This window comes from Chenopodium album, chromosome 2, assembly GCF_948465745.1.
Source record: "Chenopodium album chromosome 2, dcCheAlbu1.1, whole genome shotgun sequence".
NCBI lineage: Eukaryota > Viridiplantae > Streptophyta > Magnoliopsida > Caryophyllales > Amaranthaceae > Chenopodium > Chenopodium album.
This window is the reverse complement of record NC_137835.1, coordinates 77295714-77366143: the sequence shown is the minus strand read 5'-3', so window position 1 is coordinate 77366143 and position 70430 is coordinate 77295714. Positions and strand designations below refer to the sequence as shown.

General features: G+C 33.7%; 5 protein-coding genes and 4 pseudogenes across 10 annotated transcripts; 6 read left to right on the top strand and 3 right to left on the bottom strand.

Annotated features, from left to right (window-relative positions):
* Window positions 1-11251: 11251 nt before the first annotated feature.
* Window positions 11252-11905, top strand: LOC145576177 (NAC transcription factor 47-like). The gene is made up of 2 exons (XM_081633961.1): window positions 11252-11489; window positions 11601-11905. The coding sequence occupies exons 1-2, from the start codon at window positions 11252-11254 to the stop codon at window positions 11903-11905; spliced, it is 543 nt and encodes a 180-aa protein (XP_081490087.1).
* Window positions 11906-19467: 7562 nt separating this feature from the next.
* On the top strand, window positions 19468-20819 carry LOC145576166 (expansin-A23 pseudogene; annotated as a pseudogene).
* A 1197-nt stretch (window positions 20820-22016) lies between these two features.
* LOC145588537 (expansin-A23-like) lies at window positions 22017-23613 on the top strand. The gene is made up of 2 exons (XM_081645181.1): window positions 22017-22233; window positions 23012-23613. The coding sequence occupies exons 1-2, from the start codon at window positions 22104-22106 to the stop codon at window positions 23611-23613; spliced, it is 732 nt and encodes a 243-aa protein (XP_081501307.1). The 5' UTR covers window positions 22017-22103.
* A 2825-nt stretch (window positions 23614-26438) lies between these two features.
* On the top strand, window positions 26439-28030 carry LOC145576156 (expansin-A25 pseudogene; annotated as a pseudogene).
* A 1078-nt stretch (window positions 28031-29108) lies between these two features.
* On the bottom strand, window positions 29109-38515 carry LOC145601298 (plastid division protein CDP1, chloroplastic-like). Of its 2 annotated transcripts, none has more exons than XM_081657306.1 (12): window positions 38057-38515; window positions 35853-35966; window positions 35621-35758; window positions 35154-35258; window positions 34938-35060; window positions 34043-34411; window positions 33675-33770; window positions 33487-33606; window positions 32631-32696; window positions 31799-32557; window positions 31012-31202; window positions 29109-29536 (listed from the first exon to the last, which is right to left on the bottom strand). In XM_081657306.1, the coding sequence occupies exons 1-12, from the start codon at window positions 38381-38383 to the stop codon at window positions 29452-29454; spliced, it is 2493 nt and encodes an 830-aa protein (XP_081513432.1). In that variant the 5' UTR covers window positions 38384-38515; the 3' UTR covers window positions 29109-29451. The 2 variants fall into 2 exon arrangements, with proteins under 2 accessions (XP_081513432.1, XP_081513425.1); XM_081657299.1 differs by having other exon boundaries at window positions 38024-38514.
* Window positions 38516-44351: 5836 nt separating this feature from the next.
* Window positions 44352-47228, top strand: LOC145588529 (uncharacterized; annotated as a pseudogene). The gene is made up of 2 exons (XR_014101604.1): window positions 44352-44535; window positions 45971-47228. The product of XR_014101604.1 is annotated as an uncharacterized LOC145588529 (transcript).
* Window positions 47229-48749: 1521 nt separating this feature from the next.
* On the bottom strand, window positions 48750-54825 carry LOC145588522 (pentatricopeptide repeat-containing protein At3g12770 pseudogene; annotated as a pseudogene). Its single transcript, XR_014101603.1, has 4 exons — window positions 54617-54825; window positions 51556-54098; window positions 49803-50040; window positions 48750-49074 (listed from the first exon to the last, which is right to left on the bottom strand). The product of XR_014101603.1 is annotated as a pentatricopeptide repeat-containing protein At3g12770 pseudogene (transcript).
* Window positions 54826-55867: 1042 nt separating this feature from the next.
* On the bottom strand, window positions 55868-59949 carry LOC145588514 (protein Asterix-like). The gene is made up of 3 exons (XM_081645163.1): window positions 59651-59949; window positions 59329-59429; window positions 55868-56173 (listed from the first exon to the last, which is right to left on the bottom strand). The coding sequence occupies exons 1-3, from the start codon at window positions 59792-59794 to the stop codon at window positions 56110-56112; spliced, it is 309 nt and encodes a 102-aa protein (XP_081501289.1). The 5' UTR covers window positions 59795-59949; the 3' UTR covers window positions 55868-56109.
* A 696-nt stretch (window positions 59950-60645) lies between these two features.
* Window positions 60646-68926, top strand: LOC145588501 (uncharacterized). Of its 3 annotated transcripts, none has more exons than XM_081645154.1 (9): window positions 60646-60784; window positions 61341-61826; window positions 62102-62186; window positions 62504-62545; window positions 63426-63594; window positions 65753-65805; window positions 65883-66107; window positions 67268-67314; window positions 68666-68926. In XM_081645154.1, the coding sequence occupies exons 2-9, from the start codon at window positions 61552-61554 to the stop codon at window positions 68718-68720; spliced, it is 951 nt and encodes a 316-aa protein (XP_081501280.1). In that variant the 5' UTR covers window positions 60646-60784; window positions 61341-61551; the 3' UTR covers window positions 68721-68926. The 3 variants fall into 3 exon arrangements, with proteins under 3 accessions (XP_081501280.1, XP_081501275.1, XP_081501285.1); XM_081645149.1 differs by having other exon boundaries at window positions 61327-61826; XM_081645159.1 differs by having other exon boundaries at window positions 60664-60784; window positions 61404-61826.
* The last annotated feature ends 1504 nt before the right edge of the window (window positions 68927-70430 follow it).

Here is a 70430-nt window from a genome sequence, read left to right as displayed (position 1 = left end):
CAATTACAAATTTTGAACATGTAGTAAAAATATCTGAACATCGCAAATTTTGAACATTTAGCTAAAAAATCTGAACAATCGCAATGCATCACACTTATACTTTTGAACATTTAGTAAAAAAAAATATGAACAATCGCAAATTTTGAACATTTAGTAAAAAAAATCTGAACATCGCAAATTTTGAACATTTAGTAAAAAAAATCTGAATAATCGCAATGCACCACACCTATACTTTTGAACATTTAGTAAAAAACATGAACAATAACAAATTTTGAACATTTAGTTTATAAATAGGCAAAATTGGCCTCAACACTCTGAACTTTGGCTTGCATGCACTCAGCACCTTGAATTAAGAAAAATAGCCAAAACACCCTGAAGTATTGGCATGGGTGCACTTAGCACCATACAAGAAATTTTCCGGCCAAAAGTGGCCGGATTCCGGCGACTTTTTTTTTTTAATAAAAATATGTTTTTATTATTATTATTATTATTATTATTATTATTATTATTATTATTATTATTATTATTATTATCTTAAAAACAAAAGTCATACAACCTACAATAAATTAGTGGGAAGCCGAGATACAATCTGAGCCCCCACTCCTCTAGCTATAGCAAAGCCCACCCTAGTGAATATGTGAGCTGCAGCACGAGCCCCAATGTCTTGCGTCATTGAGAACCTTTGAATCCGCTTCAGCAATGCAACAGCCTCCTTCTCTAAATCCCCAAGCGTAGAAAAGGAGAAGGGAATGAAACCATATCCAATCGCCAGACAACGAGCTTCATACTTAACCCGCTTCCGATGAGCCGCATCAGCCACAACCCGTCCCGGAACAAAGTCAGATAGCCCTGTCTGAGTCAAAGGAGAAGACCCTGTGAAGTCGACACATACATCTCGACCACGATCCCATGAATAAAGTAACACATCAGCAGGTGTGAGGGCCCCGTCATTCCCTCCAGACAATCCTATGTCAACTTCCTTTCTTGCTGAAATCCCAGATCTGTAGCAAATATCAACAAATGTATCCCGAACAACATTGTGCCGATGTTTAATACCAACAATGCCCGCACACGACACCGCATGGTCACCGAATACATCCCCAGTAAAAACCCGAGAGCAAGCAGAGCACGGTGTCGAGACAAAGAACAACGGAACACCCATCCGATAACACAGCACACATCGGTATGTCTTAGCGTTCATCGTCTGACCCAATCTAGAAATAGGGACTGCCCGAAGCCAAGCAGAGGTGTGATCACCCTGCTGCGACTTCCACAATGCCGACTGCCGAGGAGACAAAGAAAAGGTGGATTCTGCTGAAGCAGTAACCTTTGTGAAATATATATCTGCCAATTTCTTCATGAGTTTAGGGGCAGCGACCTCATAAGGATTACCTAAAATGTCAGACTCAACCATTCGAGTAAACATACTCAACGCATCCTCAAAAGCTTGACCAAGACCCACAATACCAGTACGACGCAGAAGCTGCGTCTGCAACCCAGCAGACTGCAACCGGGAAGCAAGAAAAGCATAGTGACGAACATCACCTGCGGAGTAAACACCAAGCCCTCCAAACGTAAATGGTAAGGTGGCAAGCCGCCACTGCCAATCACCAAACCCGGGCCCCGAAGCAGTAACAATACGCTCCAAGGAAGATCGAAGAGCCTCGTCGAAAACGCGCTGAGCCGCCTCAAATGCACCTGGAGGACAAGTACGCAAGGTAAAGTAGAGTTTAGAAACTCCAGTACATGCCCTAAGTAACAACAGCTCACACTGAGGATCATCCAGCATAGCAACCTTGTCCATAAGCGCAATGGTCTTGGTCACCCTCTGCATCACAAGCTCGCCACTAAACCCGGAATCAGAACTAACAGGACCACCAAGCAGCTTAACACCATGCAATGGTCGAGCAATAGAAGGGGGGAAAACACCCACAAGCCTGCTACGAGGGTCTTCTGTAGGCCAGAAAACTTCAGTTTTTTCCACATTGATATGCAACCCAAAACGAGGTCCTTCCTCCATAATCAACTGTAGAACCTTCCCTACCACCAAAGTGTCTCTAATAATAGTGTCGTCATCCAAATACCATGCCTGAAGACATACATCAAAAACATCTTTGATTTTACACACAAGAGGCTGTAAAACCAAATAAAATCATCATCATTATTATTATTTAATATTTTTATTGTTATTATTACAAAAATACCTCGATTTGCGTGTTTTTATTTATTTTTTTACGAAAATTATTCGGGTAAGGTTTCGGGGGTCATTTTTACCCTTTATGGGTCCAAATTAAGCTCAGAATTTACAAAAAAGTAATGGAAATACCTCGTTTTGCGTGTCGAGGAATATCTCGATTTGCGTATTGTTATTTTTTGTGACGGAAATTGTTCGGGTAAGGTTTCGGGGGTCATTTTTACCCTTAATGGATCCAAATTAAGCTCTGAATTCGCAAAAAAAATAATGGAAATACCTCGTTTTACGTGTCAAAAAATATATCGATTTGCGTGTCTTAGCTACTTAGATATTTCTCGACACGCAAAACGAGGTATTTTCGTTTTTTTTTTGCAAAATCTGAGCTAAATTTGGATCCATTAAGGGTAAAAATGACCCCGAAACTTTACCTGCACAATTTCCGTCAAAAAAATAACAACACGCAAATCGAGGTATTTTCGTAAAAATAATAATAATAATATTAAGAAAAAAAACATTTTTTATTAAAAAAAAAAGTCGCCGGAATCCGGCCACTTTTGGCCGGAAAATTTCTTGTATGGTGCTAAGTGCACCCATGCTAATACTTCATGGTGTTTTGGCTATTTTTCTTAGTTCAGGGTGCTGAGTGCACCCAAGCCAAAGTTCAGAGTGTTGAGGCCAATTTTGCCTTAAAAATATGAACAATCACAAATTTTGAATTATTGCAAGTCAAACAAATTTTGAAAGAAGTTTGTCTAACTCGTAATAATTTAATAGTTTTATAATATAAACTGAACATTTACTGTATACAAAATGAACATTACTTTATAAAATATGAACATAAAAATTGCATGTTTATGTTCAATTTTTGTGATGTGTTCACATTTTTTTACTAGATGTTCATATTTTTGTAAAATGTTCAAATTTTTTTTACTGAATGTTCAAAAGTATAGGAGTGGTGCACATAATACTAATTGGTTTTAGGTGGTTAGATTTCAGCGCATATTCTTAGGTGCACACTCATGCACCTATAAATAGGTGTAACAATAGCACAAATATGAACATTAGCTTTCTTCTCCTCTATTTTTCTCCTTCGTTTTTTATTTTATCTCTCCTCTGTTTTTTAATTTTTCCCCTTTTTACACTTTTTTTATTAAATTTGTTTCTTACAACATGAAAGTAGTTATTAAGTATGAATTTTTGTGTGAATTTCGATTTTGTGCTTTAATTTCGATTGATTAAGGTTTATATGAATCTTTGAATTCACAAATTATACTCGGTTTTTTCTCCTTCCTTCTTTAATTCCTTTTTCCTCTATTTTTTTTCTTCTATTTTTCTCGTTTTTTCGATTTAACGATTGAATTTGTTCCTTACAATATGGAATTGGTTGTTTATCTGATTTTTTGAATTCATATGGATTGAATTTTTTTTTTAGCTTTGATCAATTTCATCTGTGTATGAATTTCATCCGATTTTCTAACATTTTTTTTTTATCAATGAACATAATCATGCAAAATATGAACATATGCATAGGTTCCCTTAAATGTGAACATTAGCTTTTCAGAAGGTGAACATAGGCATAAAACATAAGAACATATGCATTTCAGAAAGTAAACATAACAATTCAAAATATAAACGTAAGCATTGGTTTCCTTTAAGTGAATATAACCATTTAAAAGGTGAACATATGCGTAAAAAAAAATATGAACATATGCATTTAAGAAAGAGAACATATGCATAAACAGACTTAATGAGAATATTTATGAACAACAAATATTTACTATGAATATATACATTATGAACATATAAAATATTATTATGAATATAAATGAATATAATGCATTTAATTGTGAACAAAAAAAATTGAAGAAATAAAAAATAATATGATTTTGAAACATATGCATCATAAGTATTAAAAATATGAACATATGCATTCGAAATATGAACATATGCATTGGTTCATTTTTGAATGCGTATGAACATAATTAAGCATTTCAGAAGGTGAACATATACATAAAAAAATATGAACATATGAATTAAGAAAGGGAATATAAGCATTTTAGAAAGTTTACGAAAGGATTCAAAACATGAACATAAGAATTTAAAATATGAACATATGCATTTCGCAATGTGAACATAAGGTATCCGTTTGATTTCACTAATTTTTTTTTGACAATTCCAATAAAAATTTCGAACAATAGAGAGTATCGAATAGATATTCAAACAAAATTAAGTGATAATCATATAAATTCAAACAAAATTAAGTGAAATTTACATAAAATTGCCTTTTTTTAGAGAGGATCCTTTTGATTTTGCATCTCTTCTCTAATGTCCATTAATATTTTTTCAGTTTTTTAGTGAGGAAATGAAATAGAGGAGAGAGAAAGTGAATAAGAGGAGAGAGAAAATCATATAGAAGAAAAAAAGTTTTGAGTTTGGAGGTGATGTTACATTTATTGGGTGAGGGTGAGTGTATTGGGTATGAGTGGGTGTATTGTTGTTTCCGTGGTTTTTAGTTTTAGGGCTTTTTTTAATGGGGTTGTGTGTAATTGGGCTTTTGAGCTGCATTGTTACACCTATCTAAGGTGCACAAGGGTGCACCTTAGACTAATTCAGATTTCAAGCCCCTTTCAATTGTTATTGCGGGGGATCGAACAAGCAGCTTTTCTTACCACCACTGTACTAACATCCAATTGTTGATATTATTTGACTTGTAGGTAGAGGAGATCAAGTTGAGTACGGCTCATTGGCCTGACCTGGTTCGATTTTGGGCGGGCTTTGGACAACTTTTTCCGGCCCGACTCCATTTTTTTAAAAAATTTAGGTAGGCTTGAGAAATCAATTTTTTTGCAATTTTAGTTTTTTTTTTTAGCTCGGCCCGAAATTGGCCGAAAAAACCCGTTTGGCCCGTCTATTGGGCGGGTTTGGGCACACATTTTTTCGGCCCAAAGTTTGGCCCGACCCAACCGTTAAATGGGCATATTTTAAAACCTTGGCTCGGCCCGAACACGGCCTAGCCCGCCCAATGATCACCTCTACTTGTAGGCCTTTTTGGTGAAAGGTAAAGAGAAATATATTACCTTTGTTTCACTTTTTTTTTTGCAACTTTAAAGGGTGCACGGGCTCTTAAGCAAAATTTGTTTGTGAGTGTAAGATAGAAAGATAAAATTAGGAATGTATGTAATGAGAAAAAGAGATCGAGAATAACCTAAAAAAATAATACATTAGGTACAAATAATGTGCAACATTTTTTTTTTGGCAAAAGTTGTAAAAAATATCAAACGGATGTAGTAGGTTCCATAGTTTGTTTCCAAAAATCAAATGAGATTTGCTAGAAAATGAAGGAAAATGGAAGGAAAGCCTCCTTAGCTTCACAAAATCTTCCCTTTCCTTTCCTCTCAAAATTGTAGGAATTTGAGAGGAAAAAAAGAATTAAATATATCAAGATTAAAATTAGTTTTTCCTTCCTTTACTAATATCATACCAAATACTTATCTCACCTTTTCCTTCCTTTACTCGAACCACAAAGTTGTAGTGTCATACTCGTGACCATTAGCTAAATTGATTACCTACTATCTAATTATCTACACATGCACATGAATGTACATAAGACTCAAATATGCACTTTAGTTCCGGGAGATCATTTTGACCATCATTATAACTATATCGACATCAAAATAGACCTTTCAAGTTTCTATTAACAAGTTTATTAGTTTTTGCATATATATATATTATTCGTTCCATCATATAATGGTATGATTAAAAAAATATAATGATATCACCAAAATTGTTAAATATAATATATATTTTGAATGTTAATAATTGATAATATTTGAATAGATTTTCAATCAATATCATAATATAATTCTAATATAAGTTTATTTTTTTTTTCTTTCACTTCCTCCCTCTCATTTTTACAAAATATATAAAATTCCGCAAGTTTTTAAATGCTACAATTAGGGATGTTAACGGGGTAGGGTGGATGTTGGCTTTCCAGTTCCCATTCCCGCCTAACAGTCTCATCTCATTCTCATCTCCACAGCGGGTCCAAAATTCATTTTCATCCCCAAATTAGCACCAATCCCCACCCTCTCCTACTTAATTGACCCACTAACATCCATAATTGCAACTAAAAATAAACGGAGTAAAATATTTTTTTTTTAAAAAAACTTACCAACATCTTTAGGATGAGTATTATAAAGCACATCAATATCATGCAATCAAGATTTTAAAAAATTAAAATTTATTGTTACATTTTGTTTATAATGCAATATAAATATAATAAAATGTATATTATTTCCCCAAAAAAAAAAAAAAACTATATATACTACAATATTAAATTAGGTGGAGTAATATTTAATTTTTTTTTTCACATTATTTTTGTTGAACTAAAATTATTTTTTGTAACCTAAATTATTTTTTGACAGTACTGTGTGGATATAACATGATTTCGTTTTTTTTTTTTTTTTAAAACGCAAACTTATACCTAATTATTATTATTATTATTATCAAATCGTAAGTAAAGGAGCCATAGCATGATGTCACATGCTTAAGAGTCTTCGTCACATACTAATGCTACTAATTTAAGTTAAGTGAGGAAAGTTTAATGGCACATAGCCACATATAAGGAAGTAGGTAAGAGAAAGGTTTATGAAAGGATGTTTTATTAATGCTTGATATAGTTTACAATGGCTTGGATGATGCAAATCAAGGAGAGACTCTCTATTTATAGTCCTCTTTACAACCTAAAACATTCTACTCTAGAGTGTCCTTAAAAGGTTCTACACCATTGTAAGTATACAATTTTTATATACAAGATTCCTGAGAGTTCTTTACAATTCTAACACGTACTTAGAGTATGTACAAGATTACCCTAGGAAGGTCTAGAAGCTTCATTCCGACATTTCTCAAACCTTAGCACAATTTGGACATTTGGACCTCGTTTCTGATCCAAAATCCCACTTCACCATGATGATCTTTGCCCATAAATCAATGAACCTTAAAGTTTGGGCCTATTTGGATTTCATTTGGGCCCTCAAACAACCCATCATTATGTTATTGCCAATGTGGTACGTGTTCATTAAAAATATTACCTTTGTGAAAAATAAAGTTTTATAAGGGTAAGAGATTGTCTTATACCTGGGCATCTCCCTTGGCCTCGATTGTTACCTACCATTTATACGACCACATTAACATTGTAAAAGGTGTGGGGTTTAAATTGTGACATGAGCTACACAATCTATCTATCCATAATACGGAGTATTATTAAAACTCAAAGAGATACTCCCTCTGTCCCCAATCGTTTGCCCCAAACTATAAATCTACTTTATTAAGGTTTTGGACAAAAAATGGTGCACATGGGTTGACACAAATATCAATGAGGAGAGAGATAGAGAGAGTGCAAGTGGGAAAACATGTCAAAAGTAGTATAGGACAATCTTTTGGGGGCACCTTAAAAAGAAAAGTGGAGCAAACAATTAGGGACAAAGGGAGTAACATGTTACTGACATGTGTCATCCTTTATTTATTATGACTTGGCGCCACATGAGTAGTGACATGAAACAATTTTTTTTTTTTTTTGTTTAACGTCTTTTAATATATAGTATAGATAGATCTTTATTTTATACAAGTATTTTTTTTTTAAGGAATATCATGCTTAATTACCAAACCATCCTTTCAACAATCATAAAAACTACTCCGCAATTTAATTTAATCTCTTTTAACAATCATGCCTATCACCAAACCACCTTCAAACTTACCATAAATCAAGCTAATTAGAAATTTCGTTTCCATCTTTAATTAAACCCAAGACCATTTGACAGGAAATTTTCCCACAATTATTTGCAAACCTTGGAAAATCGTCCTCATAATTACAGGCAAGTTATTATCTTTCCTTTTTATCAAAAGTATGTCTGATTATGTATATACTATATAGTTTTTTTTTACATTGTATAAATTATTGTAATGCATTATAATCTAATCAAAAGATCCATTAAAATTTTCAATAAGTATGGTTTTTTTTTTGTTACTAAAAGACTCCTTATTTATAGACATCCTTACCACCTAGAAAATCCTTCTCTAGAGTGTTTTTAACGTTTTATAATGAAATGTTCTCCTCTATTACACAAGTCCTAAAAGGTACACCATTATAAGTACATACCTTTTATATAGAAGTATAAAGATTTTGGAAAGTTCTATACAATTTTAAACGACATTTTAGATCCATATTCAAAATCTAATTTCAGATGTACATGATAGAGTATAAAACATATTCCTGGACCCCAACCATCAGCTTAACCTTTTGGTTGAGTTGATCCATTAACATGGTATCAGATCCAGCGTGACACAAAGGTCACGGGTTCGAATCTCATCCGCCCCTCCTTCAAAGTGAAATATAAAACATATTGCTGGACCTTAACCATCATACAGTGTAAAGTAATTTACTATACATCGGGATCACTTTAATCAAATTTAAGGTTATTTTTACAATCTTTTGAGTAACTTTGATCAATAAAACATAAATATTTCGTAACTTTTATTTATATCAGGGTAATTTTTATTCATATTAGGATAACTTTTACTCATTTTAGGGTAACATTATAACATATGTACAATATTTTATTATACATTATATTCCATTTATTAAAAAAAATATCTCTATACAATTTGATAAAAGTCGGATATACTCAACGCTCAACGTTCTCAAAATTCAAGAAATAGATCTATTTAAGCTAATTTTATCTCTTTAACAATCATGCCGGCCCATAAATCAAGTTAATCGTTATCAACGGACTTTAAGCTCTTTACGTATTTCTTTTTCAAGGTAGCCATCTTTCCTATTATTGGATTCTCATTCTTGGCAAGGTATTAACTTTCCTTTAGTTTTTTGTCTGTATTAAATATTCTTTATTATACATACTAAATTTGGGTATGTCTGATTCTATTTATACTATTTCATCCGTCCCTTAATACAAAAATATTCTTATTATACATACCAAATTTGAGTATGTCTGATTCTATATATACTACTCCCTCCGTCCTGGGACGGAACACGGAGGGAGTATAGTTTTATTACATTGAATAAATAATTGTATTGCAATTTAATCACACATTGAATTACTGTGATCGATGGTGAAATCAATTGGAGAATTCTGGTATGATTATTATTATTATTTATTTTTTTTACTCTGTTGTTTTTTTGTGTGTATGAGAATTAAATTAAAGTTGCAATCTTTATTAAGATGGTTTTTTTCAATTAGCAATTCTTCTAATTTATGATTTTAAAGCTTAAACTTCTATTTTGCGTTGATTTGACCCCATAATTAGTTTTCTCCAAAATCCTCAAAAGTGTGAAGATGAATATGGTTGTATTGATTAATACAATTACAATATCGAGTGATACTGTTAATATTATCTTCTACGAAAAAAAATCTTAACTGTATGATCCGTATATGTTTTTTTTTTAAGGAGAAACTTTAATCTATTATTCACAATTTTCTTTATCATAGTTGAATATACGGACTTGCTAGTCGCTTCTACGACTATCTAATTATTGAAAAATGGAGACTTAATTTATCTTTTTAATATAAGATTTAGAATTAGGGTTTATCCAATTGAGCTGAGTAGTTGAAATGGAGAATTAATTACGAGTAACTAGTAATGGAGGGTTGAAAATTTGTATAAGAAAATAAAAACAAAACGCAAGATTGAAGAAGTAGATAATTGTTTGCTATTCTGAATAATAAAATTAGTGAAAGGGAGGTATAATTCATCCAGCGCGTTTCTGCTGCAGCAAGGTGCCCCATTAGGCCATTAGTAACCCCACTAAAGTAACCCCTTTATTAAGGGTAACCCATCAAGTAACCCCGTAACCCCTCATCATGTAACTGATCTAGTAACCCCTTAAGTAACTCCACTTAAGTAACCCCCGATTTGGTAACCCTTGACCCACCACCAATAGAAAACTACGTACCACCCAACCTAAACCTAGTAACCCCTAATCGAACCTAGTAACCCCAGACCTAACCACCAATTCCATCGCTAAAGTAGCCACCAAACACCACACCACCAGCCACCAACGAAAGAACCACCAAACCACCACTACCCATCCACGAAACCATTACTACCCATCGACAAAACCACCATGAAACCCCTGTTCGACCTAGTAACCACCAAACCACCACTACCACCCCACAAAATTACCACTACCCACCCACCAAACCACCACATCCCACCGAAGCACGTCTATCCAGAAACAAAACCACCACCAAACCCACCCATGAACCTAGATCTAGAACCCAAAACCACCAAACCACCACTACCAACCCACGAAACTACCAAAAACCACCACCAACGAGCCACTGATGGTTAGAGAGAAGACAATGAACACGGCGACGACGAAAACGAGGAGATCTAGGTTGGAGCTTCGAGGACATCCGACGAAGACGACGTCTGTGTAAGTCAGTGCTAGCCATTGATAAATTGTGACTAGTCGTACAGTGCGGCTAGCCGTATATAAAACTTATAATACCAGAATTTGTCAAAAAATAAAATAAAATAAAATTGAAGAAGTAGATAATTGTTTGCTATTCTGAATAATTAGTGAAAGGGAGGATTAATTTATCTTATACTCATTCAGTACAATATGATAAAATAAAACATGTTTTGTTTTAATAAACCTTTCCCAGTAATTACCTACACTAATAATCATAATTATCCTCAATAATGGTAACTACAAACAGTCTGTAAAAATAAAAACACTATGAATTTAAATAAAATTGGAATTTCCAGAAAACATAAAACAATAAAACTCTATTGTAATTTCATATATATGCATGCATAACAAAATTTCCTTGGATAATTGCAACAAAAAAACAAATTCAATTACCAAATTTCGAGATTTCCGCTTACACCAGTTGATTTAGTCAAGCTGTCAAAGCCCAAAAAACTTTAAACTAATTCCTGACCTGGTTCAATCCAACCATTTTTGTTGTGTTTCCTAATCTTAAAAACCCTAATTTATATACTATAAATATGTTAAGCATAATATTATTTGTATATATGATGTTCCCAAGTTCAAAAAATGATGAGGGACACTCAAGTTCAGAAAATCAAGCGGATGAAGAGCAACAATGCAGCTATACTACAGACATTCCTATTGGTTTCAAGTTCAAGCCTACCGATGTCGAAATTATTTATGAATACCTTGAGAAGAAAGCAACGTTGAAGCCGGTTCCACCTAGTGAAATTCACGATATCAGTCCTTCGGATTTCTATAATATTCATCTTAAAGATCTAAGTAAGTTTTTTATTTTATATTTTAAAAGTGCATATTAATACGAATTTAATAATGTGTTGTTTATGTTGATTAGGATTTAATTCTTAAATTGTTTTTTCAATTTTATTGCAGTTTTAAGGTTTCCTAATGATGGGAATGAGTGGTATTTTTTCGTTTCACAAAATCCAAACGAATTCAAAGAAAAGATTCAACAAGGGGTGGAAGGAGTAGGGTATTGGCAATTCAACTACAATGTTTTGATATATGATCGAGAGGGTAAACCAATCGGCATCAAGTATAAATACAAGTTTTTGAGAACCAAACCTCAAGGCAAACCAAAGGGAACAATTTGGAAGATTGATTTATATGAACTACTCCAACAAGTGGAGTGGATATTGGTGAAATTGATAAAAGGAACAAACTATGATGGGGTTTGAGATTGCTAGCTATTGAGCAATGCTAGCTATTTAAGTTTGTTTTTTCTGTTACTAAAATTATATGGAGTACCTCTGTAATTTTTAGTTGTAATAAAGGAGTATTATTTGTGAGATACAAAATATTCCTTTATTTCAACTAAAAATTAACGGAGGCTATATAAATATTATTTAATTTCATGGGTAAAAACCCTTATTATATGCAGGCGAGTACTCGCACCATTTCTATTCTTGTTGAGAGATTGATTGATTAACTCAATTTTTGAGTTAAATCTACCCATATATTGGGTTTGATATAATGTCTCTCCTTGTGAGAGTTTAAAGCTATATTTTACAATTCAATATGAATAATGTGAAAGGTGTCAAGCGAACACATTGGAGGATTGACTTATATAAACACTTGTAGCATAAAATATAATAATATAGGCAAGATTTGATGTATTTCTTTTTTTTGTGTAGATGACAGAATGCTAGTGGATATCTGAGAGGACTGAGAAGTGATACAATAGGATCTCAACTCTCAAGGGATATTGAACAATAGTAGAGGCTTCATCTTGTTCAATTTTAGCAAGAAAATATGTCTTCTAATATTTTGTTTGGATAGATTTAATTTTTCTCTTGTAAAAAAATAAAGTGAGTATTTTGTGATCGAAGTGTCCTTCCGATTCCCTTCAAATCCTATCAATTCCCATTCAAACTCGATCTTATTAACCCTTAATAATTTTTTTTTTTTTTTTTTTTTTAGTGATAATAAAATTTCTATTTCATTCAAACTTCTTGTTATTTTGTTCCTAAATAAAAGTTAAAAAAACTTTTACTTTACGATTTATGTTATTCACTTTTACCTATAATCCAATATACTTTGTACGAAGTATTCAAGCAGCCTCTAAAAAAAAAAACCAAGTTGACTAAGAAATTATGTTTCCTATTTCCTACTAATTCTCTAATCCTCTATCCTCTACGATTCCTACTAATTCTCTAACAAGTTGAGTCTTTAAAATTAACGTGCATCAATTATTGGAGGCGGTCTCGAGGAATTTTTAGGCCGTTTTATGGGAGGATATAAGTGGAGTGGCTCGTGCGAGGCTTGTGCCGAGAGATCGTCCCTAAGCTGCTTGTGTCGAGCTTTTTTTTATTTTGCTTTCTTACTTTCTGTTTTCTTGTTCTTTTCTTTCGGTTATTCTGTTTTGGCTTGCCCCTCTCTTTCACCAAAAAAAAAAAAAAAAAAAAAAACAGTTATTGTACGGGATAAGGTCGGCAACATCTAATGATTAGCCGGTACAAGCGCATTGCGCTGCTAATCCTCTGTTAATTAGCACATCAACCCAAACTCCCCTACCGGCCTTCCTCTCGGTCACGTAGAGAGCTGCTTTAGACCACGTAGGCACCTGCTGCCTATAAGGTCGGTCTGCCACCTATTAGCATAGGTGGCACCAGCTTGATTGTCTTTCTATAAATACCCAAGCAAATTCCCATTCAAAAGGTAGAATCTCTCTCTCTCTAAACACTTTCTCTCTCTTCTTTCCCTTTCTTTTCATCAAATTACTAATTTTAGCATCGGAGTGGTTATTCCCGGATAACCCCTAGGTTAGCTAATCTGTATTGACTGTGCAGGTGCGCAATTGAATGGCAAATCATTACCTGCCCTCAGGGATTGACGGAACCGGAGTTCACCCGGAACAGTTATTACTTATTAGGTTGTCTCAAAAAAATAAAATAAAATAAAATTACAGAGTACTTATTAGTATAATCGTTATGAAATAACATAAATAGATTTTTGTAAATAAAATCTTTTTAGTCTTTATTTTAGTGAGTTTTTGATTTGATGTAGTAAGTGTTTTCATGGAAAATAATTTTCCCATATATCATTAATAGATATGGAGTACATTCAATTCAATTTAATTGTTTGTTTATTTATTTGTTTTGGGTTTATACTTTACAAATTTAATATTACATAATTGACGGTTCAATATTTTTAAAAAATTATTATAAAAGTAATAACATGCTGCATGCAATGAGTAATAATCTGTATAAAACTAATCTTTAATTTTTTTAGGCGAAGATAAAAGCAAGTTATTAAGCACTATTAAAAATGATTAGAATTTCCTTTTATTAATTATGATAGATTTTATAGAAAGATAATATTTGTCGTAGATTTTGGATATATTTTGTCGTATATATTTTGTATCTTTATCGTGTTAGCTAGCTTTCTTAATAGGATTATGACTAGTCTTGTAAACATAATATACATATTGATCAACATCTCGTCTTGTGTGCGGCCGGTCACACCGTGTGACCACTTAAAGTAACCCCTACAACATTGATTAAGTAACCCATGTAATACCAATCGAGTAACCCCTATAACACTGACCGAGTAACTATATAACAATGATGAAGTAACTCTTATAACACTGATCAAGTAACCCTCATTACACTAGCAAAGTAACTCCTATAATGGCTGGCCACACGGTGTGGCCAGCCACATATAAGACTTTGTGATTGACCAATGATACACCCTCCAAATTGAAAAATTTTCACCAATCTAGCAAATTATTATACAAGTACTTTTTAAGTGAAAGGAGACTTCAAATAATAAAATAGACATAATACTGGTATACGTTATTTATGTTGATAATCATATACCTAATATATAAAGTTAAACTTTTAGTCAGGCCATGACAATGACTTTTCGCCAAGTGTCACGCCACATAGGCAATAATTAGTTATTAGTATGAAACGTAGGATTTATTTAGATATATTTTCATTAATAAAAAAGATAGTATTTTTTTAATAGGATAAAAACTAGGATAAATTTTGGTAGGGTAGAAAAAAAAGTTAGTCGAGAGTTTTATTTTCAATAAATTTTGGATAGATTTATAAGATAAAATTGTTGGTTAAGAGTTTTATTTCGGCTAAAATACCAATATTTCACAAATACAACATAAATTATAAGTTTAGCCAAACCACGAGAGGGTGACCCTTAGCGTTTCAACTTTTCACCAAAATCGTGCCACATAAACAATAATTAAATATTTTATCATATAAATTTATTTTTATATCATAATTTGTTTTTGGAGCGAAGGAAGTAGTTCAAATTGTGCCACATCTATTTATAGTATACTCTAATCGATTTAAATAAAATACTTCACAATCTAATATGATTTTATTATTGTATGTAAATCTGTCAATCGAGTCGAATCATGGGTTATTTCGCGTCAAGTCACTTCAGGGTACGGATCAAGATTTGTTATAAAACCATATTAATTTCTTACTAATTTAATTTGTATCAATGATACATTCTAAAAACTTGGTACATAGATTAAAAAAAAATATCTTAAAATTCAAAAAACAATTCGGATGTCGCACGAGGCACCAAACTAGTATATTATATACTCCGTAATTGAATTTGTAGCGAGCTTCATTTGATCTTACAAAACAGGATTACAAGAAGAAATATAGATAAAACCTAAAACCTAGCTCGTTTTCAAGAGATTTTGGCCACATAAACGAACACTTTACCTTTTGAGCTAAGCGTAAATTCTAAAAGCATTACAAAATTTTTAGACGTAACTTAGGCCCTGTTCTTTTGAGCTCCTGGGTAGAGCAGAGCAGGGGTCAGCAGAGCAGAGCAGAGCAGATTAAATTTCAGCAGAGCAGATTTTAGGATAGCCGAGCAGAGCAGAGCAGATTTCAACATTATTATTAATACTATTATTAATGTTATTATTATTAATGTTGTTGCTATTATTATTATTAATTATTATTATAATTAATAATAATAATTATTAATAATAATAATTATTAAAATTATTATTATTATTATTATTAATTATTAAAATTATTATTATTATTATTAAAATTATTATTAATAATAATAATAATAATAATAATTATTATTATCATTAATAATTATTAAAATTAATAATATTAATATTAATAATAATAATAATTATTATTATTAATTATTAAAATTATTATTATTATTATTATTATTATTAATTATCAAAATTATTAATTATTATTATTATTATTAATATTATTATTAGTATTATTATTTATTAAAATCATTATTATTATTATTATTATTATTATTATTGATTATTAAAATTATTTTTTAATATTAATAATTATTATAATTATTCAAATAAAATAATAAATTATTATCATCAATACAATATTAATTGTTATTATTGAATATTAATTAATATTGTTGTTATTATTAATTATTATTTGAAAATTAAGAAGAGCATAGCAGAGCCGAGCAGAGAAGATTTTTTTGAGCAGAGCAAAGCAGATTTGATTTTAGCAGAGCAGAGCAAAGCAAAGCAGAGGAGAGCAGAGCAGCTCTAATGAACGGGGCCTTAGTAACCTGCAAATCGTCAAATGAGTGTTAATTGGGAATAAAAGAAATATCCACAATAAGGTTCTTTAGGGACACTATAGTTCCTAGTAGTCCAAGAGCACCCCATATGCAATGATGCCCACATGCCCATTTGACACCCAAAGAGAGACGATTCGTGACATCTAACTTTTCAATATGTTTGTATTAGATCCGTCTCGGTGTATACTTTTGAAATATCATTTAAAAAATAAAATAAAAATTGTTTACATGTTTAAAAATCAAGTTAGTAATTGTTGAAGTCGTATAATGTAGTATATAAAAAGTATAAGAAAGTAATTGTATATAATATGTGTAATTATTTTAAATTATCAAATACGGATAATATTGTATAATATCTCCCTTTTTTATATTATACACATGCATTTTGCTCGATCTTCAACACATCTGTTTGATCAATTATAATTTTATGTTAAATAATAGTGTACGTAAATTATGAAAATTGCATACTCTTTCAATACCACACATTGAAACGATTTTTACAAGATCATACATGATGATTAAGCGCCACATTTGACTTTTGTACTGCTCACATATAACACTTTAAGTATATATGATATATGTACTTGTTAGCTAAAAACGTCGTCTAAACGTATTATTTTGAATATCTTATAATTTATATACACATATATTGATAAATGGTGATATCATTAGTCAAATTCTGTCTTGACAACTATGCCAATTAAATTAAGACACTTAAAAAGAACAAAGGGAGCAAGCATATTAAATAGGTAATTTAGGACAATCAAAGTTTTTTTTAATTTGACCACATGAATAGTAAGTTATATAAAATGGAGAAAACTTGTGTTGACCTAGTTCACAATAATATTATTGGGACTTGCGGTCCGTACGCGCGCAACAACTGACGTTATGTTGAATATAGTGACCCTAATTTTAACATATTGACCTTTGTCAAAACTTGTGTGACCTTTAAAGATTAATATTAAATTTAATATCATGTCAAAAAAAAAGGGAAATTTTCTTTGGGAACACTATAGTTTTTAGTTTTCTTAGTGGTAAATTGCAAAAATTCTTATTATCTCTCGTAACCCGAATTTTTTATTACCAAAGATAATACTTATTTAAATTTAAATTTATTAACCATGGTTAGTTTTAATATTTTTTAAATAATTAAATTAATTTTATATATAAAAAAAACCAACCTGGTGCCCCTGCCGGCCCTAGCCCCCTCCCCCGTCGGCGCCACCTCACCTCGTTGCCTGCACCCAAACTCCTTTCCCGATGCCGACGACCATCCCACACCTACTCCCCTTCCCCGAAAACACAAGAAACCGTTCCCCCACCCACAAAATCCTCCCACTGCTCATCCCCCACCCCCGAAATCTGCAACCCCCCCGCCTGACTTTGATTCCCAATTTCTCTATCCAAATTTCCGATTTCTCAATTCTCGATTCCGGATTCCCAATTCTCTAACTCAATTCCCGATTCCTTTGTCGAACTTCCTTTCCCCGATTCCCCAATTCCCAAATTCTCAAAATCCAACTCACGATTTCTCACCTGTAACCCTAACCCTAAAAAAATCCCCAATTTCTCTCTTGCAAATCCCAATTTGGAAGAACGACAGCAAATAAACCACCCATCAAATCTCGACGAAGAGAGAAAAGGCCCAATTGGAAGCAAATTGATTGAAAAAAGATGCCGGCGATGAAAGTGAAGGTCGGAATTGAGGGCAGGGAAGGTGGTTGGCTGATTGATGTTGTGGTATGGTTGCGATCTTGGCTGCTGTCGGCTTAGGGGGAGGGGGAGGGGGAGGGGGAGGTCGGCGCGCTAGCAAGAGAGAGGTTGGGTGCCTGCGTGGGTGGGGGCGGAGAATGGTGGCTGGTTGGTGGGGGAATGGGTGGCTTTTGTTTATTTTTTTTTTTAAGTAAAAAAATGATAATAAAAAAATGAATTAACTAACTATAGTTAAATATTTAACTAAAATTAATCATTAATGTCATGGTTAGCTCAATATAAAAATTTAGGTTTATTAGATATAATAAGAATTTTTGCAATTTACCACTGAGAAAACTAAAAACTATAATGTTACCACAAAGAATTTCCCAAAAAAAAATTATTAAATTTAATATTAATGTGAACCTAAAGCATGCATGCGGCTGCCGTTATGTTGAATGTAGTGACTTTAATTTTAACACAATAGTACAATACCTTAATCCGTATATTATTAAAACTTTCATTAAAAAAAAAAAAAAAAAAAAAACCTCTTATGACCTTTATAATAACATAATGACTTTTATTTTAGCATAATATATAACATCTACTTTAAAATAGTGATCTCTTTGTTTATGAATACCAACAACCGTAGTATCTCTAATATAAGGCCCTGTTTGATTCACCTTAATTTTGCTGAACTGAAATTATTTTTACTGAACTGAACTTATTTTTACTGAACTGAAATTATTTTTACTGAACTTAAATTATTTTTACTGAACTGAAATTATTTTTACTGAACTTAAATTATTTTTACTGAACTGAAATTATTTTTACTGATTTTCTATTATAATTCTTCTTTAAGAAAACTGAGTTTTACTGAACTGAATTTATTTTTACTGAACTAAAATTAATTTTACTGAACTGAACTTATTTTTATTGAACTGAAATTATTTTTACTTAATATTATTTTTTTAAGGTGAAGAGAACAGAGCCTTAGTGTTCCACAATAAATTAATATGAATAGGTCTATTTAAGAGTTTATATATAAAATGAAATAAAATAAAATGAGGAAAACAAGAAAAATAAAATAAAATCCATCTTTACCAATAGTAAGTAATATGCAGTTGAAATTTATTAATTGTGTACACATGCAAAAAGGCAATGGGACAAAGAAGAAAGAAAAATAAAATCCATCTTTTACCAATGAAAATCAAGCAAATATAGAGTTACATCATATATTTATGGTAACAAATCCATGCATATTCCTTGTGTCCAATTAATTTTCTATTACATTTCACACATTCTATTTTCTACCATAAATATATGCTCTATGAGTTTGACCATGATTTAATTTAATGCCAATTTAAAATTTTTGCACAATCAAATGTTATTTTAATATTATTGTGTTGCTATAAATATCACTCACTTCCTCATGTATAAAATACAAGTTGATATTACAATCTCATTCAAAAGAAAATTGATATCAAAGAAAATGTCTTTTTCTCAAAATGCTTTCGGATTTCTTGCTATCATGGCCTTAGTTACCATGGTACATTGTCAAGATTGGACCGATGCTCATGCAACGTTCTATGGTGATGCTAAGGGTGGTGATACTGAGAGTGAGTTTTCTATAAATTAAAATATTACTTTGTTCTGCGTATATATTTGTTGTAAAATAAATTTTATATATTTTCACCCTTTAATTTCTTACAAAAAATTATACATACATATAAAATTGACCTAGTTTGACAAATCATTGAATCGAAAGCTAGCATGCATTTGATGTCACTTTGTTATAATGCTAATGAAGTTTCATTGAGATCTTGTTTTAGTAATCTTGATTTTTCATTTGAAGAACAAGACAAGGGTGGAACCCTTAAATTATATTAGGGGACTAAAATTTTCATTTAAACTAAACGACCGGAACTATAATTTTTGTTTAACCTAACTATTTCAAAAAAATTAACAAATACAAAGTATAATTTAATTTTTTGTAAAAATTGAGGAATGTCGAGTCTCCTATCCATATATACAAGGGAAGTTTTTCTTGATTTAAATATCGATCTGAGGAAATTATTAATTAGTAGTTCGATTAAATTATGTCATAATCTTGTTTATGATTCATAATTCGATATCACATATTTTGATAGATTTTTAAAATTTGTACGTGCATAATCTATTTTCCTAACATAATTGTTTGGTTGTTGGTGCTATGCAGAGGGTGCTTGTGGTTATAGCACATTAACGCAAGGATATGGACTACAAACAACAGCTCTTAGCACAGCACTTTATTTAGATGGTGCAACTTGTGGAGCATGTTATGAAATCAAATGTACCAACTCAAAATGGTGCAAAGACGGTGCTGGCACGATTAAGGTCACGGCCACCAACTTATGTCCACCTTCTAGTGGTCCCGAGGCATGGTGCAATCCTCCGTTGCAACACTTTGACTTGACACAACCCATGTTTGTTACAATTGCTGAGTACAAAGCCGGTATTGTACCCGTGCAATATAGGAGAGTACCTTGTACTAAGCAAGGAGGTATCAAGTTTCTTATTAATGGAAACCCTAATTTTCTTTTGGTACTAGTCTTTAATGTTGGAGGTGCCGGGGATGTTAAAGAATTGAAGATCAAGGGTTCGAGTGATTGGGTTCAAATGTCGCGAAATTGGGGCATGAATTGGCAAATTGGTGGTTTGGGTTGGATCAACCAAGAGTTATCATTCCAAGTGACTACTAGTGATGGAAAAACCCTAGAGTTTGAAGGTGTTGTGCCATCAAATTGGCAATTTAGTCAGACATTTGAGGGAAAGTCTAATTTTGAAGAGGTTTATTGTAATTGAGGAATTTATTTTACAAGAGGTTATGTCCATTTAATTATAATTATCGTTTTCCTTGTAAAATGATACCTCAAATTTAAAAAAATGAGTTCAATAATAAAGGTTCATTTGCCTGCTTATTTTTTTTTAATCATCATTAATTATTTTAGATGTTTAATTATAAATCGACAAGGTGTTTGTTACATTATAACCTAACTGAAGTTGATTTTTGGTAGATTAAACAATGTTGAAATTTAATCCAAAATCTAGAGTATCAACATCCCTTAAACAATTTTAACTATAAATCAGGTAATAATTGTGGTGTTATGGGTCGGTTTCAAATAAATGGGGTTGATTTAGGGCCTGTTCACATTTACTTAATTTCAGTTCAGTTCAACTCCAATCAGTTTAGTTCAGCTCCTAATTTCCCTCTCTTATAAAATATTCATTTCAGCTCAGTTCAGTTCAGTTCTACTCCAATCAGTTCAGTTCAGTTCAGTTAAGCTCATTTCAGTAAATGTGAACATGCCCTTAATTAAGCTTGATGCCTTAGCTTTGGGTATCGGTATTTATGTACTCGTATATTAATGCGTGTTATTATTTGTAACTTTATTTTATAAGATAAGAAAGAAAAGAAGATATTAGGAAATCTTTCTCACTAGGGGAAAGTTAATTATTTGTGTTTTTCTCTAGTTTTCTACTTGTGTATCAAATGGAAAAACCAATATTAAAATAAATTCATTTTTTTACGAACAAACAATACTAAAAGAATTTTCTTAAAACAAAATAATGAGTAATCCATAATTATATTAGAATTTTTCCTTCAAATATAACACTTAGATCCGTAGTCAATAGTAGCAGAAAATATGGATCGATCACAAATCAAGCACTGTTATTGTAAAAAATCAAAGTCCATTAATTTCTTACTTTCCTTATTATTTTGATCCAACTATCTTAATATTAGCAGAAAAAATGGGATCACAAACAATCAACACTTTATATATTACAATACCTTTTTTACTTGTGATTTTATTTACTCTACTTAATAACTTTTTTGTCCTTTATCAAAAAAAAAAAAAAAGAAAAAAGAGCTTGTTAAGTGTTTTAGACTAATTACTTATTTTCCTAAAAAAAAAAAAAAATTACTTTTCATTTTTTTTTGAAATTTAAGTCAAACCATAAGACAATTTTTTTAACATTTGATTATATGTGATATTACAATTCAAAAAAAAAAAAACAATTCCACTAATAAATTTCTTTGCATTAACCTTTTGTTTTAAATTTAATTTTTAATTGTTTGTCAAAAAAATGTCATATTTTTCTCAAAATGTATTTGGATTTCTTGCTATCATGGCCTTTGTTACAAAGGTAGATTGTCAAGGTTGGATTGATGCCCATGCAACGTTTTATGGCGATATGATGGGTCATGAAACTGACAATGAGTTTTCTTGAAATTATTACTACGTAAATTTTTGTTAAACAGTACTTTCTCCATTTCTTTATGTTCTAACTAGTCAATTACTATTGATCGATAAATAATTCAAACATACTCCGTATATTAGTATTGAATAATGTGAATATATGGATTGATGTAAAATAAAGTAATAAGAGAAATGATGTAAAAAGGTGGATGATTAGTGTAAAAAAAAGGTTGCTAAAGTAAGAGATTGAGTTTGTAGAAATTTCTAATTATTTTGGGGTTAAAGACTAAAAGGCCGGGGTAAGCTAAAGATGGAATAGATTAAGTGAGTAGAACAAAAAGAACAGGCTTAAATAAAAAATGAATACGTAGAATAAAAAAGAACAAATGAAATATGTTTTTCACTAGCAGTAATTATGACTTATGAGCACGTGCAAAGTAAATGATTGCATAGAGCCCCTATATGAAGCCCACAATTTGATATGATATTTCCGTATATGAAGTATTTTTTTCACTACATATAAAGATATAATTTGTTGATCAATAATTTAATCTTCAATTTTATCATAAAATTAAGAATTTAGTAAAGTTAGACCAAAGCAACAAATTATAGAGGCTTTTGGCTATTTAGTCAGGAGCCTTTGATGAGAATCCATCTTAAAGTAACCACCCAAGCTATCTCTTATCACTATCTATACAGAGCATATATATGAATACATGTTTAATTATACTTTATACGCGGATACACGCATTTGTAATCTATATAATTTTTTTTTTGTTGCATGGTGTCATGCAGAGGGTGCTTGTGGTTATAGTACGTTAACGCAAGGATATGGATTACAAACAACAGCTCTTAGCACAACACTTTTTTCAAAGGATGCAACTTGTGGATCGTGTTATGAAATTAAATGTATAAACTCAAAATGGTGCAAACCTGGCCTAATCAAGGTCACGGCCACCAACTTGTGTCCACCTTCTTATGGTCCCGCGGCATGGTGTAATCCTCCATTGCACCACTTTGACTTAACGGAATCCATGTTTGTCACAATTGCTGAGTACAAAGCTGGTATAGTACCCGTGCAATACAAGAGAATACCTTGTGCTAAGCAAGGGGGTGTCAAATTTCTTATTAATGGGAACCCTAATTTTCTTTTGGTATTAGTCTTCAATGTTGGAGGTGCCGGAGATGTTATAGAAATGAAGATCAAGGGTTCGGGCAATTGGGTGCAAATGGCGCGAAGTTGGGGTATGAATTGGCAAGTTGGTGGTTCGGGTTGGATCAACCAATCCTTGTCCTTCCAAGTGACTACTAGTGATGGAGAATCATTAGCGTTTGAACGTGTTGTACCACCAAATTGGCAATTTGGCCAGTCATTTGAAGGAGAAGATAATTTTTAAGAGGTTAGAATTGGGGAGATTATTTTACAAGAGGATTGGATATATGTACTTTTATAATTATAAATACTACGTCCGTTACGTATTATTTGCAACGATTAGACATTTTTCCTCTCTACTATATGTCTAATCGTTGCAAATAATGTGTAATGGAGGTAGTATAATTTTCCATACAAGACAATACCTCAAGATTATATTCACTTTGTCTCTAAAAATTTGTCATGTCCGAATAGTGATTGTCTTGCAAATATATGGAGAACAAAATTAAAGAGAAGGAGGGAACGAGATATGAATAGTATATGATTCAATAATGTTCATTAGCACCCCCTATTGTACCCTTCTTCATCATTAGTTTTTCAGAGATACAATTTTTAAGGTTTATTAAAAAATTACTCTAAAAATTATCTATGTTTTCATCGAGTAAGTAAGTCGTTTGATAACCTTATGTAACTGGGTTATGTAAAAAACTTCACGAAGATTAAAAAATAGGAAACTAGGTTAGTTCCCGTGTCATGCACGGTAATTTTCAATAACCATTATTAAATTATCATCATAAATAATTGGTTTTGACAAATTTTGATGAAATTACCGAATTACAAAAGATATGTTAAATATAAAATGATGTAAAAAAATAATTAAAATTATGTTAAGAAAGTTTTTTTTTATTATTAATTTTTTTTTTGTTTATAATAGCTATATAAAAATTTATGTTAAATATATGTCGAATCATTATTTTTGGTAATTATATTGTATAGTATTAGGGAATTATTTTTGTATAAAATTTGCTGGTGTGTCTTTTAGTATATAGTTATTGATTTACAATGTAATTTAGTGTCCAATTAGATTTTGCTTTTCTTAAAGCAGAAAGTAAAAATTTAAACAAAATAATATTACGAAATGATATATTATTTTTTTAAAAGTAGAAAAAATAAATAATTATTAATAATATTAATCTAATTAAAATAAATTATGGAAATTGGATGAGAGGCACGATCCATTTATCGTAGTATGGAGAATGCAATTATATTAATTTAGGCAAAAGATTAGCACTAGGCATTATAACGATTTTATAATGAAATTGAAAATATAAATGGAGGATTTCAGGTTGATGTTTAACATGTGGATCGGTGGACGAAAACAATCAAACATTTGCAATTGGAAATAATTCAATACCTTTATGCTGTTGTTCATATTGATTCATTTTATTAATGTGAATAAGGTATTATAATAGTTTATTAGTTATTATATCAAATAAAAATAAGGATTTTAGTTTGGAAGAGAGTTGAATTCGGAACACATTTTTTTATTTAACAAATAAGTTTATCATTGAGTTTGTTCATGATTTGTGTATGCACATGTCAACCATGTTTTCACTTAATTATAAAAAGCAAAATAATTAATTTACCAAAGTGGCACATTTATAATATGTTAATTATAAAAAGCAAAATAATTAATTTACCAAAGTGGCACATTTATAATATGTTAAGACATGTATTAAAATGTAAATTTTTAATATTTTAGTAATGACCAATAAATAAAAATATCTTATTATGTTTGGGTTGGTGAGGGCATAGTGTAAGTAAATTAAAGGACACACAATATTTACGTGGAAAAAATCCTCTTAAAAAACCCACAAACGACGAGTAGACTTGTTTATAAGTATGACTTTTTGTATATCTATGTTGATTGAATGCCTATAACCTATATTTATAGTTGAAGAGGAGCTTGGAAAAAAATGACTAGAAGATTTCAGAAGTTCTTTCATCTTTCTTATAGCCATAATGTTCTAGAAATTTCACAAACCATACTTCTAGATGCTTCCAATGTCAAAAATTCTCTAAAACGTTTAAGTAGATAATTTTAGAATAAATATGAGCAAGAAGTCCAGAACTAACATTGTTTGATTTTTCCAGAAGCTATTAGAATATGCACAAAATCTCCACCTCCACCAAAGCAATAGGCATATATATATAAATTTGGACCACACTCAACAGTTCATAAACTAAAAATAATGTGACATATGTCAATTTCTTCTTATAAATATGCATCCTATGCTTTAGAATATGTCGTACGACTTAATTAATGAAATATTGTGTTCTTTAGCACTTCTTTCATAAATATAAAAAAAAAAAATCACACGAAATTGATGAAAGATTTAGATTTAAATATGTAGTATAAAAATAAATATAAGGTATTGCATTTGTATATATTTCATTTTAATATTAAAAATTTGGTATCATTGAAACCTACCCATTTATATGTTTATCTAACTTTAATTATTACTGGCCCTATATATGTGCAAGAAATTCACTATCAGATTAATTAAAACAAATAAGCATACTAAAGAATGTGTATGAGATTATAACCAATGCAAGAATATAATTTGGATAGAGCATTCGAAAATTAAAGTCGAATGAAATTTTGTGTTATTTTAATTCTAATCCTATTATTAATGGTCAAAACTCAATATTGGCAGAAAAGATGGATCACAATCAAACATTATCAATTTGTGTTAATATAAAAAATCCCAATTATTCAACTTTCCTTATAATTATGATACAGTTATCTCAAATTCTCAATACTAGCAGAAAATAAGGGATCAAACCTGATATTGTTCCTTTTTTACTTTGTGATTTTATTTAATGTTAATTAATGTTTAAAAATTAAAGTCAAACAATATGACTATTTCTCTACTTTAAAATGCAAGATAATCATAAATATAACCCTTTTATAATTTAGTATTCTAATAGCAAAATAAGAACACTTTTTAATTAAGTTTTTTTTTTTTTTTTCTTCACAACTATTGTAATATCATAATTATTTTTACAATGGCTAATTCTCAATTAGCGGGTTATATTTATGTAGTATTATTAGGGCTAAATTTTGTTACAACTCAGGGATCAAATGATATCAATCATGGTGGACATGGATGGGATTTCGCTCATGCAACGTTTTATGGTGATATTAATGGCGGCGATACCATGTGTAAGTTTTCATGTCAATTAATAAATTTGAATGGAAGGAGTATCGACTAATATTGTAACTGTAAATCTCATTAGTTCACGATGTTTGTTATAGATTTATGCTTGTTTAAAGTAATGAGTCTTTTAGAATCAATTTTTATATATTGTCGAAATCAAATAATATGTATTTGTAAAAATGAATTCGAAAAAAAAAAAAAAAAAAAAAAAAAAAAAAAAAAAATTGTAGTGACACTAAACGAGTAAACGATGGTAACATATTTTCAATTTATAATTGATTTTAATGTCTTACTTGTTTTGTTATAAAAATTAAATTAGAGGTTCTTGATTTTGAAATGTGCATCTTTTTAGTTGTGAATCTTGTGATGCGGAGTAATTTTTGTGAGGTACATTTCTACAATTTCTCCTACTTTTTTTCGCATGTCGTTCATATTCTTGTGCGAAATTCATTTGTTAAATTTCATCAGCAACATGTATACGTGGAATGATGTAAAATTTACACACAAAGAGATGGATATTTTTTAATTTTTTTTGGTGTTCCACCCGGTTTACCTTTTGGTCTGATTCAAATTCGGACTCAATTTTGGGTGGTTAGATTTCAATCCCCTCTCAATTCTTGTCGTGGGGGATTAAACACGCACTTCTCTCTAACAAGTGCAGCCCTAATAACCAATGCACCGACATCCAATCTTTATTAATTGTGAATAATAAATTAGCTAAACGTTACTTTAGTCCTTTACATACATGTTATAGCAAATGATAATAACGTAACAATTAACCATATAATTAACTTTTCATGCATGAATTTATTATACACAGATGGTGCATGTGGGTACGGTGACCTATTCAAGCAAGGTTATGGTCTAGAAACAACAGCACTGAGTACAGCACTCTTCAACGATGGAGCTGCTTGCGGAGCGTGTTTCGAAATAGCTTGCATAGACTCAAAATGGTGTAAGCAAGGGGTCCGTCCGATTCGAGTAACGGCCACTAACTTTTGCCCTCCATGGTACGAGGAAACACCACAAGCGTGGTGCAATCCACCACGAAAACATTTTGATTTGACGATGCCTATGTTCCTAAAGATTGCAGAGTACAAAGGCGGTATTGTTCCGGTTGTTTATAGAAGAGTGAAATGCCAAAAGAAAGGAGGTGTTAAGTTTGAGCTTAAAGGAAATTCATATTGGTTGATGGTTTTGGTTTATAATGCTGGTGGTGTAGGGGATGTTACTGGGGTGAATATAAAAGGATCAAAAACAAGTTGGACACAAATGAGTCGTAATTGGGGGCAAAATTGGCAAACTTGGACGAGGTTGGAGGGTCAAAGTCTCTCATTTCAAGTGTCTACTAGTAATGGTAAGACGTTTCAATTCAACGACGTGGCACCAACTGATTGGCAGATAGGTCGTACATATGAGAGTAGAAAAAATATGCATTAGTTAATAGTTTTGTTTAGTTGGAAGATTAATGGCTAATAGATTGAAACTTTTAGTTTAAATTTAGTCATAGTTGTTTGTTATTGGAAGATTGATGGTTAATGGATTGAAACTTTTAGTTTAAATTTCAAGCAATGACATGAAATGTGTTTATAATTTTACTATAAAAAAGGGTTTAACTAAATATTTTGTTGTTGTTTGATCATATGCAAAATTAGAAGGCAAAGCTAAACAAAATCATTAAAAAGCTATTCACCAAACGTGACCTTTCTAGCAAAATAATGCTTATTTAATTTGCTACATTTATAATAGTATTAACGGTTTAGGAAAAATTTCAAGAACGCCAATTATATTGTTAATTAATTACTACAACGACCACCACATTACCATTAAACACTATCTATAAAATCTATACATTTGATATTTTCATTCTTCTACAATACCTAAACAACATTAGTTGTGATTTGCATGTCCTATCATAAAAATAAGGTCATTAGAAGGTGAAAATTCTCTAAATTAGTAGTTTGGTACTCTTATTTTATACACTCTGCCGTTAACTGCTTAAAGAGAGAAAAACTTACAAATCTGTTGAGCACAAAGCCAATTTAAGAGAAAGTATGAAGATTACAATACCCTTAAATGAAAAGTAAAGAAGATAAAAGAATGAATGGGTTAAACCAGTTCCAATTCCTCACAAGTCAATCAGAGTTCGCCCCTATCATCAAAAAGGACAACCAAAACAAATTAGAGATCATACAAATTCTCAATAAAAACCAACTCAATTTGTAGACCAGATTTTCTCAGTCTTATTGATTATCAATACAAACCACCTCAAATTTTTAACCATTTTTTCAAATTACAATCGAGGGTTCAAACACAGTTCAGTATACAATGTAGTATCATGGTATTTTTCACAGATCATAGTCATATTTAGATTATTCACGATCAAGCTATTTATACACAACAATTTGTAACAAATTCACATAAAACAAGCAAAAATTATAAAAGTATTAATAATAAGACAATAGATAATACTTTAATAAACCAATCAATCAATTAATAAATAAAGGGAAATCAGCGGGAAACAACAGGTTTGTTCATCCTGTTCCAACAATCAAATCTTGCTGAACTGCAGCTGAGTTCAGAACAACCAATTACTTAGCTGCAGCATCTTTCTGATAAATACAAAGAATAATTCATTTCCTTTCATTGTGAAAAAAAATTGTTCACAGGCAGCAATTTCACTGACATTTCGCAAGAAATTGCTCTTGAAAAAACAAATTTCAAGGAAAAGTGTGCTGATGCCATCACTATAAGCTAATGTTTTTTACAAGTCTGGTCAGTGGAAGAAATGAACTCAATTACCTAAAGAATTAGTAAGGTCCTAACTACTGAGTTACCATATACAGTGATCGAGGTATATATCAGGATGGGTTATCTACATCAGCTTTGCAGAACTTCCATGAACCATCATCTTGCCGTCGCAGAAGATAGCTGATTTTATAGGTGCTGCAGCCATATCAAAACAAAAATGTCAATACATTTCAGCCACCTAGAATGAAAATAAATAAATAAATAATGTTCAATTCAAAAAGAAAATTGACATGCCCTTGCCTACTAATAAATTTTAGATTACTAACCATAGGGTATGTAGCTATGGATTATATAATAGTTCAAAATTTAAGTCTATTTTAAGTTGGATATTCTTAGCTAGAGCGTGTATCTCAAATCTGGTTATATTCAATTCGGGTTGCATCCAAGCGCAAACTTCATTAGGGAAGGATTTTATAAGCTGCTGCACCCCTTCCCAGAGTTTATTCTCCTCACCCAAAGCCAAATCGGGGAAGAGGGTCATTTTATATGCTTCATTTCCTCTCCTCTGAACTTCTACACTATTAATTTTCCCAGTCTCTACCATTTTCAGACACATAATATCAAATTTAAAGTGTCCTTTCTTCTTCAATTTTCAAACACTTAACAATGAATTTGTGTAAGTGAGGATACAGTGGATGGAGTTTGAGAGTGGAGAAATTAACTGAAAGAACTAAATAAAAACCCTAGCAAAAAAGAAATTCAGCTAGAAAGCAATAATAGCAAATTAAAAGAGAGAAGTTTGACTTCAAAATGTCCTTAGATGACTAGCATTGTATAAAAGCACCATATCAAACCTGAATTACTTTATATATAACTATTGTTATATAGTCATATATCAACTGGCAAAAAGAAGATATGTTAGGAATCTTAGGATAACCCATCAGTTTCATGTGGCCTTTATCTGTAATATCATGTATAGAGATATTTGCGCTAACCATCTGAACATTCAAAATAAGCTTTAAAAAAAATGACCTAATCCTGAATGTCATCTCATTTCATAATATACTTGCATAATACAAATTAGTCCTCACAAAAACAAGCACATAAAATATAGATATTCCTGAAATTTCCTACCTCTCTTATAGCTGTTTGTTTAGTTAATTATTCGATCTACTTTATCATAATAAGAACCATGCATGTATTACAAAATCAATTTTAAGTTACACCTCAAAGACAATAATAGTTAATAAGAGCTGAGAAATAAAACTAGTATATAATAAAATCATTGAACTCAAATCTAAAAGTAACTTTATCAACATATTGACATAATTGTAAGTTACACCTCAACAAGATTGAGAAGGGGAAGCCTAACTAATGGAAGGAGTGGCCGTTTAGTGTCCTTTTAAAAATGTCTACAATTTTTTTTTTTAATTGTTTAGTGCTTTCAGTTTTATGTGCGTCTCCTCCATGCTGCCTTATTCGTTAAAGGAAAAGAGAAGTGGGAGGTAAGATAAGTGGCTTCAATGAATTTGCATCTGTGAAAGTTGTATCAAATGCAATAACAAGCCAGAACATGGAAGCAATACAAACTGATCGAGAAAGCGTAAAGCAAAGGATTTGACTCTCTGAGAAACAAACTTGGGAAAATGATGATTTAAATGCCGTCTTACCTATAATAATTTGGATTCCTTTGTTGATCTTCTTCAATAAGCTCTGCAGCTTCCTCCAACAGAACATCAATTTCTGCTGTTTCAGTGCCGGTGGCATCTGAGAATGTATCAGCTCGAAGGACTGATAATTGCAGCAAAACAAATCTCCAAAAACATGATTTGTCTTTGGCTGCATCTGCCAAAGCTTGCCACTGGAAAAAAAGCACACACAATTATCAAGCACATTACATATTACCAGGGGAGTTATAAGAGTCTCCATTATGAGACCCGTCATAACAACCCGTCAAAATAATACAATTATATAACAACACTGAAAAGGAGCGGGAAAAGGCATTAGTATAAAAATAGTCTATATACTTCAAATTATAGTAGGTAGATAAACATGAGCAAATGCCAGGCAATAACACAATGAACACCATTCTGTAAATAATAATAAAGTTATAATCAATTTTGAATTGTGAATGTCAGGAGGAAAGAAGAGAGCAAGACTGAATAAAAGAAATGTCTTCGAAATCTAGAATGGTTGATATAAAATATTCTGTTATAAGCACTGCACTACCATCAATTTTTAAAAATACGGACCAAAAGTTATACGAGTAGCAAAGATCTAGGTACAACAAAAGCCCTTTGATTTCCATCTTCCTTTGGACTTGTTGAGGGTTGTAAACCAGCTCAATGCCAACAGTTCCTTTGCAAATGCATAAATACCAGCAGGTAGCTGGGATGACAATAAAGTCTGAAGCTCAAATTAAGCTAGTAAAAAGGGAGAATTATAGCTGAGTCCTACCTCAAGCAGCATAGAGTCATCAAGAACGTCAAAGAGCAAATGAACTTGATGATCAGGACCGAGGGCTTCAGCTTTGATCACTTGCCATTGTCTTACAAGAGCTTCAGCTTCTTCAAGAGTCATTACCCTGTCATATGAAGCAGGCACAGGAGATGATAAGCCAGCAAAGACAGACGATTTTTGCCTTTTTTCTGTGTCAGATTGATTGCCGACTCCCAGCTTCAAAGTTGATAAAAACTGCTGCATTGCTGCAGCAAAGTTGTTATGCATGCCATTATGCCTAGAGTGATCACCAACAGATGAGCATAAAGTTTTTCTATTCGCCAGTCTGGAGCCATACACACGCCCACTTTGCCTACTTAACATCTTTGAAGTGGCAAAGACAACACAACCTAGAACTGCGACAAATGTTATACGCCCGAAAATTTTTCCTTGAGCCATCCAGCTAGTAGCAGCTTTCTGATGGTAGCTACCAAGATCTCGCTTTAACTGTGGTGGTGGTGGTGGAGTGGCTGTTCCGGTCTGGGTGCTAGGTTTAGCTTCTTGTAATGGACTTCGCAGATTAGTAGGAGTCAACTGCTTTACAGCAGGCCCAAGATGTTGGGAGGACACCAATGAAGCAAGACGCTCATCAGACACCATTCGATCAGACAAAACAGCAGGAGATATTGTCCTGTGGTTTACATTTGGCACAGAAGGTGACAAACCTCTACTTTGCTTGTTGCCAAAAGATTTCTTCTCCTGACCAAAATACCCAGCCTGTAGGAAAACTAAAAATGATATAGTTCATTATTTCATGAATTATAAACCATCAGAAATGTGATCATCGTACCAATGAAGGGGAACACTCTCGGGTATCTGAAAACAAGCACAGCACAACATCTTTCAGCCATTTTTCCTGGTCAATATAATACAACAAATGAGTAAAAAATGTCAAAAGGAATACAATTACTGCCTGACTCAAAAATACAAGATATAGTGGCATAAGAGAAAAAAAAAAAAAAAAAAAAAAGAATGATCAAAATCAAAAAGTAATTTCAGTTTCACTAGGGAGCAGAAGGAAAGAAAAGACAACAAAATTAGTTAAACAACAGCATGACTACTGTTTCTGCTGATTAAATGCTAGAAGCTATATGCACCCTATGATCATAATTTCTCATGTTTGACAGGACTAATACAAACTTTATTACCCAATGGTTGTGTCCTCAAGGTGTACAAAAGCAAAATCATGTCTTCAATCAGTCATCAAATTAAGGCTATCTACAACAGATAAGAAAATTCCAAAAACAATTGCTTACAGGAGACTAAAAACAAAACTATATCATTGTCATATGATGCAGCTTGGAAAAGTACCCAAAGGTTTTTCATAATGCATCATGCCAAACTGAACTCACCAACAGACAGGTCTAAATCATCATAAAAAAGGAACCATTAATGACAAAGGTCTGTTTAATTTTACAGGTACTGCTGAAGGTCCCTAACAGCCTATACACATGACATAAAGACAAAAGGTGAAAACATATACCATCACAACTCACAAAGGATCACTAATCCTAATGATTCCTGAGTCCTGCCAACCGACAGAAAGATAGCAAAAGAGTACAGCAATTAATCTGTAGCAAGTCTAACAATCAACAGACAACATATCAAAAAATAAAACATATAGATCTATATAAGAGCTGACATACTAATGAATAGTCCGAGGCAGGAGCATCTTTGCCTTCCTTTCCCAAGAGTGAGTTTCTAGATCCTGAATTTTTACTGGATTCAACCTGTCGAAGCCTTTCAAGAGTGTCTGCCTCACTACCCTGCAAGAAACAATCTTGAGCATCTGACAATTGCTAAACATTAATGAAGTAATAAGAAAAGGGTAAACCTGTCCAAGAAGGAACAAGCAAAATGCTTCTTCAAGTTTCAGGTCAACACCATCGGATGCCATCAGACACTCGCATATTGATCTTGCTTTGCTAATCTATGCAACGTGATGAGTCACAATAATTAGTGCCCAACTCATTCCAGAAAAGATAACAATTCCATTAAGTTCCTAAGAATAGATAGGTATAATAAAAACAACGGATCTCAGTAACATTGCTGAAAAGCAAAAGTCAGTTATTTTTTAAGAGTATTTTTAATTCCAATAAATTAATTAGTAAAAGGTATCCAAATATCATAACTTTTATCTAACTCAATTTTCTTAGTCCATAAATCAAACTATTTCTACCATCAAGGTTGTGAGAAATTTACCCAGTCTCTTTGTCTGCTAGAGAACCCAAAAGCTATATGAGCCATCAGTGCAGTGTAGAAACAGTCAAAATCAATCACCACCCTCTGATTTTGAGACCCAAGAGATTTCTTGTTCTTACGAGTCAATGCTAAATTGTCCCAGGGGATCAGATCAACAACTTCTGAAGCCGTGAGTTTACCAAGTGCATTACTCAAGAAGCAGGGCCAATCACTGACCCGGCATGAAGCTTCTACATCAAGACCTTGCCTTAGCAATTCCCGCAAAGCTGCCATTGCTCCACGCCTGCGTTCAGCATTGTCTGTAGTCTGAGGCATTGCCAACAATTCCAATGTGCAAGCAGGTGCAAGCCCTTCTAAAGAATCTTCTATCTATAGGCAAGGCCAACAAAGAAAATACAATTATAATATATAAATGAAGTTCATTCAGCATGCCATTGAAATACACATGAAGCATGCAACCTCTAAATTGAGGGCAATGGAATAAAAAACAAAATGACACTAAGAGTGATAAAATGTCACACTGCACACAACATCTCATTATGGATTTATGTTTCATTCATGGTATTGTACTTATAAGCAGGAGAACAATTGTCAGCATCGACAACATGTACATATAATAGTTCTGATCTAATCTATGCAATACAGTAAAAGCAATAAATATGTTATTTCAGTGATAAGACATCTCAATTTTGTATGTATGTATACCTTCTCCTTGGCTGCTCAAAAACAATAATACCATCTAAATCATTAAAATATAAAAAACAGCAAACCAATATCAAAAATGAGAATAAACTGCAGATATTGCGAATCTTCACACATAATGAGCTTCACAGACTCTAACAGCATATAGAATGATATATTTCGAAAATTAGAATATCATAAAAGAAAATACTACCTCCAAAAGAAGCTTCATTTTTCCCAAGGATGTCTTACTCCTCAAAAGACATTGGGCACGAGCAAGAGCTTCAAATCCTTGCGACACTTTATTTTTCTCCAAATGGATCTTGGCGATTGCACACTTCAAGAAAGCACCTATGATAAGAAAAGGACACATAACAAGGCTGCTAGAATATACAGCAGCGACTCCAGATATCATTCCCACTTATCTTACCTCTGCAAGAGCCATAGAAAGAAGTACATCATGAGCATGTGGCTTGGCATCAGGGTACAGGAGAGCTGCTCGACCAATGTCTAAAACTAGCTTCTCTTCTCCAACCTAAGAAATAAAATAACAAAACATCAATGAAAATTCAGGACAAATCTCTAGTAGATTAAGGTCCCAACAGCAGTCGTACAATGCACCCCGGCTAAGTTCAGAACAAAAAGATGCACATGCAAAAGGGTAGCTCAAAGCTTGTAGAAAGAGCAATTGACAAGGTATTTTTCCCTTCATATCTATTGAAAACAGAAATATAAACTAGCCTTTCTTGGGCGTTAAATGTAGCCCAGACAAAGCAGGTCAAAACAGCTGTGAGAATCCCACATCTGTCATCTTACATATATCGCTCGAAAATAATGATAAAACATAACAATAACAAAATCCAGCTCAGTCTAACATGAAGTCATAAACGATAATACCTCTTGAAGAAGGCAAAGAGCACCAGGTAACCAAGCCCACGGAATGCGCAGAGTAGATTTTGGTGGAATTTTCTCTTTAATATCACCAGCATACTCCGGTTCAAAAAGGAGTTTATCTCTAACATCCATCAACAAATCCTGCAAACATAAACACCACAGCATTGATATTGAAATGAAAAGACATTCTAACTCGCATTCATCCTAAGTAAGCCATTCAACAAGTTACATTTACCTGACGGGATACAACAGCCTCCATTGAATACCCTTCTTCGACCTCAGCATTTTTCAGGTCCATCACAGACTTCACAATCTGATCCTTCTCTGCCTTATCAGGAACACCAATAATCTGCATAATTTAATTGCAATGTAAGCTTGCTATCCCAGGTTTCAAGTGTAGGAGAGTTAACAAATTTTGAAAAAGAAACAAAGAGGTTGAACAGCCTCCTTTGGCTTCAAGCCTTCAAACATTTCTAAAGACAGCTACATTTAGAAAGGATACCCTCTACGATACACACATAAAGCCACTACATAAAGTATCAGCTTGAACAAGACAAAGATTTTGGATGAGAAACCCTCCTCCCAAATAAGCAGTATCCAAAAGTAGGTGCTATAAGGCACTCCATATATAGTAGATGACATTCTGCTGCTATATAATTTTTAAAAAACAACTGCACTGTGGTCAGAGCATAAATCAAAAAACTGCACTGTTTGTTAGTAAGACTTGAGACTTTAAGAGCTTTATGCATTATGCGCCAAAGGGCAACAGGCCACAACTAAGGTAGCGTAAAAGAAGCATGCTTTATTGTTTCAGCACTAGAAGCCACTTATAAGATCACATATACTACTTTATATATTTTTGCAAAGTGCAAATTCTACATCAAGACACAAAGAACTAGCTCAAATATGCCCATTTCACCTATTAGCATTTTTTGGCCACTCAAAAATGTCAATCAAACTAAGACCGACTTGCATAAAAAAATGCATCTAAAAATCTAGATTGTCTTTCATCAGATCTGTCAGATGTCTGCAGTTCTGCACCACTTTGAAAATAATTCCCTCAGTCCCTTTGAATCAAAATTTAGCTATTCTACACTAGCTAGTAAAATAAAACCCATCACAATATAATATTATACGCCAACTGAGCGGTCTGAGCCTAATCTATTCAATATTAAATGGTACTTTACAACTCCAATGCAATTTTAAATAGTAGAACTCAGCTTCCTAATATATATACAAGTTATATCAGCCATTTCAGATAAAGGGAAGTAGTACACTCCACTAGTTCACTACATAGTTACAACCCATTTCAAAAAATCAGCAGCTCCACTATTTCCCAAACAGCTATAATCCAAGAATACACTCATTAACAAACATTCACCTCACCTGCCTCACCAAATCCTCCTACAATCCTGTGAACCTTTTCCAGTAAAAACAACCCACATTTTCACTCCCCATTCCCCACTGTTAATCTATGCACAAGCAAACATCAATCAGCAGCTCCACCATTAACCAAACAACTATAACCCAAGAATACACTCATTAGCAAACATTCACCTTGCCTGCCTCACCAAAAACATCTACAGCTCCGTGAACCTAGCGTAATTTTACAGTAAACCAACCCACATTGTCACTCCCCGTTCCCCACTGTTACTCTCCGCACATGCAAACATCAATCAGCAGCTCCACCATTTCCCAAACAACTATAATCCAAGAATACACTCATTAACAGATTTTCACCTCGCCCACATCACCAAAATATCCTATAATTCTTCGTACCTTTCCAGTAAACCAACCCACATTGTCACTCCCCATTCCCCACTGTTACTCTCCGCACACACAAACATCAATCAGCAGCTCCACCATTTCCCAAACAACTATAATCCAAGAATACAGTCATTAACAAATTTTCACCTCGCCCACATTACCAAAATATCCTATAATTCTTCGTACCTTTCCAGTAAACCAACCCACATTGTCACTCCCCATTCCCTACTATTACTATATGCACAAGCAAACATCAATCAGCAGCTCCACTATTTCCCAAACAACTATAATCCGAGAATACACTCATTAACAAACTTTCACCTCGCCCACTTCAGGAACCTAGCGTAAAATTCGATAAAGCCACCCACATTGTCACTCCCACTGTTACTCTGCGCTTAAGCAAACATCAACCGAAGACTTAACAACCTACATTATCACCGGAAAAATCGCAATCATACAACACAAATCTACACAAAAGCTACAGCAATTCCTCAATAATCAACGACAATTAACCCACATTGCACTACACCAAATCAAAAAATTGCAGCAAAAATCCAAAAAACATATAAAATAGTATTATCACAAAAAAAAAAAAAAGTAATAAATGACTAATTTTTCAGTGAAATGAGGAGAGAAAACCTGGTAACAAGAAACGGGAATTTCAATACCGACATGATTAGAAGTATTATGGCCATTAACATGAGCATCCAAAACACGAAATGCAGTAGCACTAGCATTCACATTTACACTCCATCTTCTTCGTTCAACAGATCTATGATGATGATGACGACGATATATTACAGCAGCACAACGAATCAAGGAAGAAAACGACGAGAATCTTCTAGAACAATGCGAAGGTTCTGGAAGAGAGAGAAAACCACCGCCGGCGACGGTGGTGGAGGTACCGGAGCTCCGGCGACGGGAGCAAAGAGGGGAATTGAAGGAGCAACAGTGTGATGATGAAGCGATTTCTGGCAATAAAATGGGAATTGGTGCCATTGAATTTGTCGCATTTCAAACCCTAATTTTGATTTTTAATGGAGTTTTAGGGAAGAAGTTGTTGCGTCATTTTGGGGATTTTTTGAGGAGTGGAGTGATTAAGGGACTTTTGTGAGAGAGAAATTTGGAGGGTTTTATTATTAACTTTAAACATGTGTAAATCGTGTATTTTTCACTCTTTAGCTAAAACTAATTTCTAGCTTTTTAAAAATTTTGTTTTTAATCTTGAACCACTCAGTAGTCGGGCCTTTGTCTCAATGTCTCGGATCGCTTTTGTTGTAGATGTGCAATCAATAATTTTGTTAAAAGGATTTTTAAAATTGAAATTGTTATTGTCAACTTAAAATGAGTTATTCTTTAAGATCATTTTTTTTTTAAAATTGAACCTTGTTTGCACTTATATATTTCTTCTTGCATTTATATATTTCTTGTTACATACTAAGAACATAGTTGATCATTTTGTTTAGATGCTCAAATAGTCATTTTTGTTATAAGAGGTTGAATTCCTTAGAGCATGGGCATTGGTGAGTCACAAGCCTACTCACAACACTATCTCTCTTCTTCTGAGCTACCTTACCATTGCATACGGTGACTCGTTACATACTCACAAAGAGGGGAAGCAACGTCTGCTGATGCTCTGATGAGTAACTGACATATGCATGGGCTTTGCTAACTCTTTTATAAAGGAATCTCATATTTATTTGTTGGTCCAATTACCACATGACAACTCATCCAAATTGCTGAACATTTGCATGAGATGTTGTTTTAGTCCAACAGCTCTATTATTTGGAGCACTTTCGTGTTGATATTATTACTCTAACGGTAATTTTTCACTTCATTTAAACATATTTCTAAAAAATAATTTCACCAACGGTATAATTATAATTTTATCTATAAATAGAGCCTAATATTGATATAGTTTTTCACCCTTAAAATTTCACTCTTCTTTTTTTCATTATAAAAATATTTTGTGATTATGGATCTTAATAATCCTAATTACGGAAGTGGTTCCTCTCAAAATAATCCAAATAACCAATCTTCCAATTCTCCAAATTTTCAAAGTAATTTTCATTTTGATCCAAATAACCCTAATAATCCAAATGCTCAAAGGATGCTATTTTATAACATTCCTAACCAACCAACGCATCCAAACCAACAATTTGTACAACAATTCCCAAATCAATTTCCAAACCAAAATTACACCCAACAATTCTCAAACCAATTTTTAAACCAAAATTTGCAACAAATTCCCCAAAATTATCCTTCTGGTTTTATGTTCCCAATGTCGCAACATTATGGTGTGAACCAAATAATTCAAAACAGTCCAGCAACTCCCGAGGGAGAAAGAAGCAGTAACTTAACCCCACTCGATGATCCAAGGGTTCCACAACAAGCCAATGATGATGCTGATGCTGATGGTGTTGGTGATGATGATGTTGTTCAAGGTCCCCACGGGAGCAACACTAATGTTAGGGCAGAAAAATGGGGTGCAAAAGAAGATGATGCCCTCGTTTCGGCTTGGGTAGAATGTGCAGTTGAAGATCCAGAGACGGCAACTGATCAAAGTTTGGCCGTAATGTGGAGGAACATAAAATCATATCTCATATACTTGTGTGCCCATATATCATAATAATTACCAGCCATTTTTTTGAATAATTTTAGAAGTTATAAATAAGGGGGCTACACTTCATATTTCAATACATAAATATAAGTATTATTTCTACAAAAAAAAAAATAACTCTCTCTTCCTCTCTACCAAAAAATATTACAAAATGAACTCTGATTCAAATTCTTCTAATTCATCTAGTTCTGGGTTATTTGATTACATGGTGAACGACTATGTAGAGTGGCATGAATCAATTACCCAAAGGCGAAAAGAAGATGAATTGATCGAGGAAGCGATCAATACAGCTGTTGTTCCCTTTGTAACATCAACTTATCAGACCCTTTCACTCTTGAACCTACGTACCAAAGGTGGTATGTACCAAGAGATCGAGAATATGCTGATATTCAGTTATATAACGATTACTTTAGTCCCCAACCATTGTACCCTGCTAATATGTTTCGTCGACGGTTTTGCATGCGTAAGAATGTGTTCACACGCATTGTTAATCAACTAAGCGAAAGTGATGTTTACTTTCAACAAAGGTCGGATGCCACCGCAAGACTAGGTGCATCCCCCCTCCAAAAATGCACTGCAGCAATTCGAATGTTAGCATACGGTACATCTGCCGATGCAGTTGACGAGTATCTTAAAATCGCGTCAAGTACTGCAAGAGAAGGTCTGGCTCACTTTGTTGAAGGGGTCGTAGCTCAATTTGGACTAGAGTACTTGAGGAGGGCAAATACTATGGATACTGAACGGCTCCTCCGTGAAAGTTATGCTCGTGGATTTCCTGGTATGATGGGCAGCATTGATTGCATGCATTGGGAGTGGAAAAATTGTCCGCGTGCATGGAAAGGAATGTATCAAGGTAGAAGTAAAACAACAACGGTGATCTTGGAGGCTGTTGCTTCGCAAGACTTGTGGATATGGCACGCTTTTTTTGGAACCCCGGGTTCTTGTAATGATATAAATGTCCTCCAACGGTCGCCGGTGTTCTCTGATATATGTGAAGGAAAAGCTCCAGAGGTTACCTTCAATGTCAACGGAAATACATACAATATGGGTTATTATCTTACAGACGGTATCTATCCGAAATGGGCAACATTTATCCCAGCAATCAAACATCCACAAACTGGTAAGCACAAATTATTTACCAAGAAGCAACAGAGTTATCGAAAGGACATTGAACGTGCCTTTGGAGTGTTACAAGCTCGATTTGCAATAATACGTCAACCAAGTCTAGCATGGTCGACCGAAATTTTATGGAAAATTGTAATGGCTTGTATTATCATGCATAATATGATTGTTAAAGATGAGCGAGATGGATATTTGAATTATGATGCAACTGAATTTATCAATGATCAACCGCAAAATGTAGCTGAATCATCAACTAGTAACAACAACCAACCATTTACTGTGAGAAGTGGACGATTGGATAGGCTCAATCTAAATGGTTATATGGAAAATAGAAATAATGTTCGTGATAGGGAGACCCATATTGCACTAAAGAATGACTTGGTTGAACATATATGGGGACGTTTCGGCAACGAATGAAGAGATGACAAAAGTCGCTGTTAATGAATATTGTATTTTAAATTTTAATGAATGTCTTTGCTAAATAAACTACGTTATTAATATATTGTATTATTTTTGTACTTTTCATTTCAAAAATTAGAAAATTTTTTTTATTAATATTGTACTATTTATAATGCTCTAATTAAAAAGAAAAAAAATTAAAAATGTCTAACTTTTTTTAATTAATTATGTAAGTTCAAAAATTACAAATAAATAATAGAGATTAATACATGTTTTAAAAAATATAAAATAAAACAAGAGTGAGAAAGAGAAAATGATGGGGTAGTTAGGAGAGAGAATGGTGAGTAACCTCACCATTGTAGATAAATAAATAAGGTGACTCACACTAGTAGCTTAAGATAGTGGAAGGTGAGGTGGAAGATGATTTGGAAAAAAGATAAATAAAAAAGATAGTTGAAAGTGAGGTGGAGAATGGTGAGTAACCTCACCAATGCCCATGCTCTTATGCTTTTATATAGAGCAATTTTGGTTGCTTGGGTGATGTGTCATATTATACATATAATACGATTGGTTGTGGCGTCACGAAGTATTGGGAAGGTGCACAATACATAAGAGACTATGTGGCATATCGACATTTTTAGAAACGTCTTAGTATAGATATGAAAAAGAGTTTTATGAGACTATGATTAGATGAAGTTATCAAGGAAATTTATCACTTGAAAACAAAAATGCATGGTTTCGTAGTAAAAGAAAGATGAAGGATTAATAAATTTGTAGACTTTTAATATGATTAGAAAAGGTTCGAAAAGTCCAAAATTTTTATATTGGATTGTCATTAGGATCGCTTTTATTAAGCAGTAGCTAAGTTATTAGTGTAGGAAAATTAGTCAATTTTTTTTTATAAACGATGAACAACTTCAAACAAAATAGAAAGAGAAAAAAAGAGATAAATGTTGAATTATAGACATCGGTAGTCATTACAATGAAGACTTAGGGATGTAGAGCCTTGGAGTGTACATGTACCTCAAGGAGGAATATGGATGGGTGAGAACTTGGGAACAAGAATACATGATCATATAGGAGATTCAATACCTGGCACGTTGGTTCAAAGTTGTGTGATCATGCAACTATCTTGTACAAGGTGTGCAAATGGGGTGGAAATTCGATGCGTTTGTGAATACCTTCTTCGATAAGACCACATAATGTGACTTAATGTAAATACAAGTGTAGATTAGTGACAAAATCCTAATGTATTAAAATTTATGCATTTGAATGACAAATATGAATTAGATTTGGGAGTAAGAAGAAACCATAAAGAGATCCTCACCCAAATCCCTAGCAGTTTTTAATCTCACTACTAATAAAACTACGTTCTTTGAGTGTATTAAGTGTCAACTGAAAAAGAAGGTTAATCCTTTAATTACAAACAGATGAATTAAATGAGAATTTTCCTCATGACTACAACAAATTAATAGACTCATAGCCAACTTTAAATGAATCACGCCAACATGAAAGAGGGTTTAATTCGCAACAACAACTCATCATTGAAGTTGATAATTTGTTTCTTTTCCATAAGCTGAGTAAAGGTTCTCGTGAAAGCTTTTCTCTAGGAATCATTATTGGTGCTCTTATTTGACTTGGATTTTGGTGAGTTGAGGCCCTTGAGGATGTGGATTGAATAGGTTTCCCTTTAATTTGTGTTGTCTCAATGGTAAGGATGAGTTTATTGCAAGTCTTGAGCAAAGTTTTAATATGAGTTTTGTTCAAGATTCTTGTAATAAAGTCATTAAAGACTCATGTGATGACTCTGATGAGTCTTGGATTGAGTTTGAAAAATCAAAACTCAGTCGAGACTTTACATGGAGAACAAATGGGGGTCCATTAGTTGGTTGGTTGCCAATCAAAACTTGTCATCTCACCAAGCAAAAGCTTACAATAATTTTAAAAAATTAATTAAAGATATCTTACAAATAAAATAAATATATTTTGAAGAGAATAAGTAAATATGGAGTGAGTCTTGGAATAATGTGTGAATTTGAAGAAAGTCTTGTATGAATCTGAATAATAAAAAAAAAGTATTTAAAAGTTAATGAAAAGTTGATATAGTGATATGACATAGTCGAGAGTTTGCGTCCGAGTCTAGGGATAAACTCACCCTAACTCTTATGTACCTAAAATTCTTTTTTCTAACTACCTGTGCAATGCACGGGTTATTCCTATAAAATTGTATTGAGAGATAAGTGAGGAAATATCAGTAAGTCATTATAGGGTATAATATGTAATCAGAAACATGATTAAAGAAATTAAAATTTTGGAACTTTAATCGAAAAAAAGGCTTAAATAAAAGGTGGAAGTGCTAAAATTAAAGAGAGAATAGGAAAAGATTGAATTAAAGGGGAAAGAAGAAGATGAAGAGATGGAGTGTGTATGAAAAATAAAATATAAGTTTAACGAAAGAATTTAAAAATGGTGTAATAAAAAATTAATAGTGTAAGATGACATGTGACACTACCCATCTACAATAGGTGGGTAGCAATTTCAAAAAAAGATGACATGTGACACTATGGTTGGAAAAATGTAATAGAATGGATGGGGGACATGTGTCTTTCTTAGTTTCTTGGTTATAGTTTTTAAATACTAAGTAAAGAAGATATATAATTCGTGTTTGTGAGTTTAAAAAAAACAATTATAGTTTTGGTGATAATTTGAACTAATGTATTAACGAATTAATTTTTTAAAATAAATATGTAGTATTAGATTTAAATCTCTCTATAAATAAATAATATATTAACGAATTAATTTTTTTTAAAAAAAAAACATGTACGACTATTTAACACATGCTCTAATTACTAATTAATGGTCATCATTAATCCTCATCACTTACAATTCACCTCGAAGAGCCGAAGAGGGTTAATAACTTAATACAGGGTACTTTACAGAACAACCCACTACAAAATTCGCCGCCACCCTCTCTTCTCCCGCCGTTTCACTCATTGGAATTGCATAACAGGTAATTCTTCTGATTAATTTTGGGTAAATTATGTTGTTACAATCAATTTTATTTTCTGGGTAAATCTTGATTTTAGAGCATACTGAAACTTTCTTTTGGTGATTTTGAATTTGATCAACAATAAAAAGCTCATAATTTGAGAGTTGCTTTGCTGAAATAAGAGGTAATAATCATTGTTCTTGTGTAATGGCATAGAAAAGTTGTAACCAATTTGATTACAATTGTAAAACGTCAATTGGCTATGAGTGTGCGGAATTTTTTTGTTTATTTGATTGATTAATAGCTTTTGGTGGGTATTAATGTTTATTGGGTCGAATTAGTAGCCGAATTCAGTTGATGGGTGGGTTTTATTAGTGATTATGAACTATGTTTCTCCGGATTGGTACCCATGTCCAACACCAGTATGTGTCAAGTGGGTGTCTTGCCCATGTTAGACGGTCAAGGATTAGTGACACGGGTACTTGAGGTGAAATGAAGAGTATGAGTAACGTATAATATGAGGATGTGGGGAGTTCTTTTTGTGGCTTTCTGTCAATATATATGTCAGTATTATGGAGTTATGTTACTCTATATTAATCAGGTTTCTTCAAATTGGTAGCTAATATTGAGGATGAATAACATACTTTGTGTTTGACCCGATCACTTGACTCATCATCAAGTAAGTACCCACATTGGCTTGGTCGTGGAAGAACATGACCCTGATCTGACTTGTTACTTATTACAAACGATCTTTTTTGCCTTGCCCTGACATTAACCCACCTCGACCTGCCTTATGACCAGCCTTAAGATCAATCATGTAGTTCTGGGACTTGGGTTTATCTCTTCTTCAGTTCATTGTTTTGAGAGCCTAAGGGGCTCTACATCATACTTGAAGGACCCAATCTTGGTCTTTTATGACTCTCAAAGGTGCCATTTAGCATTTGTAGGCCCTTACGTGGCTACATGCTTTAACCTTCATACTTTTTCCTGAGGGAGAGTTTTTGTGAGATCTTCAAACTGTGTTCTTTGAAAAGCATTTTCCCAAAGTTTCTTTTTCATAATTAGTCTGAAATTGCCGCGTCAGGCACTTAGACTTTAGTACTTCATTGGCTTATCAGAATTACTCTGTCGTCTCAAAGTGATTGTCTTATTAGGGTTGGCAACTTGGCACAAATTTCTTAAACTGTCTCTAGGCAACAAATCGATCAATATTGAATACACATCTACTATTTCTCTTATTAGTTTGGATAAGAGTACAAGATAGTCATCATGGGGGGACTGCAAAGCAAAACACCCTACTTAAAAAATACTACTCTTATCCATGAAGACGAATTGCCAATGTTGACAGAAACCATGGATGACTATGTTTGACAGTTGTTTTCTAATTTGTGGTCAAGTCTTTGTAATTGTTATTCAATGTTTTATTATTTCTTCTCTACTATCTTTTTGGTTTTAGAAAATGAAGCAAGAAGAAGTGACTTGTTGCCAGATTCAAGAATGGTATCCAAAATTTAAACCAGTCTCTATAAAGACCTTTATCCATGAACTCCCTGAATCCTTTATTCAGTATCTGGTTGGAGATTCTGGTCCTTTTCTGCTTCCCACGTCTGTGTCAAATGAAGACGCCTTGCCCAATAGGATTCATAAACCTGAAGATGAGGAGGACTACCAACTGTCGGAAGGATCTGAAGATGAGTCAGAGCCATCATCACCACCCCCTTCGTTCCCAGAGCTTGAATTGAAGATCAAAAATTCAATCGAATCCCTTGGTGGTGCTGTCTTTCCTAAATTAAATTGGAGTTCACCAAAAGATGCTGCTTGGATCAGCACCACTGGAACCCTCAAATGCACTTCATTTAGTGACATAGCTCTGTTACTCAAAGCATCTGATTCTGTAGTCCACGATTTGTGCCATCCATATGATTCATGCAGTGACAAGACTATGTCAAGACCCTCTCAATTCTACCTTGCCTTGCGCAAATGGTACCCCTCTTTGAGACCAGAGATGGAATTCCGTTGCTTTGTCTGTTCTCAGCAACTTGTTGGAATTTCTCAACGTGAAGTCACTGCTTATTATCCTGCTGTACTGGAAAAGAAAGACGAGCTCAGAGATCTGATCCATGATTTCTTCCTTGACAATGTTGAAGGGAAATTCAAATCCAAAAATTACACTTTTGATGTTTATGTTACGAAAGACAGGAGGGTGAAGCTGATTGATTTTAATCCTTGGGGTGCATTTACACTGCCGTTACTGTTTACTTGGGAGGAGTTAGAGCAAGGTGGAAGGGTAGAGGAAGAGGTTGATTTTAGAATAGTGGAAAGCCAGCATACAGTACGCCCAGGTTTGAAGACTGCAGTCCCTTATGATTATATAGATATGAGCGCGGGAAGTGGTTGGGATCAATTTTTAAAGAATGCAGATGAGGAGTTGCAGCAGCAGATGAGGTCTCCAGAAGCAGGTGCATAAACATTTGCCATCTGGTTAGCTGGAGCTTACTGATTAGGATGTAGTATCCTATTATACTTTATTGTATGCTTAGCTAATTAAGTTCTTTCTTATTACAGTATTACTTTTGACTTAAAGAGTATTGATGTTGTATGAGTTTTCATTTTATTTTTTTAGTGTTAGTTTTAGGGGTTATGTTGTAGTAACATACTCTTAATACAATCCTCTCACATTATCTTAATAATAATTAATTTAATTTCATTGATAATAATTTATTGGAAAATTTCACATTTGCTACCAGCGAAACCACCTAGCTTCACATTTACTACCGGTTTAATTTTTTATTTGATATTACTACCACACAAAATCACATAATTTTAATTTGGCTACCACTTAACACTTTCCGTTACAATTTCCGTTAGTGAGATCAACCACCCTCACTGCCACCCCTCCCTCCTCGGACACCCTCACTGCCTCCCTGTTTGCCACCTTCGACCCACCATGATTTTTTTTAAAAACCCGACAACCTCCCTACCCCTTACCGGCGCCGGTGACAGCCCACCACCTTCTCTTATCACCTCCTCGCTGCCACTGCCACCCTCCCTCCTCGCTGCCCCTCACTGCCACCCCTCCCTCCACGCTGCCCCCCTCACTGCTGCTGCCACCCTCACTGCCACCCCTCCCTCCTCGCTGCCCCTCACTGCCACCCCTCCCTCCTTGCTGCCCCATCCCTTTCCCCACCCAAAACAGTCACCCCCAACCCTTAAACACCAGCTCCGACACCACCCCAACCTGAATCAAGTTGGAAACGGCCGATTTACCCTTTCCCCAACCTGAATCGAGCCGGAAACGGCCGATTTCCCCTTTCCCTCAACGCCCGTCGCAATCCCTCATCCCCTTCCTTCATAATTGGCGTCTCCCCGACCACCACAACCCACAAAAATCTATTTCCCTTTCCCCCAAATCAACCCCTTTCCCCTTTCCCTAACCTGAATCGATCCCCCCTCCCCTTCCCCCACCCAAAAACCAGCACCAATACCTTAAACCCACTCCCTGAAACCACCCTAAAAGGGTTTTAGGGTTTCGAACTCACATGTTCAGGGTGGTTTCGGGCAGCGTGGACTTCGGGAAATGGTGGTGATGGAGTTCGCCGGCGTCGGGGGACCGTGTTGGCGTCGGCATGAAGGACGAAAGCCGGCACATGGAGGGGGGTTGGTGGTTGACGGGGAGGGGGAGGTGGCTGGGAAGTTTTTTCAAAAAGTTTTTTTCAATTTTTTTAATAAATTAAATTATTATTTAATGAAATAATGGGTCCTACTTAACGGAATCCTTAGTGGTAGCAATATCTATAACGTTGGGTTTTGGGTGGTAGTAATATAAAATAAAAAATTAAAGGGGTAGTAAATGTGAAGCAGGGTGCTTTCCCTGGTAGCAAATGTGAAAAAAACCTAATTTATTATCTAAACTCAAATGTTATATCATCCCAACGTTATTTTACATTGATTTCTTGTATATATTATCTTAGGTGACCTTAAATAATACTCCGTATCATATATAGATCTAGTTGTGAAGTACGGATTAGTAATCAATACAAATCTGATGATATAAAGATTAATTTCCATTGCTCGTTGTAAAAAAAGATCTTAATAACAAGCGCTTTGGGGCGTTAGAATAACTAATTAATGCGAGTGATATGTGCTTACAAATGAGCCTCAGATAAGCAATTTTACACAAATTAACAAAGTTAAATGTGTGCGTGTATTTGCACATTAGGGCAGGTGAAACAACCTTAATTTAAAACAAGATATATCCCATTAATGCCGCGTCCTCACACCTGTTATGGACTGTGTCATCGAGTCTAAAATAATCAAGCTTACAAATAGGCCTCATATAAGCATTACAGTTGCAAGCTTGGTCCTATACACTACACCCTTCCAGAATCCAGATCATAAACCCAAAGAGTACTTCATGCAATCACGCTCCAAGAAGATGATAGATAGACTATGTAAGGATGCTGGGAAGCAATGTTTCAACGAACAGCAGACACAGTTCTAACAGATGCCAATCTGAACCTAATATCAGCCCCAAATTGTGATTCCGTACACGATCGCTACCTGCAGATTTGATAAAAACCAATTTAGAATTTTAGACTAACAAGAACAACGTAGCTACAAAGGGTACACAAATGTTCACTTCCAACTATAATTCTCATCTTCAAAAAGTATTCAGCAAATGATCATGCAACATTGAAACATAATATACAATTTCATATTATTTTTTTTAAAAGATATACAATTTCATATAGATATTCTATACATTTGTATAAGATGAAGTGATGAACATTGATCAACCAAGGGTGAAATAAAATATGATTAAATCCACAGCCCAAATCAATCCGAACCCAATTAGTTATTTGGTTTGAATTATCTATTAAATCGAGTTTTTGGATCAGATCGAAGGAAACAAGTTGTTTTTTTAACAAAAAAAAAAAAAAAAAAAAAAAAAGAAAAAAAAAGAAAAAAAAGAAAAGAAAAGAACAAACCAATATTATATGAAATGTTGATGTTATATTTTTCGACTCCTATGTTCGTTATGTTACTTGTGAAGACTGATTTATGTCTTGCAGATCATTGTTTAAGTGTTGAAGTAATACAGTATTATATCAACATATTATTCATATGATTCTAGCATAACAGCCTATCCAACTCCCATTTTTCAGGCTCGAAAGGATTTTAAGCAAACTTTCACTTGAACATGTTTCATTTTCATAAGAGACCATTCAACCCAACTCATTGTAATCAGTTTTTGATTCACAAAGATAAAAGGGTTGAAGTTGGCTAACCTTAACTAGAAGACTTTTGAAGACTATTGATTACAGGGCAACCCTCAAACTCTCCTCAAAAACTTCCCTGCAGTATTGGTAGTTGCTTGAAAGCTTCCAAATATCATTTCCAGTCTTGACTTACTGCATCCATATAGGAGGAACTTTGACTTACATGAAGTCCTTGAATTACTCAATCATCAAGTTCATTCATCATTCTTGATCAAGACAACATGCTCAGAAGAAAGTGTGTAGATATCTGTGCATCAATATTAAGTACAAATCAGATGCGAACAGATGGTTATATGAAAGCAATTTGTAGCAGGTTCTGTGCTCCAGCACAGAAGAATATAGAAAAGCTCCTTTCATATCTTAGGAGATCAATAAACAGTATATCATCAATAGACTAGATAATTCTACTAACAAAATATGGTAAACATACTTCCAACTAAACTGAGACATGCTCATTCAATCAAGCAACTTAGAATGGTAAAAAAATATTTTAAAAATGGCCCTTCCTAGTAAAAGAGAAACCATAAACAAGATACAGGCACTCAACCAGTATTATGATTGAATAAACAGCTAGTAAAGAATCTGGTTTCTAAATTTTCACTGAATAATATCATAAACTTTATTCAAACGATTTCAAGCATTAGGCATCAATCCACCATTCCAAAAAATAGGCAAAATTTCCAAATGAAAAATATCTGGGTAAAGGAAGTTATTTGTTCCAGCAACAAATACCAAAAAAGAAAAAGGATGAAAACATGGGCTACATGGCCACAAGGCTTGCCTGTATGATACACAATGGCATTTGGGGTTGAGTCATTGTAATTGAAAATCTGAGGGCTAAGGGCATCTATGGATTGTATTGTTTTCTGAAATACAATTTCGTCTTTGTGCCAGAGATCAGAAAATCTCAAGTATAGATCAACAAAACAAGTTCATATCTTTGATCAACGTGAATTAGTTATTTTTTAAAGCCAACTTACTTGGGGAAGTCGGAAGAAAAGGTTCCATATATATTAATATTACTGAGCTACTGACTGATGTATACAAAAGGATAACTTTTCTCCAAGACAAAGAACTAGTTGCAAATCAATAATTGTATGTAGTAAAGCCATTTCTTAGCTGATTTCAGTTTCTCAATGACTGCAGTCAGTCTCATCTGCTTTACAGGTCATTCCTTCAAATCTACTGAATTCGTTGATACTGCTTATAATTTTTTCAGAGAATGCCAACAAGCATATGCATATACTTTGAAGTAATCAATCTACCAGCTAGGTTTCAGCATAAGATGTGTTAATATAGACCAGTTGTTCCTAGATAACATTATATGCTTATTTTTACACTGGTATAGAGGGAAGGTGAGAGAAGGGAAGGGAGGCAAGGATTAGGCTGAAAGCTTTCCTTCCAACTTTTCAACTTTCGCAGGGTTTGCTTAGGGGGAAGGAAATTGTCTCCTTTGATTTCCCTTTCCTATATACTACATAAAACTAACAGAAGATGGTTCCCCCATGCTTCCTCCTGCTCCCAAACATGTAACCAAGAGTTTAGTAGTTTCTTGTTATCAAAATGCAGAACATCAGGCCACACATATAATAGATGCTAAATAAATGGTCATGGAGAAAGAATTCAATGAGATGATATTCTTCTTGAGACTTGGGACTGCCACACATATAATAGATGCCAAATAAATGGTCATGGAGAAAGAATTCATGGAGATGATGCATGGTGCTAGAAACTATGTACAACAATACAATGCAATTGGTACCTGGCAAATGTGGCATTCATACTCCTTCAGTGTGGAGTTCTTTAACCCTTGGTGGAACGTTATCTGATTCTCTGAAGCATCTCCTCTAGAGTGGTTCAACCAAATCATCATAACATGCACAAATGCTTTCACCACTCACCAGTAGTCTCCACAAGAACAAGCTCCGTCTTTGAAATGATGAAATCGGTTAGCATCTCGAATAATTATTTCCCGATTGGTGAATTTTGATATAAGTTTAATAGCAGAGTGACAGTTGACACATGCCCTGAGATTTTTTGTTATCTGAAGTGTGCTTCCTGATGGTGTTGAGATGAGACCATAAGCAACAGCTAACCTCTCACTATGATTACAAAGACTCTCCTGCATGTCCTCAGAACTTAAATCATGTAAATTAGATTCTGAATTAGGGGAAAATCCAGCCTCTTTCAACCTCCTCTCCAAATCAGCAAGCTTTTTCCAAATTTCCTCATATCTTGGATGTGAATTGTCTCCTACACGAAAAACTTTGAGCTTTCCATTGATTTCAATTAGACTAAATCCAAAATCCTTGCTCAACCCTCTCTCTTTCATAAGCTTGCGAATTTCATTAACCTGATCCCACATACGTGCTGTAGCATACAGATTTGATAGCTGGACATAGTGTCCAGCATCATATGGATCTATCGCAAAAACTTTAGCAGCTGCGTATTCTCCCATTTGTACATGGCGATAGATTTTGCATGCACTCAGAAGGGCACCCCATACCGTTATCCCTGGTTGCATGGGCATTCTAACAATAAATTTGTAGGCTTCTGCCAAGTAGCCAGCACGAGCAAGCAGATCAACAACACAAGCATAATGTTGGTGAAGAGGCTCTATACCGCAATTTTTCATGCTATGAAAAAAAGTCCATCCCTCTCTGACCAGCCCTGAGTTTTTACATGCCAGAAGAAGCCCAAGAAAAGTGACATCGTTAGGCATCACTTCAGCTTGCACCATTGCATCATAAAGATCAATAGCTTCTCGGCCCCGGCCATGCAATCCATATCCCACTATCATGGCACTCCAAACAACAACGTCCTTATCACGAATCTTATTGAAAACTTGCCTAGCTACTTCCACACTTCCACATTTAGCAAACATATCAACAAGTGCTGTTTTGACATATACATGATTTAGGTAATCACTTCTACAGACATAATCATTCATCCATCTTGCCAGATCAATTGAACCAACTTGAGCACAGGCTAGAATAGCAGCCCTCAGAGTGATAGAATCTGGCTTCATATCCTTCTTCTTGGCCAATAGTTTGAACAGCTCTACAGCTTCCTCAGCATAACCATTTTTAGCATATCCAGAAATCATAGCATTCCACAATATCACATTTTGTTTATTTATCTGATCAAATAAATACCTTGCCACCATTACTTCCCCACATTTTGCGTACATAGCTGTAAGTGAAATTTGCAAATCTTCCTCTGATTCGAGACCCATTTTAAGGACACAACCATGTAGACATTTTCCTTGTTCCAAATAATCAAGATCGGCACAAGCTCTCAGAACACTCACTAGAGTAATCCAATCAGGCTTCATTTTCATCATCTTCATATCCCTGAAAAGTCTCAAAGCCTCCATGGAATTACCACTTTGTGCACATTTTGATATAATGGCGGTCCAAGAAACAACAATTGATCTACTACTACACAACAAGCCATTATAAGAAACAAGCTTCTTCGCATAATCAATTCTACCACACTCAGCATAAAGTGAAACCAGTCCACTTTGCACAAACATGTTAGAATTATGCCCAAGCCTACATATATGCCCGTGGATAGCCCCACCCATCTGAAGAAGCTTTAATAAGCTGCATGCCTTGAGCACTTGTGTAAGAATATAGTAATCAGGACTCACCCCAGCCCGCTTCATCCCAGCATAAGTTTCAATTGACTCACGCAACATATTACTTTTACTATATCCACCAACAATTGCATTCCACATAGATACATTTGGTTGAGGAAAGGCATCAAAAACCTGACGAGCATAGCCAATTTCACCAATTCTTAAGCATGCATTCATAAATTCAGAGACCAAGCAGCTTTCTTTAGTATGAAGTCCAGAAATTATAATTTGGGCATGAATCTGCTTCAAATCAATCACATGAGTTGAGCTACTCAAAAGAGATTTATAGAAGTTAGAAGCATCAGGGACATGAATTTGATGCTTAAGAAGGACAGCTTGGTCATTACAGTTTTCGTCAGTATAATCATTTACACAATACGAAGATGAAAAACGAGACCTCACATTAAAGAATCTCGATTTTGAAGTAGCAGAAATCAAAGAAAATAAAGCAGGAAAGTTCATGGACATAGAAGCTAATTTCAAAGAAAAACTGAAAGCCAAATATGAAGTATTATGGCTGTCCTGATCCTGTGGTAACTCGTGCTTATTTTCCTCTAGATTCGTCGGTTTTTGATGTAATAAGCCTTTCCTAGTAGTGAAGGAACCAAGCAAAAAATCCTCAATCAGCCATTATCACAATGAACTCTTGTATTCTTCCCAATAATCTGAGTATAGTGACCAAACACCAAAAAATTGAACAAAAATAAGGTTAGAAATATTCCTGTAACCTAAGATCATAAACCAACTTCAGTTGTAATCATGCTTCATCTAATCAAATACATAGAAATATTTAAAATGGAATTTATTGATTTGGAGCATTATGAAAGGAATATAATGGCAACAAATAACATACAGAAACTCAAAACAAAATTGTGTATCCTCAATTAGTCAAATTGGTATTCAATTATAATGTTAAAAAACAAAGTAGCTTATCAAAATTTCCAATAAGTTGACATAAAATCGTTCAAATTATTCAAGTTATAAACTTTGCAATAACTTTAATTTAGCAAGAACCCATCAAAATTAAAACCAATTAAGCAAATGGGATTATTATAATACAAAAAAATAAAAATTTAAAGAAAACCCAAATGCAGTACATATATATAACCTTAATTTAACAAGCACCCATAATCAAAAACTGAGCAAACGCAAAGTTGAGCAAAAAAATGAAGAAGAAACTGACATTGAGTGTTGCGAGCTGAGATCTGTGCTGGTGCTGCAGTACTGCGCGCCTCCTTGGCTTGACAGGAGTTGCTACTGTGTATTTGCAGCACCGGCGGGCATTGCGGTTGCTTCTGGTCGACGGTTTATTTTTATCATTTGGGATTCCGGTTATGTTCAGATCAAGTTAAAATGGAAGTTTATTTCCTCGATAAACAAATGACATATGGAGTGATTGTAAATAAACCAACAATTTTATGTGATATATTGTAAATCAACAAATGTATGCCCATATATAACAAAAATCCGTTGATTTATTTATATTTTTTACCGTTTGATCTTTCAAGTAGTAAGCAAATTGTACTTGTATTTGCTCATTTTGAAGTGGAAATTTTCGGATTATTTTTTAATTTGCGAATATGATATGTAAACACTTCTAAGTAGAATTGGGAGTATAATTATACGAATGTACTCCGTAAAATACTTGAATCATTAAAAGTTACATTATATCGGGTTTAAGTTACTCTAGTTTTTTGATATATTGGTGTATGTAAAAGTTATTGATATAATTTAATCCCGTTTTTACAAAAACATATAATTAAAAAAAAAAAAATCATATATAGAAATTATAGGTTAAAACAAATTTTTTTTTTTTTTAATAGAAGTTAATACGAATTTAATGACATCTCATTTGATAAAGTTTTTTTTTAAAAAAATAAAAAATTATTGATTAAGAATTAGGCCCTATTCTCTTCACCTTAAAAAAAATAATATTAAGTAAAAATAATTTCAATTCAGTAAAAATAAGTTTAGTTCAGTAAAATTAATTTCAGTTCAGTAAAAATAATTTCACTTTAGTAAAAATAAGTTCAGTTCAGTAAAATTCAGTTTTCTTAAAGAAGAATTATATTAGAAAATCAGTAAAAATAATTTAAGTTCGTAAAAATAATTTCAGTTAAGTAAAATTAAGTTTTCAGTAAAAATAAGTTTAGTTCAGTAAAAATAATTTCAGTTCAGCAAAATTAAGGTGAATCAAATAGGACCTTACTTGTCATGTTTAAATAAGGTTAAAATTTAGTCAAATCAAATCATGTTATAAATTTTCAAACTAAATCAAATCAAATCTAAGCAAAGTTTGTTGTTGTTGTTTTCCAGGTATCCGAATTTTTTAGCAATTACAATATTTATTTATTTATTTATTTTTGAGGCAACAAGTACTGTATTAATTAGTGTCTCAACAATCGATACAAATAGTAAATTTTTCACAGTGATAGAAATTAGGAATTTGATCGATCAATTTGCATAGAATTGAAAAGGAGATCAGAATTGGTTCAAGATTGAGAAGTCAGGCAATTCCTGTTAAACTCGCTCATAATCTGATGCAAAACAAGGGGCGTCACCTTCAGACTGCCAAAACAATACAAATTTTATGAGGGTGTGACAATTTGTAATGCTACAAGACCATTTATAGAAGTTTAGGGTACTAATTGTAAGCAGAAAAATTGATGCACACTATCAAGTTTTTGAAACTGGTGGTCGTGGCCCCATGTAGTTCGTCACCAATCCCATAATAGCAAACCTGGAATCCAAGACAAGAAAACACATTGGAAGATTTAGAATCAGAACGAACATGAAAACTGCACAATTGCAATTGAAGAACCGTGATGATGCCATTAGCCATGGGAAGCACCACATGATGAGGTTTCATATAATACATTTCAATTCAACAGCACTCAAACTGAAATCAAACATGTTCAATTTTCCAAATCAAATGAAGTGATCGAATTTACAGCCTAGAGTTTTCCTTCCCTCTAAATTCTACCATAATAACATTAATAAAAAAATGAATACCTAAGGTGTGTTCTATTCATCTGATTTTTACTTATCTAAACTTATTAGCCCTTATTAGAACTTATTTTAGTTATAAATTAAACTTGGTTGCCCTGATTAACCCTTATCACAACTTACCTAAACTTATTTTTCCTGAACTTATCTTATCTGAACTAATCTTATCTTGAACTTATTAACCCTGAAATAAGTGAAAATAAGGTGAACAGAACAGGGCCGTATAACACATGATACATATATGCAGATAGATACACATGAATAAGGCTTACCCATGGTATCTTGACAAAACCTACCAAATACCCATATACCATCATGAGATTCATGACTGAGCCTACCAAATAACCATACCATCAAAATAAACATTATCAATAAAACCCAAGATGTAACAATGTTGGTTTCCAAGTTACAACTTTTGTCATCGATAGAACTCTTAAATTAGCCAAAATTTGACCATTAGAAGACTGCGTCATATGTAATTAGGTGAGTTCCATGTCCTATATGAAGTATTAAGCTTGTTAGCTTCTTCCAAACCACCACCAGAAATTGCAATGCATACGTGAAAAATATTCTATCAAGTAGAGGTACCAAAAAGGTGCCATACATGAAGCACAGACTGAGAGGCAAGGGCTAATACGGAAACAGATATCCCACATCAAATATTGTTGCTACTTTCGGATCTATTTCCATTTTATAGCAACCTTTCAAGTTCTGCTTTCTTCACCTTCCTCTTTTCCAAACCATCATCAAGCATCTTCTTAAGTATTCCATGGGATAGTCGAGAGAGTTATTCACTCTAAAAGCTTAATGCCACCAACGAAGTACATTGCAATGAAACTTTGACATTTAGTTTCCCTCCCTCAAAAGTGTTTCGGCTCTAGAAACCTCAGATAAATTTAAAGAACATGTCCTTTACATTACCTACCTTTACCATTTAGGTTCTTCTTTCCCTATTTGACCTTAAGATTCTATCAGTAATCTTTGCTTTCTTATAATGCTACCAAATTCAAATTTATACGCTAAAACTATTGACATGATAGATTTCTTATTGGTACCTAACAATACTATTGTCTAGAGTTTTAAAAACATCATAGCATATCCCAGGAGGCTCTGAATTTCTTGCAATTTTGGTGATTACAATTGATAATCATCTTACTTTCCTATCTCATTTGCAACATGGTCTGTCAAGTGTCAAGACTTTCAACACCCCCTCCCTCCTCTCAAATGCACACAGAAATCCAAAAAAAAGGTGAACCAACTAATTTTTCTCTCCTGTATTAATAACTGCTCACTTCCTAGCAACCAAAATTCATCTTTAGTCCACTCAATCAGATTCTTGACAAGGATGGTAAGATGGGTGATCCTCAGAATTTCACATTGTAAGCAGCTAGCCTGCATGATTTCACAGTTCCATATTATATTCAATTTGCAACTTTAACTGAGAAACGTAATGCAAAGAATTTTATCTACTCTTAATGATATCTATGTATTGGTTACATTTGGTGGAGTTACATTTGCTTGTTTAAAAGGGTTTACTAAAGAAGGATCAGACTCGGATGTCAAACCATCACAAACCCAGAAAAATTGGGAGCAGATACAAAAGAGATTACCCAAAATCCATAAACTCAAAGGCTTGAACCACTGCAGAAAAAGGCACAGTTGGCTAAGGCGCGAGATGCACAGAATGACTGCCTTCACGACTCTAGGTGAAGAGGATGTGCCCTAAGGCAGAAGAGGGACGCCTTTACAGTATGAGTAATTGATATAGAAGTCATGGATCACCAAATCTTTTTTGCACGGTACAATTAATAATAATTAATGGCACAATACTCTAGATCAACTTTCTTTAAGTGAATGGCTATAGTTTCAAGTACAGTAATGAGCATCTCACTTTCACCTAGACACGTCTTTGCCTCACACCTAGCATGCCCTCAAAGACTGAATACCCTGTCACCCTACCACCTTAGAGAGTCTTAAACTTAAAGGCTTAAAACATTGCAGAAAAAGGCATCAGGCATGGCTGGCTAAGTCGTGAGATGCACAAGATGGTTGCCTTCACGACTCTAGGTGAAGAGACGTGACTGTGCCCTAAGGCAGAAGAGATGCACCTTTACAGTATGACTAATTGATATAGAAGTCATGGATCTTTAAATTTTTTCTATAAAGTACAATAAATAATGACGCAATTCTCTAGATCAACTTTCTTTAAATGAATGACTACAGTTTCAGTACAGTAACGAGCATCTCACTTTCATCTAGACACGTCTTTGCCTCACAACTCCAGCATGCCTAGACTCCAAGACTGAAGACCCTATCACCTTACCGCCTTGGAGAGTCTCATGCCTTCAAGCATTGACATGATAAATCAACTATGCAAATAATTTTGCTTGACATACCAGGTTATCTGGACTAACATAAGCTAATCTAAAACCTCCAAACATACTTAAACATGTGCAGTTTCATTAAGTAACCATCCGTATTCCGCATTTGTTTCTATAGATGGATACCAACAGGCTTGAGATAGCAAGAACACTAACTCTTAGCAAGCTAGCATGTAACATTGCTACAAGAACGAAATAATAATACCACTACTATGGTAATCAATAAATTCCAGGTTTTCATGAATAGAGTTCAAATTGGATAGACCTAAATAAACCCATCTTCCAAAAGAAAAATCATTCACTCCCCCATGACAGATACATCCTGAGATAATTATACTGTAGATGAAATTTATATAATTCCCTATCAAAGTTAACCAGTCTAACCACATAGGATGCAACCAATCAATTCGAGCACGAAAACGAGCAATAACCCAATTGCAAGAACATAGAAGGGGATGAAGAGAAACACAAAGATAAAGCGAATATAAAGGGTGAAGGGAAAACTCACATCATAGCCATAGAAATCTGCTTAAGATCATTCTCCATATTCTTCATATTCACTAATGACTGAGCACAAAAGACTATAGCAAGCCAAGATCCCAACTTATACTGCAACAATCACAACAATAAAAAGGCTAAATTAACAAGATTTCTTCTAAATAATCCCAATCTCATTCAAAAATTATGATTACAATTTCTGGGAAAATGTAGACAAAAGATCCATTGAACAAACAGCTTAAAGATTGAATCTTTAATGCGAAAAATAAACAAACAAAAGGGGTTGACAATTTTAAATTGGGAAAAAAGGGGGAGAAAAGAAATAGAATTACCCTGAACATGGCACCGACGACGGCGCATAAGACGGCGATGAAGCCGGAGTAATCGACGGGAAGTTCAGGCGGAATATCTTGAGGAGCTCTGCTGAATGGCTTGGCAGCCGATGGTAGCCTTGGATCGCTGCCTGATGAAGACATTCTCTCTCCTCTTTTCTTCTTCTGTTTCTGTTTCCGGGTTCTGTTCTGCTTAGTGCTCACTACTGCTGGAGCCGGATGTAATCAAAAGGTTTTGTATGGAGATGAAAACTAGTTTTTGAGCCCGGACAGTATCCCCGGTTATAAGGGAATATTCGTATCCGGTTTAATTTGGAAAAAGACTTTGTACAATGTTCATTGTTTCAAATGTAATCCAAAGTACTAATGTAGTGGAAATCATGTCTTGTCCAACTGTAAGTGGTAGCGTGATGTTTATTTTTTGATTAGTAACTCTTGTTTGTTCTAAATACTCTATCCGATTTGTCCAACTGTAAAGTGGTGAAGACATGCATTAAATGTCCCCGTCAAAACAAAGAGTCTACATCGATTACTACTATAACTAAATTGCTCTCAAATTCCGGCGATTCCTCCTAATTTGAGTTAGCGCGCTAACGAGCGTGTGGTACAACACCCTCCTCCAAGTCACTCAACTTAGTAGAGCTTAAGCACTCTAATATATAAACAAGGTAAAAACTCTTCCCCCAACCAGGACTTTTACCCTTTCATTTGTGTTTCTCTCTTCCATCTTTTTCTCTCAACACTCTTGTTATATATATCAAGAACTTCCAATAAACATAGACTCCATATACCCCTTGATAAACATTTCAAATTTATCTAAACTAATTAAATTTAGCATATACGGAGTATTTAAGTTTCGACTTAGTTCTATAATTGAGCTCGTAGGGTTGTACCAAGTTTACATATCTCAGGGTTGGCTTAGCTTGACCCGTACCCTAACTCATAAAGTCATACGAGTAAGTTATATGTTGTGCCGCATGGCTCAGAGCCTCGAACCCATGTACCCATTTTGTCACGTTGGGTCATGTTTTTGTGTTTTAGACCAAACTTCACTTTCTCCTCTTTAGAAGTGTACGCTGAATCCTCCATTGAAGTGGCTCTAAGCTTTCTCCCTTAATTGAAACAGCTTCAAAGGTAAGATTTTTTTTCTGTTATTTTTTAATCGAGTATCAATTTCACAATCTAGGGTTTATTTAATTGTAAGTGTAGTCAATTTAGGGTTCTTGTAAGGTGGACTATAGAACTATGGGTTATAATTACTGAAGTTATAGAAGGTTATCAAAGTGCAATTTACGATGATATTATTAAGAAAAATGTTGAAAAACCCCTAAATTTGAATTATAGTTTTTGAGAAAATTTAGCGCCAATTTCCTAACATTAGGATTATTCTGGTTGTGCAAAATGTACTGTGTTATTATATTTGTGGATTTGACAAGCAAACCAAATTCAATTTAAAATTGATAATCAGACACAATGTAATGTGATTGTGAATTAGGTTTTTGACTCCTTCTATGGGGTTTTCTTCTCTATGGGTGGGAGGATTATGATTTCAATAAGCAGTGTTTAAGCTCTAGTTGAATTTTTCGAGCTCGAGGATCGTAATTGTCTTTTTTTTTTCTTCCCTTTTTTGGTATCGTCGATGTTTGTTGAATCAAACCATTAATTACACTTTGTAGTTGTCACTTGCCAGGAGCTCATGCTACTAAATTATGAACTCATCATCGGAAATGGATGTTGTCTTTACACTTGTCAGACTAGCACAAGTATGGAACAATATTTGAAAAACGGAGGGAGTATTTCTTGATTTGTTCTCCGTTCCCTTAGTCCCATCCTTGTACTGGAAAAACTCCTTAAAACCCTACCGGAAAAGTGGGAAGCAGAGCAGGAGTGATTGAGTTCCAATGGCAGATATAGCATCCCTTTCTCTCTCCTCCCCCTCCACCTCTGGAACAACCTCCTCCACCACCCCAACACATTCATATTCATGTCTCCAACCTGAAACACCAAAAACCCCTGAAATTTCCCCTTCAATGCTAAGATTATGGAGGCCACAAGCTCAGAGAAATCTCCGAAATCAGTGGTCCAAATTATCCTCCTGTAGAGATCAATGGCGCTCTTCTATTGCTTCAGGGCGATCCCATGCCACCTCTCTTGTTAACTCTTACCTCTCTATCAGGTACTATAATATAATCCCACTTTCTATTATTTTTCTTAAACATTTCTTTATAGTTTCCTTATTTCGACTGTAGTTGTATTTTCAATTCAATAGGATGGGGTCAAGTGCATCAAACAATGATTTATCAATTATTGATTGATCCACGCTGTCTATGTCAGCATGCAAAACTGATGGACATTTTTAAGTCAATACATTTGAGATATGACATTGAAATTTATCTGAACAGAAATCTTTAACCACGTTTAGGAATTAAGATGATTTGGGTTTTCATGCAGATATATGGATGCTATGGATTTGGGTGTCTTAGATAATATGCCCAATATACGGAAAAAGGCTTGTTCTAAATTGCTTAAGCAGCTGGTTAGTAGAATGAGTCTTTCTTTTTTTTTTTTTTTTAAGGTTAAGCTTTCAGCATAAGTTGAGTGAGGATATAGCAAGTATATACTCTGTATTATAAATTTGGTTAAACTGTTAAATTAATGACAGTATGTATACAAGGGGACTTTTTAACTTGTTTTTTTGTTATTAATCATTTTCATGTAAAGGAAAATGTATGAACAGTTTTTCTTCACCCAAAATAGATTTTTTTTTTTTTTTTTTTTTTTTTTTTTTGGGGGGGGGGGGGGGTTGTTGTTGGAAGTATCTCTAATTTGATATTGTTTTAAAACTTATGTCAGGAGCTTCAACGCAACCAACTTTTATCATCCTACAAGGCTATGGTATGTTTTCAAGATCAAGGATGTATTCTCTTCACCTAAAATAAGGTGTTCATTTTTTTTAAAAGGTGTTCAATTATGAGGTGGTTGTAATTGTGATTTAACTCAACTTTGAATGTACTTTTTCATTGATATAATAATAATAAAAAAAAAACTTCCTCTGTTCCCCTTATATTGCTACATGGGGAGGGACCCATGTGATGAGAGAGATAAAGAGAGAAAACATGTTCAAAGAGGAAAATGTTGCAATATTTTTGAAACTTCCTAAACTGGTAATTGTTGCAATATTTGAGGAACAAAGGAAGTATAAAATAAATAAGAGTAAACTTTATCCAGCGAGATTGTGTTAGATCCGTAATAATGTGTATTCATATATCTAAATTTCATAACTTTAATTGATACAAATTAAAGGTATCTGGCAATAAGCAAATGGAAATAAACAAAAATTTGGTTTGGGCTTATGTGGTATGATTTTAATAAGAATAAGCAACAAGTTTTTGTAATAAGTTGAAGTGAGAAGATCTTGATTTTTCATCCTCTGAATTAGCTAGAGAGTATATGCATCAAGAGCAAATGAATATTGGTATGTCATGAAAAAAGAATCACGAATATTGTTATGTCAATTAAGAAGAGCAATAATCAAACCCGAAGATGCCCCCCCTCCCTGCCTAAGGTGTGCTAAAGGTGTAAGTTTGAAACTTTCCATAGGCTGTATCCCTAAGATATGCAGCTTGTTGCTGGAGTTGGGTGTTTTTCGTCATTGTTAATTTTTGTCAGATTATTGGTGGTAGCCTTCTGGGATTAATCATCTTCAACGGAAATGCTATCAAGAGTGATGTCTGTAACTTACGTTTTTAACTATCGTTGGATGACATTTTTGCAGGTTGCAGTTGTGATTGACATGGTGACTTTGAGCAAATCGATGAGATGCTTTTCAAAGACAACTACTGGCAGTGCCATTGTACAGTATTCTATGTTTTCAGAGAATAGCAATGATACTGGTGATGGTGGAGGAGCTCCAGTTGTCACTTTTTTGTCTGTCTCTGCATTTGGTATGTTGATAATTGTTGGTTTTCCTATGCAAGATTTACAAATTGGAGGTTAACAACTCCATGTTTAAGTACCTTTAGCTAGAATACCTTACTGCTTGTTAATTTTTTTTCGATGGAGTTTAATAAAAAATATAATATCCTTGTGCAAAATCTTGACCTCTACTTAGCAATTCATGTCATTGCACATGTTAATGGAAAATGACTGAGCTCCATAGAAAGCGAGCAGGACTATCTTCAAATATATTACTGATGGAGTTTTTTAGTAATGATGTCAGCTAGATATCATTGTTGATTTGCAATTGTATTTGTTCATTATTGTGTGTTACTGGTAACAAAAGAGATTTAAAAGACAAAAATGATTTTACTCAAGATATGTTGTTATGGAGAGGTTAGGGTGGTGGAGTAAGATGTGTTGCTCACAAGTCCCAGTTTAATTCACTGGTTGAAGATCAACATGATGTGTTGGAGAAGATTGTCCTAATGAATCAGCCTTTTCATCTAATTATCTTACAAATCCTAGATTACTGGCTTAAAGTTTGTTTTCTGGGAAAGGTTTGGTAAACAACACTTATTTTTTATTTTATTTTTATTATTATTTTTTTTAAGTTGTGAATTTTATTTCCTAATTTTTTTCCTGTAGTTTGTCTCATGTAGGGAATATGGGAAATGTGGTAGAGGTGTTTATTCACGATTATCACTGACTATAATATCAGATAAAATCTACCTCTGCTCTTATACTCGTTCTTATTTTGCCATTGCATAACAAATAGCAAGCTTTGAAGTTTGAACTTAAATCCTTCAAGGACTGCTCAGTGTAGGCATCAATGCTGATAGTGTCAATTAGTCATTAATGCTGACAATGCTGTTTTCTTCTTCTGATTACCCTCTTCCATTGAACATAATTTTTTGCAATGTATTCTATACTTCAGGACTCAGATTTTATGCTTTACTTATAAACATTTGATAGAACTACACATCCTTTTATCTAAATGTCACTGTCTACTTTGTTATGAGCAAACTGAGCATATACTACATTGTCTATTTATTCAATAATTAAGTATTGCTTTTGGGGGGATTGCATCTGAGCAAACATTAGAGCTGTTACATTCCTATTTAACTTCCAGTGTTCATTATATAATCATCTTTTGTCATTGATTTAGTGGATGCATAAAGTCAACCAATTTAGTATTCATCCATGCTCTGTTGAAAGTTAGTTTCTTGATACGGTATCAAGTATCAGTGAGCTAGCTGAATGATATTGGTTGAGAACTTGACTGTTCAGATCTTTGAAACCTTCTTTCCAAGCAAAATATTACTTCCGCCATTGGACAGTGGACAGATTGAAGATTCATTTTTGTAACATAGCAGACAGACTGAACACATCTCTACACAATTTAGTACCTACTCGGTGGATTGTAGGAATGGTGTGGTGGTTAGACATCAACCTTCCTGCTTCGGGGCACTGGGTTTGAATTATATCTCCTCCTCCACCCTGCACAGCATGAGATTAAGTAAAGAAAAGACTGATTTTTGCTTATTTATAATCACCATTATAATTGTCCTAAAATCATGTAGTGGGGTTCATAAAGAGGGGGCAATTTGGACAAAATGCAATGAGGACATCTTTTATACGCAGTACTTAAACTCATGCTGAGCCTTTCAAGCTGAAGGGGGTGTTTTCTGCCTTATCATGAAGAAAGCTTATGCATGTAATGAATAAGTTGGTCCTCTATGGCTCCCCGGATGGATTCAGCTTTTAATAGTCTGTAGAGTAGGAATTAATTTGTTTCGGCTTTTGTTCTTTCTTCATAATGCCATGATCTCAGTTGTATACTAAGATTTTGTGAATGTTTTGTTCAATTGCACAAAATATGGATTTCCAAAACTTTGGCTCCCAACTTGACTCTGCAGAACGTCTCACTAACACACTCACTGGCTCACTGCATACAGTTCATCACATTGACACTCCTTGTATGTTAACAGGACCAATTTAGACACTAGTATGAATGTGCCAGATTTCATGTATCCTGCTTTTCTTGATTTAAACTTTTTAATGTGGAATGATATGTTTAAACTCTTCATGTATGATACTAAAAAAAATTGTGCTATCTTTTCTTAATCTTGTCATATCTGATAAGTGTTGGCACTTGTATTTTAGAGATGTTGGCCGAGGAGCTTGTCGAAATGTTCAAACAGGAGCTTGTTTTGAAGGTAATTGAGTTAATATAGAATTCACATTACCTCTTCATTTTCTGTGTTACTTTTTTATTTTTTACTTGTGTCAACAGCGTCTGCTTGTAGTTGAGCTGCTCTCCAAGAGCTGTCCAGAATTAGAGCAATTCAATCAATTGTCCTGGAAAGATGAACTTTATCATGGTGAAACTAATGAATTGAACATGTGCAACTTGTACTCAAAAGATACTGCTGAGCCATTTCTTCCCAAAATAAGTGGGTGGCAATCGAAAACTTTGACTGTGGAGTCTGAGAAAAATCCAAGCCACGATGTTTTGCAGGTATGATGGAACCAAAATAACATGTAAACGTATGCCTGGAATGACTGCAATTATGATATTTATTTTGTAATTTTGTAAATGATAGGTATCCTGTCAACTGTCAAGTGTCAAGTTCAAAGTCTTTTACCTGTCCTGACTCTGAAGAAAATAACTCTAATCTATGTGGTATTAGGCATGTGTTATTATAAGTTTACAGTTAGTGTGGAGATTTTTGTGTAGCTGAAGTCTTAGCAGTTCTCTCATGCCTTTTTCTTGTAGCTCTCTTACTGAACGTAGTGGACAATGAATTTAGTATAATTTGTTTCTTAGTGCCATAATAGGTCAGGTTTTAGGTTATTCCCTACTCCAAGGGCTTGCATTGGTTATAGAGCACTGAAAGTGTGCCACCATGCTAATTCCTCTACCCCTCGACAGCCCGATCCCTCAGTATAACCATTACCTAGTGAACTATGTAGACTTCCTGGTAAATTAGAAGTACAAAAATCATTGTATAGCCCAATTAGCAGACTTTTAGATTATTAAGATATTTTAAGGTGACTAATTTCTTGAGAAAGGAAGGATACACTAGTGTTTATCACTCTACTTGATTGTTGCGACATCGTCTAAAGTATGTACTCTTAATTGTACCTTATAATTCCTCCGTTTCACTATATTTGCACACTTACTACTTTCCAATGTTTCAAAAAAAATCCTAGCACTTTTCTTTTTGGTAATTTTTCAAGTTAATTTATTACGTTTATTCATACTTTGCCTATCCCCTTCACAATATCTTCCTTGTAATATATGCTTTGTACTTCTTACTTCTGTATAATCACATTGGTTGTTTTGCCTCTCACCTCTTGCCTAAAGATATGTGCTTTATTCAAGTTTTGCAATTTTAGTGAAGTTGAGGAAGCACTTAGTTACTTTGCTATTATAATTTTAAAAAACATGGTTGTCTCCTAATGGCTAATGCACCAGATTCTAAGCCACTGCTGCTATATGTAACATGGTGTGTGATGCTACTTATGACAATTATATTTATTTGTGTAGGTGCCATATTGCTTTATTTTAATTTCACAGTTTGTGTTTACATGCTATTGTGAACACTGATCTAAAGGGATGAACTTAGTATAGGAGTGCTATAAATTTGATTTCTAGTGTTTATCTTTCTGTGACAGGTCTATCTCACAACATGGCTTGCAGAGGTCAATATAGATACATCCAGGTAAAGTATACTACTACAGTAGATATGAAAGAAAGGACGTAAAGAAAACCAAAAGTTTATAACCAGTCACTCTTGCTATTATTAACATATGTATGCAGAGGGGGTGGGTTGTACTTTTTCATAGGATCAAACTGGGCGATGTTGAATTTCTCCGTATTAATATTATTGGAAATGTCATCAATCTCTCCATCCCATAATTTTACTATGCACATTAAATTGGCAATAAGATATAAGAAAAATGTTCAGAGTAGAATGAAAATTTTGCAAGTGGATAGAGAGAGAAAAGTGGTAAGAGCAAGTATTTAAATTGAGAAAGATTTTTTTTATGAATATCCCAAAAAGTTTATAGGAAGTTGATCATGGGACGAAAGCAGCACTTTACATTGGTGATTAAGGCTAGTAAAAAAATAAATAGAGCTTGAGAATCTGAGCTGAAAGAACAATGGTTAAAAGTTGGCAGATCTTCTTATTCAGTTCCCTGGCCCCAGCGCTTACCCCTCTACTCTCCTAGAGGAGCCAATCACCCCCTTTTCTAAAACACCTACATGCTAATATAGCTATCACATTGATAATTTCATAGGTTCATTCAGGTTCTTGCGTAACTTGACAGGAACATAAGATGAGCTTTACCCACTCTCACAAACCAAAAGAGAGCAATAAGGGTTATTAGAAGTGAAACCTGCAAAAACCAATTTTACATGTATGCACCATTGTCATCTCACAATGATTGGTAGTGGAGTTAAAGTTAGTAAAAGATTTGTCATATTACTTCTTGCCACACTAGCTTAGAAAAGTCCTAGCTCTTTGTTTGGGGAGCGAGATAGAAGGGAAAGGAAAGAGGCAGAAGGAGTGGGGAAGGTGGAGCTCCATTTCTCCTTCAAATCTAGTCTCCAGTTTTAATGGTATTTCCTTTTCCCCCTCTGATAAATTTGTCACCTCCTAGTTAGGCATTGGGTTTTAGGGAGAACCTGGAATAAATATTACTCCCTCCATTCCCGAAAGAACGACTCATTTGGCCTAATTTTAGTTCCAAAAAGAATGACCCATTAGCATTAAAATACCCACCAATTTGCAACAATATTTGTGCAAAATTAGCTTCTCCATATAAAATTTTGTTTTTCCATATACTTTTATTACTCTCTCTCTACTTTTTTGTAAACCCCATTAACTTTATTAATACCCGCGAAATCAACCCAAAAGGGTCGTTCTTTTGGGGACGGAGGGAGTAGCTTCTTTATCTAATACCATTTCCCAAGGATTTTGACATCCTACTCTTATAAAATTATTTTATTTTTCCTGCAGCTTGTAGAAATTATCTAAGCATACTGATGTGTTTCATGACTTTCATCAGGGTGGAAGAAATATTTTTAATTGTTGGGGAGGAACTACGAACGAGCTTTTCATGAGCCTTTCAGATGCTGGCATTTACAGGAAAGAGATTATGATGAAGTGTATAGGTCATAGCATATATAAAGATTAAGAAAGCTTAGGCCAAATATTTGTGTTGCCTTGATGTAATTCTTTTGTTCTCGCATGTTATATTATTATTCTCCTTGTTTACGTAAGTCAGCTAATTTATTTCAGTGAAATCATCACCGTTGTTTATTGCCTACTAGCGTGTTGAAAACACAATGTTCTCAGATCTCTATTCTTTCGCGCCTCTTTTCAGCATTTTATGTAGGCAGTTATGTGGAGAATGGAGATGTATAACAGTTTCAAGCCTCTCAACCAAAAACCTCTGCCAAAGTTATTAGTTATAACGGAGCAGTTAGCATTGGCATCTACTCTGTAATTTCGATTCTTTATGTCTTCCATTTTCTCTTTGTTATTGAGTTTGCCTACACCTCTTTCTGTCTTTCCTTCTCCCTCGTTCTAATTTTTTGGCCTATTGATCTTTCTTCTTCTTTTCTTTTCTTTTTTTTTTTTTTTGGTGACACATGAAGTGTTGATCTTTCCTCGAACAATTACTTTCAATACCCAGTATATAAATCTACTTTTTTTCCGTATAACTGTTAACTTTTATATTATTGTTTCGATTTTTGAATGTTTCAAGCCTATAATTTTTTAAATGAGGAGAAAACATGTGATTTTATATGGGTTAAAAAAGTTTGACAACATTTGGATTCAAGGAGAGACAAGAAAAAAAATATTTGATAATAATAGAAAACCTAATGCTTTCGGATTTTTGTTTTGGAATTTACAATGCTATAAATCATTTATGATCAAACGCTTCCACCTCTTAAGGTGTTGTTCATTGCTCCACTTAAAGGTTATGTTGTTGAATGCAACCACGAATTTTGTGTTATTCTATCTAATTTTGTCAATAAAAATAGGAGTATTAATTAGGGTAGGTTTTTTTTTTTTCAATATTTTCAAATAGGATCCTTGTATCTACCGATCTACTTATATCCGATTAAAATTAGATTACAATTTAATAACATGTTTAAACCAAAATTTTAAACATTTTTGAAAAAATTGCCAAGAACAATTTCATTTTTAACCACCTTTAACAATCATCTTTTATTATTCTTAAATAATTCCAACTTATATAAAAATCTCCTTAAACTAAAAATTGTGATTATTATAAAATAAGGGTAATAGGCTGCATATAAGCATTTAATATCTTTCCTTTTTTAGTATTAAATTGGGAATTTATCAACAATTAACGAGTAAATCGGTGTAATAATTGTATATTTATTGTCAATTCTTTCCACTTTTAGCTTCTTATATGCAGCCCTTAGGGCTGCATATATCTTTTTCCATAAAATAATTAAAAGTTGTTAAATTGAGATTATTTTGAGATGACCATTAAAAGTTGAAAGTAGTTGTGTCAAAATTTTCAAATCTTTACCCAATCCCTATGTCCCTTCTTCTGTCGCTTATTTATGACAAGCATAACCACATTAATTCCCTCTCTATCAACCAGTACAACTTATTAAACCATGAACTCAAAAATGCAAAAAACAAACAAGTATTTGTTACTATCTTCTCTTTCGTCACTGGTCAAATATGCATAACCAAAAATTATTGCTCCTTTTGGAAAAAATTCTCAAATAGGTTATTAGTATTCTAATTAAAAACTAATTGCATATTTTAATTTGCCTAAAAAAAAAATT

Excerpts from the sequence above, each read along its gene's own strand:
- LOC145588501 (XM_081645154.1), top strand. The coding sequence starts at position 61,552 with ATGGCAGATATAGCATCCCTTTCTCTCTCCTCCCCCTCCACCTCTGGA. Across the intron at positions 62,187-62,503 it reads CTAAATTGCTTAAGCAGCTG|GAGCTTCAACGCAACCAACT; the intron begins GTTAGTAGAATG and ends AACTTATGTCAG. Across the intron at positions 63,595-65,752 it reads TTTGTCTGTCTCTGCATTTG|AGATGTTGGCCGAGGAGCTT; the intron begins GTATGTTGATAA and ends CTTGTATTTTAG.
- LOC145588514 (XM_081645163.1), bottom strand. The coding sequence starts at position 59,794 with ATGTCTTCATCAGGCAGCGATCCAAGGCTACCATCGGCTGCCAAGCCA. Across the intron at positions 59,430-59,650 it reads TCGTCGGTGCCATGTTCAGG|TATAAGTTGGGATCTTGGCT; the intron begins GTAATTCTATTT and ends TGATTGTTGCAG. Across the intron at positions 56,174-59,328 it reads CAGATTTCTATGGCTATGAT|GTTTGCTATTATGGGATTGG; the intron begins GTGAGTTTTCCC and ends CTTGGATTCCAG.
- LOC145576177 (XM_081633961.1), top strand. The coding sequence starts at position 11,252 with ATGATGTTCCCAAGTTCAAAAAATGATGAGGGACACTCAAGTTCAGAA. Across the intron at positions 11,490-11,600 it reads TATTCATCTTAAAGATCTAA|TTTTAAGGTTTCCTAATGAT; the intron begins GTAAGTTTTTTA and ends ATTTTATTGCAG.
- LOC145601298 (XM_081657299.1), bottom strand. The coding sequence starts at position 38,383 with ATGGCACCAATTCCCATTTTATTGCCAGAAATCGCTTCATCATCACAC. Across the intron at positions 32,558-32,630 it reads GAGAGTGTTCCCCTTCATTG|GCTGGGTATTTTGGTCAGGA; the intron begins GTACGATGATCA and ends GTTTTCCTACAG. Across the intron at positions 29,537-31,011 it reads AGGAATCCAAATTATTATAG|CACCTATAAAATCAGCTATC; the intron begins GTAAGACGGCAT and ends ATATGGCTGCAG.
- LOC145588537 (XM_081645181.1), top strand. The coding sequence starts at position 22,104 with ATGTCATATTTTTCTCAAAATGTATTTGGATTTCTTGCTATCATGGCC. Across the intron at positions 22,234-23,011 it reads GATGGGTCATGAAACTGACA|AGGGTGCTTGTGGTTATAGT; the intron begins ATGAGTTTTCTT and ends GGTGTCATGCAG.